This window comes from Momordica charantia (genome assembly GCF_013281855.1).
Source record: "Momordica charantia cultivar OHB3-1 chromosome 2 unlocalized genomic scaffold, Mcharantia_2.0 BLBB01000002.1, whole genome shotgun sequence".
NCBI lineage: Eukaryota > Viridiplantae > Streptophyta > Magnoliopsida > Cucurbitales > Cucurbitaceae > Momordica > Momordica charantia.
Genome location: NW_028275160.1, coordinates 17,721,217 through 17,793,305, shown reverse-complemented (window position 1 = coordinate 17,793,305; position 72,089 = coordinate 17,721,217). Strand labels below are relative to the sequence as shown.

General features: G+C 37.3%; 1 protein-coding gene, 1 non-coding gene and 1 pseudogene across 13 annotated transcripts; 1 reads left to right on the top strand and 2 right to left on the bottom strand.

Annotated features, from left to right (window-relative positions):
- Positions 1-8,443: 8,443 nt before the first annotated feature.
- LOC111025188 (pentatricopeptide repeat-containing protein At2g15820, chloroplastic) lies at positions 8,444-23,043 on the bottom strand. 12 transcript variants are annotated; one of them, XM_088120981.1, is made up of 7 exons: positions 22,410-23,043; positions 19,616-22,023; positions 11,060-11,166; positions 10,253-10,375; positions 10,026-10,138; positions 9,735-9,940; positions 8,444-9,652 (listed from the first exon to the last, which is right to left on the bottom strand). In XM_088120981.1, exons 1-2 carry the CDS (start codon positions 22,908-22,910, stop codon positions 20,167-20,169), a joined length of 2,358 nt encoding a protein of 785 aa, XP_087977107.1. In that variant the 5' UTR covers positions 22,911-23,043; the 3' UTR covers positions 8,444-9,652; positions 9,735-9,940; positions 10,026-10,138; positions 10,253-10,375; positions 11,060-11,166; positions 19,616-20,166. The 12 variants fall into 12 exon arrangements, with proteins under 12 accessions (XP_087977107.1, XP_087977103.1, XP_087977106.1 ...); XM_088120977.1 differs by having other exon boundaries at positions 10,257-10,375; XM_088120980.1 differs by having other exon boundaries at positions 10,253-10,330.
- Positions 23,044-30,755: 7,712 nt separating this feature from the next.
- LOC148212939 (pentatricopeptide repeat-containing protein At2g15820, chloroplastic-like) lies at positions 30,756-69,690 on the top strand (annotated as a pseudogene).
- Positions 53,694-53,800, bottom strand: LOC148212940 (small nucleolar RNA R71). The gene has a single exon (XR_015789509.1). It is a non-coding gene; the product is annotated as a small nucleolar RNA R71 (small nucleolar RNA).
- Positions 69,691-72,089: the final 2,399 nt, after the last annotated feature.

Here is a 72,089-nt window from a genome sequence, read left to right as displayed (position 1 = left end):
GGCTTAAAGCGTTGAATTGACTACCTAACCGTGGAATTGAAATCAAAATTACGGTGGAATCAGATTGCTTTGTAAGTTGTGAATCTCATCAACAAATTTGCCATGGAACTCACAGAAGCTGCTCTGATTGCTGAAGATATCTGGAAGGAGGCGGAAACCCTATAAGTTGAAGGGTTTAGGCACATTTCAAGGAAGGCAAATAGTGTGGCACACGGTTTGGCAAAGAAGACATGTAAGGAGAACGTTTCATCTTCTTGGGTTTTGACATGCCCCACATGGCTAGTTGATTTATTGTTTGTTGACACTTATTAATTTCTTTTGTTGTACGGCTTCAAAAAAAACTGACAACTTTAAATAAGATAATAAATCCTAATCTTTATTTATTTAAAAGAACTCCTGCTCTTAAATAGATTTTGGAAAATAATTTAAGAGTTTAACTAATAATTAAAATCCAACAATAAAAACCAAAAGGGAAAATTAAATTTCCAAATCATTAAAAAAATCTCTTCCAAAATTCGAAAACTTAATTTATCTTATTATGTTGGGGAAGGGATTCGAACTCACAACCTATTGGTTTGAGGCATATGTCAATTACCACTGAACTATGTTTGCTTTTTGGCTAGCCATAATCTATTTTACTATCTTATAATCATTTATTCTATATATATAAATGTTCTCTCCATATATATGGTTAAGTACAATTTAAAATAACTTGTAGTTTTTGTTAAACAAATTTAAATTAGTTTGTTAGGTAAATTAATTTAATCATATAATCAAATTTCATGAAGTTTAAAAATCTAGAATTAAAATCATAGGTTTTTAAATGTTAAATTATTTTATAAATAAGCTAAATATATTTTGATTAATACATTCTTGGATTTTGAGTCTCTTTTAAATGAGATTTTAATTTTTTTTCATTTATTTTAAAAAAATAATATATATTTTTCAATATTGTTTAAAAAAACACAGCTCTGATATATTTTTATTGAGTACTAAAATACAAATTCAAGTGGATAACATATATAATATTTATTATTATTTTAATTATTGAATAAATGCAGATATAAAAAAAATATTTGTTTTATAGGCGAAGCCGTAAGTCTAATAGTATCTTAAAAGAATAAAAAGTAAAAAATGAAGTCATAGTTACTTTCCATAGCATTTTTGTAAATCTTGTAGCTCAAGTTTTCATAACTCCAATTGTCTATATTCTTTTCTTCTCAAAGTTCATTTTTACATTTACCCTCTCTTTGCTACCACAGTGGAGAAATGTCCACTCTTATGAGTCTCCATCATCTTGTTAATTTGCTATCATCTTGTTCATTTACCAAAATATTCATCTGCTATATGCTCTCTATCTGTATCATTTAAATTTTATGTTAAATTTCTTTTGTCTACTAACCTTCCTCCCCTTGATTTGTTTCTTTCTTTTCATTCATCATATCAATTGTTGCTTGCTCATGTATATCGTTTAAAACCACTTCGTTCGGTCTCCCTCGCCACCAAATTAATTGCTTTTTTTTTGTTGAGAAATGTGAATTGTGTATTCACAAAAGAGGAGGAAAAAAACTATGATACAAGCACGCTCATATAAAATTGAAAAACAAAAGAAAAAACAGAGAGAGAAAAGTGTCTGTAATAGGCCTAGCAATGTTGAATACAGAGAATTTATATTTGATCTGCAAGTATCTGGTATATATATAATGATGTAAAATCATAAGAGTAATATATATATATATTTATATATATATTTAATAATAATGACAATTATAGGATTAATTTTTAACTGTAATTATTTAATATAATGATTTTAATGTCAAGGTAATTAATTAGTCAGTTACAAACTTACTAAGTTTTTTTTATTCTTAGTTTAATTTAAGGAATTTAAAAATAAATTCTTAATGATTTGTAATTTAAAAAGAAACAAAAACCATGAGCAAGGCACTCACACATAAAATAAAATAAAAAGTACAAGCCGCTTATCAGTCATATTGGATATTGGATATTGGATATTGAAGGTTTAAATTTGATTTGCTTCTCAAAAGATGTGGTATTTATAAAAATCTTGGAAGAGTTATATGTTTTATTTTAATAATAATGATAATTTATAAGAGAATTTGTAACTGTAATTATTGAATATAATTATTTTTAATGTATTAATTAGACCGCTACAAACTAACAAATAATAGGTATAAGATGATCTGCATGAAAATAATATATTTATAACTATGCGAAAATAAAAAGGGTAAATATGGTATTAAAAAAAATTTTCAAAAATCTTGCTTTTTAATATAGTATATAGATATATAGATATATAAATGGAAGCTTAGTAAATTTGGTGCAAATTTCTATTTGGGTAGAAATTTTATATGAATATGTCCTCGGTCTTCATTTCCCATTGTTGTCTCTTCTTTGTGTCTATGTAATTTACTAACTTCCCCTATAATTATTGTATCCTATGTACTAACAACAATTTTACAACTATTATTATTTTTATTATGAAAAAAGATATTTATGGTATCCATATAAATAATGTTTTTATTTGAAGTAAAAAAATAAATAACGTTTTTATTTTTAACCCAAAACATGAAAATAAAATCTTTTTATATTACATTTCACTACCAGTATTCAATCTACATAAAAGTACAAATGAAAACTAACTAATCAAATTATCCTTTGTTGGTGATATTTTTTTACAACTTTTTTTTAACAGAGTTTTTTTACAACTTTAATGGGACTCAACAAAAGATATTCTTTTTATTTTTTGTTTTTGTTCTTTTCGTTTAGTAACATTGATGAGACTTTGAACCTTGGACTAATTAATGTCATATATGAGAAAATACTTGATTCATTCTTTTCATAAATATTATGTAATAGATAAAATATTTTGAGGCGTCATAATTTAATTCAGAGCCCTAACAACAATGAAAGATATACTTCGAAGAAGAAAAAAAAATAAAAAAATTAAGAAAAAGCAAATAAATCAGAAAAGTAGTACTAATCTAAGTGACCTGCAATAATGTTAATACTTTACTTTGGTTAACAATATTTTATATTGTTAATCTTTCATTTTGATCGCTACAACCGTTCATCATGGAAACATTACTAAATTAACTACTCCTATGTTAACAGAATTTGATCATTAGAAAATAAAAATCAGTTAAGAAAATTTAAAGAAAAAAAAAAACTTCATACTTGTCTTCCAACAAATGGCGAAGGATGACATTTTCCATCAATTATGTTCTCCTTGTATATGTCTCGTTCAAAATCTCATTTAGTTAGTCTCCTTCTCCTTTTTCACTCGGTAATAGAATACAATAAACTAAATAAATTTAGAAAAACTAAATAAAAGAATAACTTGTTACTCACCATATTATTCTCTTTCGTGCAAGTACCTATGGTGGGGAATTAGCAATCCTCATTTCTCGTCCACCTTAGAGTTCCATTAGCCCAAAAATGTAAGAAAAGCGTAGCTCATCAAAAATCCGTGTCAAAAAGCGTAGCTCTCCTCGCGAATCTTGACCTACTCGAGGAGAAACGCTCTCACTCCCAGCTCAGACTGGCAGAATATCAGAACTGTATGGCTCGGTACTACAACGCCAGAGTAAAAGTCAGAACGTTCAAGCCTGGCGACCTCATCCTCAAGAAGGTAATGCAGCATGTCGGATCACTCGAACCGAACTGGGAAGGTCCATATAAAGTCCTGAAAATACTCCGACCTGGAGCGAATCAGCTGTCCGACCTCAACGGGAGACGACTCTCCCACCCATGGAACGCCGAGCATTTGCTAATTTATTATCAATGAGGCGTATGCAATCCGACATGTAAAATTTTATTCATTAATGAAAGACGATCTTCAATAAGTTGTACAAAATTTGACTTTATTCGTTAGTGTCGCCTGCTACTACCGAGCTACGCCAAATGGGGGCCAAGGAAGACTACGTGGTATGACCTATGCTAAGAAACTGAAATTTGTTAAGTTGTTTATATTTTTAGCAAAAGAAAGCAATGGTCAGCTCGTAGGAACCTGGTTACCTCATCCGTTGAACACACTGCCGAGCTGAACTATTTGGCTCGTAAGCCATTGTATAGGTAAGAAATTATCAAGACTTGAGAAACCCAGATAACGAGACCAGATTGAAATTTTAATTTTTCTCTAAGTATGGGGACCTCGGAGAAAACGACTCAAGTCTGAGCTAACTTTGTTTCCTTAAATTGAAAGTTTGATGAAGAGCCGAGGTATATATGCCTCGACTCGGTACAGTAATTTGAATCTAAAAATGATGATAAAATGAAAAGAAGCAACAGAAGGCGGAGGCTGTCTACTCCTGCGGAGGGTCGGCAGGACTGTTGGTACCTGCATCGGCGTCAACGACCGCAGCGACTTCAGTGGCCTCGGCCTCCTTACCGACGTCAGAAGGTCGGTCGGCCCAGATGGACTCGTACTCTTGCTCGACGGCGGCAACGGCCTCCTTCGGGCAAACAGCATCGAGCTTGTTGACGGCGTAGTAGAAGCCCCTGTCCGCTAGATCACGAGCCAGGCCATCGAACTCGGGGAATTCTTTGACCTTTTTCTCCAGGTAGGCCCAGCTGGCCAGATTCTACTGAGCCTCATTCCAGCCCTTCTCTGCAGTCTCAGCTCGGCCTCGGGCGTTCTTCAGGTCGGTGCGAGCTTGGGCTATCAAGGCCTTCGACCTATCGGCCTCAACCTCTTTCTCAGCTCGCGCTTGGTCAACCTCGGCTTGGAGCTCAGCGATCCTCTGCTCGTAGGAGGCGTTCGTCTCCTCCTCCTTCAGGTCCCGTCCTCCGAGCTCCAGGCTCATCACCGATGTTGAGAGGCAGGCATGGTAGTGCAGCTACAAAGGCTAGAGGTTAGGTCAAGAGGATTAAAGGAAGAGAAGAAGGGTAGGGTGGACACGAGCTTACCTCTGCAGCAAGAGCAACAGTCTTCCTTACCGCCTCCACCGGGTCCTCGGGCACCCGGACAGCTCGTTCTACTCGACGAGAGCTCGAGGACCTCACCTTCGTCGCGGCCTCATGGATGCTGAAGCGGGAGAAGGCGAGCTTAAAGGGGAGCGGGAGCTCATCGCAGTGTTGCCGACCGTGTTGGGACCCCTCCTCCGAGTCAACCATGATGGGGGGAGGTGGGGACCTGGAGTTGACCTCCTCGGAGGGGAGCGTCTCCCTCGCCCGTTTCTTCCAATGCAGAGGAGCAACCGACTCCTCGCCCTCAACCACGGTCTGCAAGGGCTGAGCTTGGAGGCCTGGAGCTTGGCAAGTTAGCCAGCCCAGGAGTCGGAACGTCGGCACTGCTCGTACGATGACGAGCTTGAGGAGGCACCGGTGGAGCAACCGAGGCCGAGGCCCGCTGCCGTTTTGTACTATTAAGTGCGAGGAATTTGGAGGCCATTCCTACAAAGAAGACGAGGTTAATTAAGAGACTGCCATCGAATGAGCTAAGATGCCGAGGAAAAGTTACCTTCATAGGCTTTCTGCTTCTGCGAGCTACGCTGACGAGGTTTGGGAAGTTTCTTGAGCTCGTCTAGTTGGTGGTGAGGACTGAGGCCGCAAGAGAAGAGGTGGGAGTTCGAGACAAGTGCTTCGCCCCACAGCGCGTGCTTCAACCTCCGACCTTGGGCTCGCCTGATGATCTCCCAAGACTTGTTGCTGATCCTCGGAACGGGGGATGGCAGGGCTGCAAAACAAGACTACGTTAAGAACGAAAGCACAGAAATTAAGACGAAAAACCCCTAGCTCGCACCTAGGACACTCACCTACTTCTCCGAACTCTACTGGGACATGGCAGGTTGGCTCACCCCCTCCGTCCCTCAAAAGCCACTCGCCAGAAACAAGGAACCAACACTCCTTCCAATTTTTGTTAGAGGAGGGGTTCCTAATCAGCTGACCTACATTCCGCCGAGCTGAGAGGTAGTACCGACCCTTTCCCTCGTTGGAGGCTTTGACGGTGTGGGTCGCTAAGAGCTTATCTATCGTGAGCCTGTCCTCATCCTCGTCCCGGAGGACCCACCACAGAACGTAGGCACCAAGCACGGTAGACCAACCGTTTGGGGAAAGCTGAGCTGGGGCGAGGTTGACTGCGATAAGGAACCTCGGTATGAAAGGGTGAAGTGGAAGCCTAGCCCCCCTACTAAACATCTGGGGGTAGAAGCTGACGAAGCCCGGAGGAGGGTCGTCAAGAGACTTTCCGACGTTGGGCACCCTAAGCTCTATGGAGTTGGGGATTGAGTAGGTTTTGCGGAGCTCGGCTAACCTACCTACCGAGCAAGTCGAGGGGGGAAGCTCAACTACTGGACCAGGGTAAGGGTTTCCCGAGGTGGAGGCTATGTTGGGTTTTGCCAAGCTATCCTCGACACGAGGGTTCCCCAAGGTAGAAGCTAATATCAGATCTCCTAAAACGTCGTCTGAACTAGATGAACTAGACGACCCAGACGACGAATCGCTAGACGAGCTACTGATTGTCAGACCTAAAGAAGGAATCTGAAGAGCTACCTAAAGGAAGAAGGAGAGAGTACCTGACTTGAACAACGGCCGAGGTACACAAAAACTTCGAAGTGAAAAGTGAAAAGTGAAAAATGAAAAACTTTCACCTTTTATAGGACAGCACGGAAGCACAAGGGTCGTCCGATCGAGGGAGAATCAATGGACAAGATTTGTCCACGCCAGGCGGTTTCCATGGCGACGTTTGAGTTCTCGAGGCGAAAACTAGGGCTGACGACCTCCGTGACGTCACACACGAACACGTGGATTCGATCCGTCTCTTGTTAGCTCGGAGTCCTTCGCCGAGCCGACCTCCGCCCCGCCGAAGTGGGGGCCAATGTTGGATACGAATCCAGGCTGGCCACGTGTCATGGTTCGAAGAGGCGAGTAGAGTCAATGCGCACACAAAATGTAAAGATTGAAAATTGAAAAGTGACTCCAGAACACTTAGGTCGGTAGACAGAGCATGAGCTAGGACACCGAGCCAACCTATAATGAAGTCCGTAACGCGGCCTCTTCCGAACCTGACAACACGCCGCGTTTTTAGGGTGTGTCAGAATTCCTGTCGGGCCCAGTTTCTATAAATAGAAACCTTAGCCTTAAATACAAGGTACGCGATCCTAGATAGACTCGACCAGTTAGCTTGGACTAGAACTGACTTGCTCGTCGAAGTGCTAACTTCGTTTTGCAGGTCTCGGGAGCGATCTGGGAGGGTGTTGGACCATCGGTCGTAGTTCACCCTGAACAGACCGATCTAAAACTTATTGAGCTCAACGATTTCAAGCTCCAACAAACTTTAACACAAAGTTGGGTGAAATTCAAAATTCCTTCTTCTTGTTCATCAAGTCTTCAGCTCTTTGGGCTGCTTCAATTCGAGCCAGATCCCAATCACTCCCCTCTTTGACGCTGACTTCCCCTTTGATGGCCTATTCGTGAAGCAGCTTATCAATGGGATTTCCTTTACAATTACCTAATTTGAAACCTCCATTTCAGGATATACGGTTTTGTTGGACTGTAGTTTGTTTAAACTCATCAATTTAAACTACATAATACTTACTAAGTTAGCATAAATTTAGATGAGAAGTTAAGCCACTTGAAAAAGAAAAAGTCTAAATTTCTACAAGTTTGAACTTTTCTCGCTTTTATTAGTGAATAATAATTAATTGTGAACAATGGTCAAATAATTCTCTCTTGTTTTTGTCAATGTCATGTAAGTTTATGATAAATAATTTTAACTTTCGTTGATGGAAGTGATATAATTGAAAAAAATGTAAAGGTGTAACTGAATTAAATTGAAATTTTTTAAACAAAAAAATTAAACTTAAAAAATACCAAATAAAATAAATAATTTATATTTTTTTAAAGTTTAAATCTTATTTTCGTCCTACCACTTTTTAAATTCTTGTCTACTTCAATCTCTATACTTAAAATGTCAATTTTGGTCTTGTAAAAAAAAGTAAAAATAAATAAATAAGTTGTTAAAGTCAACAAAGAAAAGCAAAGCAAAGACGAAGGTTCCATGGAGCAAATAGGTTGCAATCAATGAGTCAATTGTGGGAGGTAATAGTGGAGTTAATTGGAACAAATATTCAGAGACTTCAATGCTAATAATAATTACTGCTTCATTTGGAAAGTGTTGGCTGAAATATTTGTTATCTGATATATTCCTCAATATCAGAAAGACCCCTCTGCTATGATGGTGCAAATGTGGGAAATCAATCAGCCTTTGTATTTCTAACCATTGGAATTAACCTCTTGCCTTATGTGGCTATATATGCCTAATTCTCCTTTCTTCAAATCTTTCTAATACCAACATCTCCACCTCGTTCTTCGGTTCGAGAATTGATAACTAGACTTAAAGAATGTTTATTTTGGGACGGGGATATTTGCGGAAGAAAAATTACAGATTTTGTAATTAATTTTAATTGTATTTAGAATTTAAAAATGTGTAATAAATATATATTAATTATTTTTAAAAGTTGAACGGGTCCAGTAATACAGAGGAAGGACCTTAATGGTTAACCAGCCACTATAACCCTGAGTTAATTCACTTCTGTTATGTAGGAAAGGGCTCCACTTCTCAGTTTCAAATGAAAATTCCCAAATTTCCTCCATTTGCTCGTGAGTTCAGAAGGCTTGAGAATCCTGTCAATCTCTAACCAATCATCGTGTGCACATCCCTTAGAGACTACCATTAGGCGATTCCAATCAAGATCCAATACCACTGTTTCTTTCTGAACCCAATAGGTTTCCTTATTTGTCGTTCTCCTTTGAGATTCAGAGGACCTTCGAATGATGTCTGAAGGCCTAGTAGTCCCCTTCTCTTTTTTCCCTACCACCACCTCCGCATACGACCTTCCGTTGCTTGGTGTTAACTTCTGGACAAGCGCATCCTTCCCTCTAAGGAGCCCCTGATTCTGCTGAATCCCAACTTCGTTCCCAAAAGTAGGACGAGCCTTCCTTACCACCTGTGATGCTTTGACTACCGTGATTCTACGGAGAAAGATTTCAACATCTTCCAAAATACTTGCCAACCATCTCCTTTAGAACCGGCAGGGACAAAAACGCTCTTTCGACATCCTGTAGAAGGCCATACCACCCACTCCATAATCCATAAATTTCTAGTTCTAAATTTTTTAATACGGCATTGTCCCAGGTCATCACGAAGCTGGAAAAAAAAATGATGCAGTGATCGGTTGCTGGAAAACTTCACGCATGTGGTTTTCAAACCATAAGAATTGCGAAGGATGCAGAGCCAACACAGCTTTCCTATTCACGTCCTCTAACATGAACATGTCATTTTCGAGCCAAATACAGAAGAAAGAATCATCAATACGGCAACTACTTAATTCCATACTGAAAACTAGATAGAACGCAAAAAATGATAAAAAAAAAAATGGGGACACACTAGAACAAGAACTTTCACGAAAAGATAATCTGACTAGAGGAGGGGGAGAGAGGAGTAGGAGAGAGAACAGAGCATTTTTTACCAAGCTCGTGATTAGGAAAGTGGAGTTCTGCTTCCATATCATCTCCCATTTTTTAGCTTGCTCTCAAGATGGACAAAAGGACCTCTCTTTCTTCAGCGATTCCTGCTTGTAGCATTTCTTTCCTTAGTGACACAATCCTTTCTTTGTCTATAGTATCCTGATAACTATGTAGCCAAATTAGACTACCATATATATCTTTATGTAACTCGAGTCCAGTTGTAACCAAATTGTGATATATAAACTCACCTGTTTAAGATAATTATTCGAAGAATCGCCTAGTTTGCTCACGAGAGCTCTAAAGAGAGAATTGTGCAAGCTAAGACGTGGTTTGTAACCACCTAGCTGAATCATACGATTGTAAATGGTGATTGCTTCCTCTATGCATCCTTGGACGGCGCACTCAGGTAAGCAACAATCAAAATATGGAATGTAGATTCACTTGGTACAAATCCCTGATTAAAATAAAAATAGTGGCAAGTTAGCTACCTAACTCAAAGATACCAAAACACAAGGTAGTTGATTTTGATATTTAGGTACCTTCAGCATCTGGAAAGTAAATTAAAACATGACAAACATGGGACAATATCTCAAGATGCCTTTAGGAAATTTCAGCCAATGAGGTAACTGGACACATTCAATCTATCATATATCTACACAAATCAACTCATTTCAATGTTAGAAAAAGAAAAAACATAAGATAACTACAATCCAATCCACATAAGATAAAAAATTAAAAAAAAAACGATAAGGAGAAACACACTCACCCACCTCTTATTGAGTAGTGGTAACGACAAGAACATAACTCATCACTTTTCTTCAGAGCCCATGCTTAATCCATCATGCTTAAAAAGTAAAGTGATAGATATACTCATAGTGTCAGCAGCCAACTAAAACCAGCAGTTAAATAAAATATACAAATTAGCAATGAAATAATCAAGTGACAGAGAAGGTACAACCTATATGGAAATCCAATTCACACCTTTAAAAGGAAAAATGCACCTGCAATTTATCCATCTCTAAAGAAGCATCTACCTCTATTGACTGTTGTATTACAGTAGAACTTGATTCCTTATATGCTACAACTTAATTCCCTGTGTGTTTATTATTTAGCGATAATGTTTGCTTAATTGTTTTTTAGCTGTTTTGCACATTCCTTGCAAGGAATAGTGCCTTGTAATTTTATGATCATTGATGCAGTTTTCCTTAGATGTAACATGCATTAGAAATCTTTTATGTGCATGCTTAAAAGGCACCCATCAGGCTTAGCAGAAACATCAAGAAATATAGTTGAAAATTTTTTTAGTTATTGCTCTTGGTTACATTTTAAGGTATATGACAGGAAAAATGTGAATGTCATATTGAAAAACACTGCATATCCTAGCAAAGCACCAACACCAATCCAATACCAATAGTTCTCTATAAAAAATGCTACATGATTTTAGTAAAGACTCTCCTAGTGACATACTCGTATGGTTCCTAACGCTGTACAAAACCAAGAGAGTAAAAGAAACTAGTTTGACATCATTAAAAAATGCATGTCCATTCTGGATATTTAAGAGTGATAATATTACCTTGTCCCAAGAATGTCTAAGAAACTCATTAACAGATGAAGCATTTTGGGCATACATCAAAAGAGAACACCAGAAATCCCATATCCACCACCTTGGTATATGATCTTCTACAATGAGGAACATATGTGATACATGCACAATTCTTGGGTTAATTACATTGACATAATAAATACGCACTATCCACCTCTTGAAATAATATATCCTCCAAGAGCCATAACAGCCAACATAGTGAAGGATCCAAAAGGTATTGACAACGTTCATGTTAGGACCATTAATGATCCCATTAGGCAAAAGAATGCTATAGACATTTGATGCAAAAAAGAGAATAACAAGAGTTGCAGCAAGAATCCGCATGTTGAGAATCCAATAATTAGCAAGAATCTGAATATTTAATTAATTAGTGAATAACATCTATCAAACACTAAAATAAATACAATTACCAACTTTTCCACAAATAGAACTTCATAATTGAAAATTCTGCACTGACAAAAATGTTGATTTCATGTTTTGCCTCCCGTACAAGATCAAGGAAAGTAAAGAAACTTATTAAAGGACAGTGAAAGTTCTGTAATATCTTACATGAAGGTTGAGAATACATGAAATATCACATATACCTTCCATAAATAATAAATAACTGGTCAAGCTCATCATTTAAAATAATTATGGCAGTCAAAAAACAGTTGGAAACAAAATAACGTAAAAGGAAAAACACATGAAGTATCACATACTTCATAAATATATCGAGATCTTCATCAGGTTTTATCTCTACAATCTTTTGCTTTCTTGGGATTTTCATGAGCATATCTGTCATAGTTAAAATTAGTATCAATGCCATAGTGCATGATTTTCATCCCAATTCCTTGACAGTGGCTTGCAAAATCAAAAGTTTCTCTAATAGTCATTTCTACATTATGTCGGTCCTGCTGACTAACATAACCTGCTATTCTTAGTACAAAAAACTTATTGAAACTATGTCCATTATAATAATTGAAGCTACCTTCAATGTTACTTCATGCAACAGAACACACTCATTGGGAGATGAAGTACATTCAATCTCTATAGGTAGTAGTTGTGAGCTAAGCTCTCTGCTATTGTTAGTATTCACTTGTCAAATCTGATAAAAGATTATTACAAGACAGTGCAAATATCTTTTTTTTTTTTGATAAGAAACATGAGATGTAAGTATTGATCACAAAAAAGAAGACAACCTAAGGGCGAGGAGTAGAGGAAACCCCTCCCCAAAAGAGCTATTACAGAAAAGCCCTCCAATTTTGGAGTATCGAGCTTAAGGAGTAATTACAAAAGAATTTGCTGTTGCTATAGCACCACCTAGACATGGTAATCTGTACATTACTCCATAAAGAAGGGAAATCTGAGGAATTGTTCTCATTTCTTTCCCTCCATATGTTCCACAAGATTGCAGCCACCAAAAAAAACCATAAGGTTCCTCTAGCATTACTGAAGCTTCCTCTATTAAGAGCTTGCAAGAGCCATTCGTCAACCTTGCAAGGGAGGCAGTAATCAAGGTTAAACAGATTAAAAGCTTGTGTCCAGCACTTATAGGTCATGGGGTACTGGAGCAATAAGTGATCTAGAGTTTCTTCCTCACTGAGGCAGAGAGGGCAAGCTGAGAGGGAGAGCGACCAGGTTCGACATTTCTTCTGTAGGCGGTCATAAGAGTGTTTAAGCTTCTGAACCACCGACCACAGGAAAACCTTTATCTTCTTTGGGATCTTAGATTCCCAAATGATCTTAAAAAGGGGGAGTCGAAGGGTTCTACAAGGTTTGGTGATGTGAGTGAAGGTAGCCTTAGTTGAGAAAGTACCCCCTTTGTCAATCTTCCAGATGACTCCGTCTTTTGAACCCCCCAAACTTACCATGTCTAGCTTGTTTGTGAGACCCAACCAGCTTTCAAATTCTCTGTCGAAAAGCCCCCTTTGAATCCCAAGTCCCAGTCTTGATGCTCTGCATTCCAACAGCTTGCTATTGTATCATCTTTCTTCATTGAGATGATGTAGAGATTTGGAAAAGTTGCCTCTAGAGTTCTGTCCCCCACCCAGTGATCCTTCCAGAACCTGATTCTCTGCCCGTTGCGAGCTTTGAAGGTGACGAACTTCAGAAAAAGATTGATATTCCAAGCTGTCAAACCACGGCCTTCCTTTCGCGGCTCCCTTTGGTAAGGCGGTCGGTCACCCATCCGTGAGGTTGGGTGCCATATACACTATCCACAATTGTTCTCCAAAGGACTCCTTGGGTAAAGCGCCAGAGCCATTTAAGCAACAAGGCATTATTCCACTGCTTGAAAGAGCCTATGCCAAGGCCTCCGTGCGTGAGGGGAAGAGAGGTCAAATCCCAATTCACCAGGTGGCTACTTGGGTGAAACCCGCCCCCGTCCCAGGAAAAGTCTCTCACATATTTTTCCATGGTTTTGATCACAGTGGCAAGGGCTTTCAAAAGGGAAAAGTAGTAGATTGACAAGCTATTAAGCACTAATTGTGCCATAGTGAGGCGTCCACCCTTGGAGAGATTCAAATTTTTCCATTTGGACAGCTTACATCTAAACTTTTCCACCATTGGCTCCCAAACCCCAACAGAATTAGCTTTTCCCCCAAGGGGGATACCCAGATACATAAAAGGAAGCTTCTCTGTTCTACAGCCAATCAGATTTGCAGCAGTCTCAATGATGGTCTCTTCAACATTGATCCCAATTAGAGAAGTTTTGTCGAGGTTGATGGAGAGGCCTGCCCCAGTAATGAACAGGGCGATGAGCCCCCACCAATCCATAATATCTTCGACAATGTTTTAAAAGGCTAAAGGCGGCCTCGAGGCTTTTTCTCTTGAAAAGGCGAGTATGAGGCGTAAGCCTCAATTTTAATTAAAAGAATTAAACAAATCCTAAATTTGTGTGGTCAAGTATTACCAAACATAATAGTTATATAAAATTATCAAAATATCCACCTGTTACTTGTCACTCAAAAAAAATTCAAAAAAAACATCATAACATCACTACTATTATCACCAATAGAACTTACTTATTCTATAAATTGTTGTCTTCAATATTTTTAAAGTCTAGGTAGTAAAAGTAGTAATAGATTGAATTGTTACAACTCCTGCTTAGGATTCCATACAAAAAAAACCTTGATATTTTTTAAGAATTGGAAAAATTAATAGTATTCTTGTAATCATTACACGAGGCGTATACTTTAAGCCTCAATGCGTTTTCAAAGAGGCGTAAGCCTCTTCTATGTGAGGCGTAAGCCTCTTATAGTCCAAAGAAGGCATAAGACTTGAGGCTAAAAGTTAGAGCCTTGCCTCGAGGCGGACCTCAAGGCGTAAGCCTCAAAAGCCTTTTAAGACATTGATCTTCGATGTTGCCTTGGCTGAAGATTATCGTATCATCTGCGTATTGAAAGTGGGTTAAAGCTACGTTCTTTTCTCCCACCGAGAAGCCTTTAAGAATCCTTTTCTCATGGCAAAAGTGAACCAAACAGCTGAAGGCATCTCCAATAAGAGTGAAGAGAAAGGGTGAGAGGGGACAGCCTTGTCTAAGGCCTCTTTGGGCTGAAATTTTGCCTCTAGGTCTTCCATTTATAAAGACGAAGAAGTTGGTACAACCTTTGATCCACTTGCACCACCTTGTGCCGAACCCTTTCTTCTTTAAGACGGCCATTAAGAAATTCCAGTCAACCATGTCATAGGCTTTTTCATAGTCCAGCTTCAGCACAAAGCCTTGTTTCTTCTTAGCTCTCCAATCGCCTACACCTTCTGAGGCTGCCAAAATGGCATCCAAGATGTTCCTTCCCTCCACAAACGCAGCCTGAGTGTCATGGATAATAGCAGGGAGGATTTTCTAAGTCTTTCGGCAAGGACCTTGGCAATAATTTTATAGAGAGAGGTGACCAAGCTGATTGGGCGAAAGTCACTAACTTTGTTGGCAACCCTCTTCTTAGGAATTAGGCAAATGTATGTCTCATTTGTGCGACGTTTGATAATCCCATTTTGGAAAAAATCTTGGAACACTTTGATGAGGTCACATTTCAAAATGTTCCAAGATTTTTTATAAAATTCATTTGTCATACCATCCGGCCCTGGGACTTGAGGGTGCCTAAGTTCCGAATCGCTTGATGGATTTCTTCTTCGTTGAACAGAGTCTCCAAACTTTGGCTGTCTCCATGAGTTAGGGGGTTCCAGTTCATCCCCTCAAAACAGAAGCGGGGCCCAGGTTTTTCTTTGTACAGCGAGTCGAAGAAGCTAATAATTTCCTTTTCGATTTCATCTGCCGATGAGAGGGTTAATCCCTGCTTATCCTCTAGAATAGAGATAATATTTCTGCATTTTCGTTGTGAAGCCCATCAGTGAAAGAAGTTTGTATTTTCGTCTCCCTCTTTAAGCCAGTCCAGCTTACATTTTTGAGCCCATCTTCTGTGGTCTTTGAGAGTGACTTCAAGAAGAGAGGCTTTGAGGTCTAAGCGTTCAGTAAACAAAGCTGAGTTCAGGGGGCCGTTCTCTTCTTCCTTATCTAGATGGTTAATCCTAGCTTGAAGGTCGACTTTCATATGTTCTAGGGCGCCAAAAGTATCCCTATTCCAGGTTTTTAACTTGGTTTTAAGACCTCTTAGTTTCTCCATAGACGCATAGCCTGCCCAGCCCTGAGGACTCATATTCTTCCACCACTCCTCTATATAAACCTTGAAACGGGGGTGAGAAAGCCACATATTCTCAAAGCGAAAGGGGGAGGGACCCCACTTTTGAAAACCTGAACAAAGCTGTAAAGGGAAGTGATCTGAGGTAGTTCTGGTGAGCCTCTGAAGGACAACTTCTTTGAAAGCAGAAACCCAACCCTGTGTGATCATAAATCTGTCCAAACGGGAGAAGGAAGGTTGTTCTCTGTTGTCTGACCAAGTGAACCTGGCATTGTTCAAGGGAATATCCAGCAACCTTAGATCATCGATTATGGAGTTAAAAACCTTCATACTCTTTGTTACTCTGCCACCTCTGGACTTCTCGCCGGGGTTCCGGACCACATTGAAGTCCCCACCCAAGCACCAGCAATCAGAGCAGAGACCCGCCAAGTCTGCAATTTCTTGCCAAAAGAGGTCTCTTCTGAAGGGGGTAGAAGGCCCATAAATCCCCGAGATCCACCCTTTAACTATATTATTAAAGGTAAAAGCGATGGAAATGGAAAAAGATCCAAGGATAGCATCGTGTACCTCAACAGAGTCTTCCTTCCACAAAATGAGAATGCCCCCTTCCGCCCCCTCCGCTTCAAGAGTAACCCATCCTATCCGTCTGGAACTCCAAATTTCCTTAATGGTTTTCCCTGAGAGCTTAGTTTCTTGAAGGATGACTACATCAGGACTCACTTTAACGAGGGAGTCTTTAACCAAGGCTTTTTTGGAGGAAGCACCCAAACCTCTTACATTCCAGGAGACGATCTTCATGTGGTCACCTCAGTGCCCGAACCATTCAAATCTACTTCTTCATCTTCATCATCCTGCTCCTCTTCCTCTTCTGATTCATTTTCCCAAGTTTTTAGAAGACTGATGATTTCCCTCGTCTTCTTTTTTTTTTGCTGACTGTCCTTTTGTCGAAATGGCCCTTATACACATATTCCACTCCTTTAGGGCCTTCACCATCCTCTTGGAGAAAGGATGAGGGAAAGGCAGAGTATGGCGGGGTGCGGCTTTGTTGTCCTTACTCCCATTTGGGATTGAGTCTAACTCTTTATTTCCATATGGTTCTGTAAAACCGGTAATTTCCTCTAGGTTGTCTTCTCTAAAACAGAGGTGATAATCCTCTGGAAGATCCTCATCCTGCACGTTGGGAAGGGAGGCGGCCAAGGATTTACTGCTTTCGAAGCTGGAGAGGGAGAACTCTGACAACTCCTCATGGTCTTTTTCTTTCTCTTTCAGCCGTCCCTTTTCCCGTAAGGGACTGTTTTGGTTTTCTTTGGAGGTCGAGCAAACTTTCCCCTTTTCGTCAAAATTCCGTATCTGATTTGATTTGTTAAAGGACACCATCTTCTTCTCCCCTAATTTTCTTTTTTGTCCAGTCTTGTGAGTGGGTCCCATCCCTGCAGTGTTCTGGCGCACGGAGCTCGATGGTTGGCAGGCCAAATCATCAGACGGGTAATTTACCCCTTTCCAGATTTCTAGGGCTTTTTGTCTTGTCTGCCTTACGGGCAAAGGAGGGTAAAATATTTTGACCGTTGGACATAAGTTATCTGTTTCAAGCCGCCAACGATCTATCGGGCAAAGCCCTGTTCCCTCTTTCTCGTCGTAAAAGCATTTCGCACTTTCCGGTTTGAAGCCTCCATGGATTCCGACGACCTTTTCGATCAGGAGATTCTATTCTGATATGTTGACACTTGCGCCGTGAAGATCCTATCTTCGTCAATGATCTGGACCTCTGAGGGAATGAAACCGCAGTAATTTCCTTGAACATTTATTGCCACTTCTACACAATCCACCAGGCTCGAGTTTGCATCAGCGTAATCAATGAAACCCCCAAAAAAATCACCAATGGCTTTAAAGGTGGCTAAACTCCATAAGTGGAGGGGAATGTTTCGAAAGCATATCCATCCCCCATAGGACGGGACTACATTTATTCGCCCATGTTTCAACGGATCCCATCTTTCTACCTTTGCTGTGATAGGACCAAAGGTGACCCATCCCCTGTTTTGGGCCAGCAGGTTTGCTATCTCTTCGGAGGGGCACTTGAGGAGGGCTTTGTCCAATTGGAAGGAGTTGATAATGAAAGTTTCTTCTATTTGTTCTTGTATACATGCATGAATACGTCCCCAATCATCATGGAAATCACAGCGAGTGAGGATCAGGGTATCCTTCCAGTTGAAGGCCCTAACTTCTGTTCTAAGGGCTGGGCTGGGTAGTTCAACTTTGATATCGGGGGAAGAGGGTTCCTCAATCTTTTCTGGGCGTGGAATGGCGTTCTTATGTTTCACTACCTCGGCAAAAGAACGATTTGGATAGAACTTGTAGTGCGTCGTTGGATTAATCTCCATAATGTTGCTTTGTTTTCCATTGATAAAGTCGAGTAGAAGATTCTTAAAAGCCAGCCACCCTTTGTGCTCTCTGTCTGCCGGCACTACCAGGTTTCTCTTCTCTTCCCTCCTCCACTGAACACCTTGGTGATTTCCAAGAAGCTTCCCTGTTTGTTTGAGGTTTTCTGCATCCAAATGAAGCCTTCATTGCAATCTGTCTTTCGAAAGAATTTCTACGTATTTGGAGTCAGCAGGAGATCGGAGATCATGTCTATCAGCCAAACTCCCACTACTTCTTCTATAGAGAGGACGAAAAATCTGCTTTGATGCTTCTCTGTGATTCGAAGCCATCGTCCTTGTTTCTTCTTGTCGAAATCACAGGTGAAGACCTTGTTTTCAATTTTCAGCCGGGACATCTTGAGTGAACTTGCAGGGATGTAGGTCAGAGGAGTGCTGCAGGGGGCGTCGTTTGTGGGGAAGGGAAGTCATGAGGAGGGGTTGAGGGTGGCCGGAGGTGGGTTGGTGTGGGGAAGGGGAGGGGAGAGAAGGGAGGTCATGATCTATTACTCTTAATTTCCTCTCATCCAATTGTTTTAAGACAGTGCAAATATCTTTTTTGGATTTCTTGTTAGAATCGTGGAGTAAAATAAGCACACTTCTTTTTTCCTCTTTTCATTTAACTCTAGTACTTGGTTTCTTGAATCAAAAAAAAGTTTAATTTCACCTGCACCATTTTTTGCAATGTCATCTCCCCACTAGAACCATGAAAGTTAACAAAAAATTGAAAAATAAAGTAGTATGTGTGTGTAAATGCCATTAATATCCATGTTTGGTAAGTGGAAAGCAAAATTATTATGTAAATTTGCTTCCAGATATTAAAAATGGAATTGAATTATGAATATATAATTTGAACATGGATAGCTATATTTCAAAATTAAAATGTTCAATTCTAAGGTCTAGCAGTCTTTTCACAACTTACAAATGTTCAGTCTTTCTGTCTCAGTTTGTAGAGATTTTAAGGCTTAGGGAGGAAAGAAGAAAAACACAGAATAACTAGGAAAAATTCTAGTACAAGAGTCCACCAATGATAGAGAAGTTCAAGGGCAAGATCAACACTATAACTAGGAATATTTTAAAGAATAAAAGTACATAAATCAGCATTAACAATGCTAACTTTAAAGTTCAAGAGCATTAAGTTATCCTACAACAAATATCACAAAAGCAGCCTATTAGATCCTCAACCACAAGATTTCAAATTTTCAAGTATATTATTCTCTCACTCTCTGTAAAGCTGCAAAAACAAGAAATTTTAAAAAAAAAAGGCGTGCAGGGTCTAGGTTGTTAGCAGAGCATGGCCTATAGAAGTAAAGCAAAAAACATTAAGACCTTATTCACAATTTCCATTCTTTCCATTTTCAGCAACATTATAGTTCATGAGAGAGAGAAGAACTCAGAACACAACGAGGAACAAAAACAAACAAGAACAAGAAATCCAGAAGACGAACGAACAAGAACAAGAAATCCAGAACAAGAACGAGAGATCGAATATAACTTACCTTAATTAGCAGCTCCAGAGAAACCAAGAATGACCCACGCCGAAAAATCCAGAAACTGATGTTTGAGAGATTGAAACTACTCCTTAAATCGCAAGATTTTAGTCTTTAGACTGAAAACAACAAACACCAAGCTACGAAAAAGGCTCAAAGCAGCTTCTACAAGCCCTAGATTAAAAACAATATATGATCCAATGGTTGTTGCGGCAATGACTAACGAGAATCTTCACAAATTAACCTAACACCCTTAGAGTTAAAAACACTATGAAGTTACGACTTTTCCTTTTTTCATATATATAACTACGAAATAACAATTCTTAATGGCTTTCAATCCAACATATAACCTAGATTAAAATAAACAAGAATGCTACAACAATACATACGGATAGCTAATTACATATCCATTTAGGTATTTACATCTCCTGAATTAGTAAAGGAAGATCCTATGTGATTTACAAAGCCTCCCAGAACCGTTCAACATTGAAGGATTTCGTCATTCGGCAAATTAAAGAATCCAACCACTTAATGGGACTAACAAAACTAAGATTCTCGTGTCAATCAGAAACCTCCTCATCAAAATCAGATTGACTATCAAAGTTGATGCATTCAGTCTCAGTTGAAGCCCTCTCCAAGTCAACGTTGTCCGCCTGTAGACTATCTTTCGAGTCATCCAGAATGAAAGGTTCGGTTAGTTTCCAGAACCATGTGGCATTGCTTCCTAGTAAACCTATCCAATACACTCTACCCTTCCTTTTCACCTTGCAACACATGGACTTTGCTTTCAAAGATTTAACAACCTTCTCAACACCCTCATGACTTCCCTTCAGCTTTAATAAAATATCCCCCGATGATAGCCTGGAGCCACCATACATATACCAGTATGCAAGAACACGAGGTGAAAGCCACCTGTGAATTAGATTAGGGATTGCAGGATGGCCTCGTGGCCAAAACTGATCTGCATAGAAACCAAAATATGAATGAGAAATAGTGCAGAATTTATATGGTATATCTTTATCACTATCGCTCAACTTTGAAACAGGATGCAACCACTCGTGATATTGCTCATATATGTGTCTCCTCAAAAGAGAGTGAGTGCTACATTTTTGGTGGAATTCAAATTGGATTCTATAGTTCTTCCTCCCTTCATCAGATTCTATCTCCAGGCCACCTAACAGCAATCCTACTAAAACCTCCCTTTGTTCTTTACTCAACTTCAAGCTTACTGGCTTCTTGACCTCATTCCTACTCAAGCTTAGGACATATTCAAGTTTCTCCATTAATGGAGGCTCAATGTCATACTTTTTCTGACACATGAAATCATATATTTTTTCAGCCTTCAAATAATCCCCAGATAACAGATACACACTTAAAATGATGTGGCATGAACAAGCATTTACACCAATTTCACCATTTGTTTGCATCTGACTAAATATTTCTTCAGCCCCATTGAGATTACCAACTTTTACCAAAGAGTCCAAATATATGTTGTAAATAGTACGATTGGGTTTACACTGCTCGAGGCACTGGGAGAAGGTTAACTGTAACTTATCATGTAAGCCTAAATTGAAAAACATACTCATCAGATCAACATAAGCTGGCACGAGGGGTTTTAAATTACTCTTTATGAAGTCCTCCATGATGGATTCTGCAAGTTCTATCTCTTGAAATTTACATAAAATCCCAATAATTCTCTGATATGCTGTAGCACTTGCCAAGTTCAACTGCTTCATCTCCCTAAATATCTCCAAAGCTTTCATCGGGTAGCCCACCTTTGTATAGACTTCCATTTTGTAAACAAAAGCCTGAGATGGCATGCCACCATCAAAATTCTTAAGTTTAAGCCACGTTCTTTCTGCTTCCATATCATCTCCCATTTTTGAGCTTGCTCTCAAGATGGACAAAAGGACCTCTCTTTCTTCCGCGATTCCTGCTTGTAGCATTTCTTTCCTTAGTGACACAATCCTTTCTTTGTCTATAGTATCCTGATAACTATGTAGCCAAATTAGACCACCATATATATCTTTATGTAACTCGAGTCCAGTTGTTACCAAATTGTGATATATAAACTCAGCCTGTTTAAGATAATGCTTTGAAGAATCCCCTGGTTTGCTTACGAGAGCTCTAAAGAGAGAATTGTGCAAGCTAAGACGTGGTTTGTAACCACCTAGCTGAATCATACGATTGTAAATGGTGATTGCTTCCTCTATGCATCCTTGGACAGGCGCACTCAGGTAAGCAACAATCAAAATATGGAATGTAGATTCACTTGGTACAAATCCCTGATTAATTATATCATCAAATACCTCCCGACACTTTGAGAACTTTCGCTCCTTGCCCATGTAATCAGCAAGCTTAGTAGCTAGAGCATAATCAAATCGGTACCAATGTTGTTGCATCGTCCACTTGTACACCTAATTATAAAAATGAAGAAAAACAAGAAACTGAAAGAAAATTCTATCACAAACATAGATTATAAAGAATAGCAAATTAAAGAGAACTATCAAATTTTACATTTCTAGTCCAACAATCTCATTATATTCCAAATACTGTTCATGTTACATTCATGTTCAGGTCATATTATTGTATTCCAAAAAAATTTCTCTCTAGTATTATAATCTAAATAGAATGATAAAGCCCAACAATGTTGCCGCAATTGCACACTTCCAATGAAATTCCTATTATTCAATAAATCCATAATTGCATTGCAAGTAGCTATTCCTATTCTCGTACGAGTATTTCGCGGGTGTTATAGTATGACATAATAGAATCAAAAGAAAGAGAAAAAATAATCACAAACCCTAAACGCAGTCTCGTTCTCACGAATACGCAAACAATGCACGATGAGATAGGCCGCATCATCCTGCCTCATCCATTTCCGCTGAGCATTAAGCAGCCGAACTAAGGTTCCCGGCTTATGCGCTGGCAATTCCTTACAAAGCCAAGCCAATTTGGATCTTCGCCACTGCTCCGGTAACTCGTCCAGCTCTTTGACTTCAAGCGCAGGATTTCCCAAGTGTTTCAAATCTGCCGACGCAAAACTATTTTCAAAATGAAAACCGTCAGCCCCGTTACTGTATGGAGAACACGAGTGCTCCTCAGAGTCGGACGGGGAATCCCGGTCGTATAACAACTGTGCGACCAAGGAACTTGAAGCGAAGGCAGTAATTCGCGGAAGTTTCGGTCGTCGTTTTGCGGAAAATGTTTGGATAAAGAGGGTACGGACGATGTAATTGTGGCAACGAAAGTGGCGATGGTGTGAAGGGAGGGAATGAGTGAGAGAACGGAAAAGAGTGGACATGGAGACAGGAGCAGGGGAGGGCAAGGGGAGGCCGAAGAGGGAGGGGGAGTCGCGCAAGAGAGGGAGGATCGAATAGGGGATAGGGTTTGTAATCAGGGGAGCGTATCCAATATTGTGATAGCAGTTATCCCATTCCTAATTTTATTTAAGTAGGTATACCATTATCTCATTCCTAATTTTATTTATGATAAATATGCCCTTGCAACGAAAGGGCCAAAACTATGGTAAGATTTTACATTTTTTTTGTGAGACAGTTATACCCTCAAACAAAAAGTCCTACATTAGCTTCAATTTAGGTAAGCAACTTATACCTTAAAAAAAAAAGTAGAGAATAGTTTAAGGAGACCAGATATATATAATCGATATTTTAAAAAAAATTAACTTGGAGATCATTTTGATTTGATTCTTTGAAATTCTAAATTAAAAAAAAATACACAACGTGAAGATGAACTAGGAACTTAAGTTATCTGATAACGTAATTTAGTACTAAAATATTCAAAATTACTAAAAAAAAAAGTTGGTGATGTATTACTGAATAATGTATTTTGGGGTTTAAAAAATGGAGGAGATAGTAAAAATTGGTACACTGGGAGACTAAAAAGGGAGGTTTTGTAATCATATCATATCATGAAAATCGTTTCTCCTCTAGAAAATGAACAATCGTCTTTCGTTGCGGAAGACAACTTTTTATTGTTCTCATCGTCTGAAACAAATATGCTAATGTCATTGTGTAGGAAAGATTGTGCGTCTTCGTGGTCTGATATATATTCACCATTAATATATGTCTTGTTGATGGAGTTTCTGGGTATATGCGAGCTTAGATTCCTTGAATATAGTTTTTGTGGTGTGCTATATTTCGTAGAAGACAAACATTGAGCCTAAACATTAAAATTATTCTTAAATTTTATAATAAAATATTGTTTTTTTATAATTCCTAACATATTTCCTCTTTGGGGGAGGGGTTTTGTTGGAGACGTAGTTGAAATTTAAGACCTAAGGTTTAAAATGTTGTCGTTTTAATATGGTTTAGATATGTCATATTTTTTTAGAAAACCTATATGGTTTACACAACCCCAAATTTTCCTTTAAAACTATATGTTGTGTATATATCGGGTGAATCTAATTTAATGTTTTTTAGGAGTCCTACCTTGTCGTCATATTTACTTTTAGTTATTGGTGTTGTCTAGTATGATGCAATTGTTGCCGTTGTTCAATTAGTTTACCAACTATGATTATGGTTGAGGCAATAATATAAATTGTTAGGGTAATAGTACGTATATACCTGCATGAATAGAAAATTGTGTTATTTCATATAAGGATGGACAGAATAATATCTAAGGACTCTGAGATAATTGAAATTTTTTTTATTTTCTTTATCTAATAAAAGCAACTAACTTTTTCGGATAGCAATTAAAAGAAAATTCATTGTTTATTTTCAATCAAAATTAAAAGTTTCTACATCACTCTACCAATTATGACTATGGTTGAGGTGATAATATAGATTATTAAGGTAGTAGTACGTATATACCTCGTATAAATAGAAAATCACGTTGTTTTATATAAGGATCGATTGAAGAATATTCGAAAACTCTGATAAAAATAATTAGAAAAAAATATATTTATTATTGAATAGCAGAAACAACTAAATGTTAAATTATAATTAAAAGAAAAGTTAGTGATTATTGTTAAATAGAAATTAAGAATTTCGACCTAATTATTCTTCAATTACTCTACCAAATATGATTATGATTGGGGTAATAATATAAATTGTTAGGGTCATTGTACGTATATACCCGCATGAATAGAAAATGGTGTTATTTCATATAAAGATAGACAAAATAATATCTAAAGACTCTCATAATAATTGAAAAGGATTAAGAATTTCAAATAATGATTAATTTAAAATTCCATAGATGAAACACTGAGACGAATCGTATAATTAGTGAAATCACAATAAAAAGTAAAATTGGGCTAGTAGGTAGAATTAAATACCATGAATTAATTAGTTTGATTTTGAAAAAGAATTTGAATTAGTTTGATTTTTTTAAACAAAATCTCAATGAGTTAGTTTTATTTTGTAATCTATGTAGAGATTTTAGAGATTCATTTTACTTTGAAATAAAATCTCTTTGTGTTAATTGTTGTAATGTGAGCGGGGTAAATTTGAGAATTGACATATTAACTAATTTTCATGAATCAAAGGAATGTGGGTGGGGTAAAAATGTAAATTGACTATTCCCATAATTTTCTTAAATTAATGTTAGTCTGAAAAAGGGATGGGGAAAACTTAACATAAACGCAATTGAAATTCCTGAGAAGTTATACATTTGTGTATTCAGAAGATCATTTACTATTTTTTGAAACTCGATCTCTCCCTTATAAAACTTATGGTCATTTTTAATTACCGTATTCTATGTCTAAAGATTAGCGGAATCTAGTAGATAATTATGAATTTCTCCTTCGGAATATAGATTCAATATAAAAATGAATACAAAATCAACAAATTGAAAATTTTAAATATTGGAAAAGATGGAAAATATTGTAAAATGGAAAATATTGAATAAAAATCAAATCTAATATAAATTTTGTTTAATATATTATATTAAACACCTGTAATACAAATATGGAAAAGATGGCATAAAAATCAAATTTAAAATTTAAAGATCACAAATCCGATTAAATATAGATTAAATATAGAAGTAACAATGTCAGATGTGCTTGACGGTCCCTATAATACGCTCATTTGGAATCTGTAGAGTAACAAGGAATCAATTGAGATCAATACAAATAGAGTTAATAGAAAAAATTCAAATATTAGAATTAAATAGAATAGATATAATCAAAATTAAATTGTTTAATGTATAGGTAAAATAAAATATACACATATATCTTTTAGATAAAATTTAGTGCGATTACTCTAAGAGAATGTTAACCTTGATTAATCTAATCAAATTCAATTCAAATAAATAATATAAATTAAAGTATTTTAAGTTATTAATTATTTTATATTAACTTTCTAAAAATATTATTTTATACTAACTATGTTTAATTATTGAATTATTATTATATAATTTAATTTTATTCGATTTAATTTAACCTAGTTTTTTTAGATATAATTTAACCTAGTTGATTCTTATATTTTTATTTAATTTTCATTAATTAGTAAAAATTAATTTACATCAATAAAGTTTAATAAGTAAATTGATAGTAAATAGTTTTATTTGTTTTATTTAATTTAATTAATTTAAAATTGATCTATTGAATTGGTTTTATTTATTAATTTGTTTTAATTGATTGGTTTATGTCAAAATAATTTACATCAATAAAGTTTAATAAGTAAATTGATAGTAAATAGTTTGATTTGTTTTATTTAAGTTAATTAATTTAAAATTGATCTATTGAATTGGTTTTATTTATTAATTTATTTTAATTGATGGGTTTATGTCAAAATATAGTAAATGTAATATCTATATCTATATCTATACTATAGTAAAAAGGGAGGATGTAGAAAAAATATTTTTGACACTTTTGTCCCTTACTAATTTTACTAATTTACAAATTAAGTCATTAATATATTATTATAAATTTTAAATTAATCATTAATTATCAATACTAATAGCTCCCCTACAACATTAAATTAATGTTTCTTTAATTATAATTCATATTAGAATTTCAAGAGTTTTAGAATTTCAAAAAATTTTGTAACTTCTTATCCTCTACTACTATAAAAATAGACTTTCTTCCACCATATTTTTCTCAACACACTTAGAGTTTCACTACTTTATTCTTAGTTCTCTCAAATCATCTCTCAAATATTATTCAATCTTGAAAACTTCTTGAGATGTTGGTGACATATTCATCTAGAGCTGCAAGAGATTGATAGGCATCAGGTTGCAAGAGATGCATATTCATTAAGTTGCAATGGATGCACGTGTCAATATATATCTTGAATAGTTGGTTTGCGACGTCACCGTTCCACAATTTTATGAAGTTCAATAATAGTATTTGTCAAGCAATTATCAAGAGTGGGTATATTTACTCTAAAAGATTAGTGTATAGTTAGGATTCTTATTTTTTTTTGTTACTATTATTTTTTTTTGTTCTTTTATAATTATTGTATTTTTTTTATTTAGAATGTTTTCGTTTGAGCAATTTTATTTTACAAGCTCGTGTTCTTATTGTTGAAAAAAAAATTAATGTAAGTTAATACATCAAAATGTGTTAAATAATTAAATAGTAAATTAATAAATTAATTATCAACAATATCTTGTGTGAAATCTTAAAATGTGAGATACAAAATTTTTGGTCATTTCATAATAATATAATTTAAATAAATTATCATTAATAAATTTAATCACAATATTATATTAAATCAATAAATTAATTTGATCAAGTTAAAAAGTACAATAAATAACAAAATGTTAGCTCCAAAAATCGTTAGAATCTTTAATAAACAAACAAAATATTAAAAAAAAATAAAAGGCCTAATATAAGATGAAATAACATTTTAAAAATAAAAATATTAAAATACTTATTTATTTTTTAATTAGGATATTAAAAATAATGAGATGTAACCTAGAACCTAGAATTCATTAAAAAGTGGCATGAGATAATTAATTTAAGATATTTTATATATTGTCAATTTCAACATATTTTATTAATAATTTATTATTTTTATAATTTTACTAATTAAGAAAATAAATTTATCATTTGTAATATATAAGCAACTAATGAATTTTTTTATAAATTTAAAGTACATATTAATTTTATTACTATAATACAAAATAAAGTAAAAGAAAAAAAATGTATGCGTAGAACATGAAAAGTTTATTTACTCTTAATTATATAATATTTAATCTTAAAATAACAAGAATCTTAAAATCTAAAAAGAATACGATGAAATTTAATCTAAAAATACAAAGAGTCTTGAAATTTAAAAGAATTATAATATATTATATATATATAAAATTGTGGAGGTGGAAGAAACTTTTTTGGACATAATTACCCTCCCTTCCTTATTAAATACCATATGTGTGATTTATTATATATTAATATGTGTGATTTATTATATATTATGTGCTGTGATGAGATGTTTGTGGGCAAGTTTAGAAACTTTCGAGCAGCTCTTTCAACTGCCGCCTAATCTCCCAACATGCTCAAAAACCGAGAGCCGCCCAGGGACTGGACAACCGGAGGGAGCTTGCTTCTCGAAAGAAGATAGGCCGGTCAAACAAAAACAAGGCGCAACGGGCTCTCCCTCCGCTCCTAGTCACTAAGTTGTGCTATTCTGTCCTCGGGGGGACTCCACCAAGAGGTTCTTGAGTTTTTTTTTTCTTCTTTTAACCCTTGTATTCATGCTATTAAAAATAAAGAAGTTAAAAATATATTTAATTTGCTTGTCTTTTAAATTATATTTCCGTAAAAGGCATTATTTAATAGTGTTTAATTATATAGAATATTAGAAGGATAAAATCTCAACAGTTTTGCAATTTCTCCCTTACAACTATAAAATGACCCTCTTCCACTCATTTTCAACAACAATTTCATATTTGTTTCTTTCTTTCTTATTCTCCTACTTTTTTTTTATTTTTTCTCTCACTATTTCTTATTTTAAAGATTTTTTAAGTAGTGCAGCAGATAGCATTCTAATTTTTCAGAGCATATACAAAATCATCGAAAACATAATTGCTTAAATTGTGGCAAAGACAGACAAGAGAGACTACCTTCTATAATTGTAAGAGAGGTTGCGATGGAACAACTCACGTGGCTGCAAAGATGACGATCCATTCTGCAGTTGAGGGACTGTGACCAGAGGAGACACCTGCAAAGATTTCGTGGGAGCTTATGCAACTTACATTTGTGAAAATTTTGAGGAAGATGATGCAAGTTGCTAGGGCTATAAGTAACTGAGTTACTTATTTTATTTATTTTAGCACTTTAAACAAAATTTGTTTTTATTGAATTATTTTTTTAATTAAAATCATCTCACTCCCCATCTCACTAGTTCTTCTCCTATATTTAGGGGTGTTTTTATTTTTGTCCTTTTAAATATCTTCACTTAAATTTCCCTATTAATACATTGATACGAGTAGATACATAATAATCCACCCAAATAAATAATTTAACATTTATTTTTTATTCCATACACATTTAATTTTAAACTAAATAAATCTTTCTGTTTTATTTATTTAAAATATTCACTTATAAAAGGTATGATTCTTCATTTTTTCACTTTTAAAAATTAAATAAATTTTAAAATAAAAGTACAAATACACATTGAAATTAATAATCTAAATAGATTCGTAAAATTAACCATGATGTGAAAAGTTTGAATATACAATATTTAATCAATTTATTTATAAAATTTAAATTTAAAATTTAAGACTTCATCTCTGACTATTATAATGGAATTTGAAAAATTAGTGTTTTAATAGTTAAACAATATTTTAAAAAATAAGAATATTAAAATATATTAAAATTAATAATCATGTGCATTCATAAAATTTTCACTGTCAAATAAATCTTGCAACGTTATTTATTTGAAACATTGACTTTGAAATTGATGACATGATTTTTTTTTTCATTTTTTAACTTTTAATAAAATAATAAAATTTAAAATTTAATAATGAAATTTGAAAAGTTAAAGTATTTTAATAATTAAACAATATATTTAAAGAATTAAAAAATAATGCTATAATGCGTTAATAATTAAACAATATTGGTTTTTAAAATAATAAACACTAATGGCATAATTTTAAAAAATTATTATTATTTAGTTAATTGGTATAATTTAAATATTCAGGACCCATTTGATAACCATTTCATTTTTGGTTTTTGGTTTTTAATTTTTAAAAAACATGTTGTCTGATAATCAATTCAATTTTATGTTTTTTTTTTCAAAAATCATTTTGAGATTCTATGTAAATTTCAAAAGTAAATAAAAAAAAAATTCAAAACTAGGTTTTTGTCTTTCTAAATATGATTTTTTCTTCTAATACTCAACTTTTTTTTTTCTTTTTCAAATTTATCTCTAAAAATTTTATTTTTCAATCTAAACTTTTGTTATTTCTAAATTTCTTTTACACACTTTATTTTTCTCTTTCTAAAATTTTCATATTTTGAATATTTATTGTTATTTGTCTCTCTCCAAATTTTTTTGTATTTTTGTTTTTTTTAACCAGTTTCATTTCTCTCTCTAAATATTTAATATTTTTCCTAACTTTTTTCTCTCTAAAATTTCATGTTTTATAATTTTTATTTCTCTCCCTAATCTATTTTTCCTCTGAAAATTATATTTTATTTTCTCGTTCATTTTTTTTAATTTTTATTTATCTTTGTATTTATTTATTTTCACTAAAAATTATATTTTAAATCTTGTTTTTATCTCTAAAGTAATTTTTTCTCTATTTTTATATTTTTTTTTCTTTAACATATATTTTCCTCTCAACTTTAGCTATCATCCAATGTGGTATTGAAGCACAGAACACCGGATACAGATTAGAGAACAAAATAAAGTTGAGAGGAAAAGATATTTTAAAGAAAAAAGAAATATAAAGATAGAGAAAAAATTACAGTGGAAACAAATTTAGAGATAAAAACAAGATTTAAAATATAATTATTAGAGAAAATAAATAAATACAAAGATACATTAAAATTAAAAGAAAATTGAACGAGAAAATAAAATATAACTTTTAGAGGAAAAATAGATTAGGAAGAGAAATAAAAGTTATAAAAGATGAAATTTTAGAGAGAAAAAACTCAGGAAAAATTGTTGTGCTTTATCATTCTATTTGGATTATAATACTAGAGAGAAATTTTTTTGGAATACAGTAATATGACCTGAACATGAATGTAACATGAACAGTATTTGGAATATAATGAGATTGTTGGACTAGAAATGTAAAATTTGATAGTTCTCTTTAATTTGCTATTCTTTATAATCTATGTTTGTGATAGAATTTTCTTTCAGTTTCTTGTTTTTCTTCATTTTTATAATTAGGTGTACAAGTGGACGATGCAACAACATTGGTACCGATTTGATTATGCTCTAGCTACTAAGCTTGCTGATTACATGGGCAAGGAGCGAAAGTTCTCAAAGTGTCGGGAGGTATTTGATGATATAATTAATCAGGGATTTGTACCAAGTGAATCTACATTCCATATTTTGATTGTTGCTTACCTGAGTGCACCTGTCCAAGGATGCATAGAGGAAGCAATCACCATTTACAATCGTATGATTCAACTAGGTGGTTACAAACCACGTCTTAGCTTGCACAATTCTCTCTTTAGAGCTCTCGTAAGCAAACCAGGGGATTCTTCAAAGCATTATCTTAAACAGACTGAGTTTATATATCACAATTTGGTAACAACTGGACTCGAGTTACATAAAGATATATATGGTGGCCTAATTTGGCTACATAGTTATCAGGATACTAATAGACAAAGAAAAGATTGTGTCACTAAGGAAAGAAATGCTACAAGCAGGAATCGCGGAAGAAAGAGAGGTCCTTTTGTCCATCTTGAGAGCAAGCCCAAAAATGGGAGATGATATGGAAGTAGAAAGAACGTGGCTTAAACTTAAAAATTTTGATGGTGGCATGCCGTCTCAAGCTTTTGTTTACAAAATGGAAGTCTATGCAAAGGTGGGCTACCCGATGAAAGATTTGGAGATATTTGGGGAGATGAAGCCGTTGAACTTGGCAAGTGCTGCAACATATCAGAGATGAAGGGATGTCAATCCCGGAGCGGAAGCGGACCGTTGTTCGTGATATTTGAGAAACAAAATCAAAACGGTTAAGAAGAAAATACAGGGGAAAACCATACCTTTGAAGAACTTTTCTTCAACGGTTTCCACCCGAACACCACCACCGTGTCTTCCTCGCTATCCTCTTGGGTCTCGAGATCGTGTTTGTGGGAGCACCTCGTTAGGAATGAGAGGGAGTATTGAGAGAGAGAGCTCCTTGAGAGATTGGAAGTTTCCTTGTTTTCTTCTTTTTGTTCTGTATGAGTTGCAGAACCATTCTGCTTCCCATTTCACAAAGAAAAAGAAGAATGACGTGGGGTAACTCCCCACGTCATTCCAACTTCCCACTCCCCTGCAATTTTGCAGGAGAGTTTAACATTAATATTAATATATATATATAATTAATTAATCATATTCATTAATAAATATTAATTAATTATTAATCTAATTAATAATTAATTAACATATATAGTATTTCTCTCGTATAACCTATATTTTTATGTATATCTTATGCACATTATTTTTAACCTATAGTTTTAATATGAATCTTATTCATATTAATTTTATTTGAATCTCATTCAAATAATTTGTCTCATAATATATAGTTTTAATTTAGAATTAACTATATACTATATTGTATCAATATACATATAATCCCTTATTAAATTTGAACCGTTCAAATTCTTCCAAAAACTTGATCATCGTTTTACCCGTTATGAGCTAGCAAGGGGACCTAATGGACCTACAAATCAAAAGCTCCAACGATACGAGATTAATCGGTCAAACTCATTGACCGAGTTAATCAACATTCGTTAACTACGGGTCACTCCACTAAAGACCCGCAGTTGCACTCTTCTCACTGCAGAATGTTTTCATGTCCATGGATATACGACCATTAATGACGAGTCAATCCTTCACGAGTGCTCGTAACTCAAGTTGGGTCAAATTACCATTTTACCCCTGAGTTATATCTTACTCCTTAAATATCACTACCCTCTAATGAACAACCCGGTTATGGTCCGACCAATAACCGGAAGTCCCTCTCAGGCCAATGAGAGGGTGGAGCCCCTTGTTTAAGTCCCGGAGTCAGTAATTAAGAGAATACTCATCTACTCCCCTAAATTCGGGGAGAAGTGAATTCCATCTTGTGAAGTTATGTTCCCAGCTCCTCACTCGGTCTCGTCCCAAAAATGGTAGTAATATTGAGTCGGCAACTCGGGCCACTCTCACCCATACAGATCAGAGGACGAGCCCTCACAGACAGGAGTCCATAACTCACTCAGGATTGAGAATGAGTTGTCTGGTCATCCTAAGAAACAACAATCTATTAGTTAACGGTGTTACATCTAAAGATTGACTATTTCGTGGTTCGATCTTATACAAACTCATTGTATAGGATACCCCCACTCGCATGTCTCCACATGAACGACCTGGATCGAGTCGTCTGTAACCTTTACAGAGTGGGCCGTATCCATAGTATTGCCAGGATAAGGTACCCAGCCTTATCCATATACTATAGACCCTTTAGGTTATTCACGGGACATTATCCACTTGTATATCAGGGTATGTCAAATATATACCTCGTATATCAGGGGTATATCAAATATATACCTAGTACATATACTATCCCGGTTACACTAAAATAACCTCGGATGTTTAGTTTATTGGATTTTGGACAATGCAATGCTATGAATTCAACAACAAATTTATTGAATATACATTTGTTTTTAAATAAATACAAATTACGAGTTTAGGGCAACACACCCAACAAACTCCCCTTTGAACTAAACTCGAGTGGGGTGTACATTATCATAAAGCAAAGGGAAAATACAATAAACTTGGGCATACACTATACCCATTACATTTCTCCCACTTGCCCTAGACTAATCGTACAAAGCTCGTAGACCTAGACTTTCTAGATGGCCCTCAAAGACTTTAGTCGTGAGTGCTTTTGTAAAAGGATAAGCAATATTGTGCTCCGAAGGGATCTTTGTGACGATCACATCTCCTCGTTGCACTATCTTCCGTTAAGGTGGTACTTCCTTTCAATGTGTTTGCCTCTCTTGTGGCTTCGAGGTTCTTTAAAATTTGCCACAGCACCACTGTTATCACAATAAAGTGTGATGGGCAAGTTCATGTTCGGAAGGACTTCCAAATCTGTCAAGAACTTTCTAAGCCAAACCGCCTCTTTTGCTGCTTCACAAGCTGCAACATACTAAGCCTCCATGGTGGAGTCTGCGATGCATCCTTGTTTGATGCTTCGCCAAACTACCACTCTATTAAGAGTGAATACTGACCCCGACGTGGATTTCCTTGAATCCTTGTCTATTTGGAATTCAGAGTTAGTGTATCCTGTAAGGATCAAATCCTTAGCGTCATATATGAGCTTGTAGTCCCTCGTTCTCCTAAGATACTTGAGAATTCCCTTAACCTCAGTCCAATGATCATATCCTGGGTTGGATTGGTACCTACTGACCATCTCTACTGCATAGCAAATGTCAAGCCTTGTGCAAAGCATGGCGTACATCAGGCTGCCCACTGTTGAAGCATATGGTATACGTCTCATATCCTCAACTTCTTGAGTTGTCTTAGGACATTGTTCCTTAGACAGATGAATTCCATGCCTGAAGGGTAATAAATCTTTCTTGGAATTCTGCATCGAATATCTAACAAACATCTTGTCGATATAAGTTACTTGAGACAAGGCTAACGTTTCGTTCTTGCGATCCCTTAGAATTTGGATGCCAAAAACATACTGAGCTTCTCCCAAATCCTTCATTTGAAACTCAGTCGCTAGCCACTTCTTTATGTCAGTGAGGTATCCTATATCATTCCCAATGAGTAGGATATCATCCACGTACAACACTAAGAAGGTTACAGTGTTGTTGACAACCTTCTTGTATACACAAGGCTCATCAACGTTTTGGTCAAAACCATAAGATTTGATCGCAGTATCGAACCTTATGTTCCAAGATGAAGATGCTTGTTTCAGTCCATATATGGACCATTTAAGCTTGCAAACCTTTTGCTCTTGACCTTGTGCTATGAACCCTTCGGGTTGAGACATATAAATACTTTCTTCAAGATTGCCATTCAGAAAAGCAGTCTTGACGTCCATTTGCCATATCTCATTGTAACGCCCCGAGTCCCTCAGGTTAGTTAGTCTCGAATCAGGAGATTTTATTTTTATTTTTATTTTTTTAAAATTAAACTCTAATTAAATTTATATTTATCGGGCTCCGTGTGGTTGGTTTGTCTTAAGTGGGATGGATATCTTTTCTCTTGGGCTTGGTCTTGTTGGGCATTTTGGGTTGGTTTGGTTTTAAAACAAAGGAAAAGAAAGTTAATAAAAAGAAAAGAAAAGAAAACACATAGGGTTTTTTTTTCCATCTTCTCCTTCCTTCTTGCCCTAGCCGCCCACCCCCCCTTCTCTTCCTCTCTTTTATTGTTCCGACGACCTCACCCGTGAACGCCGGGTTACGGCAGCACCCCGACATTTCGATCCACAGCAGCGGCGGCCGGCGACCCATCCAGCAGCGGCGGTTCGCGAGCAATGGCAGCGTCGAACTTCAGCAGCGGCGGCCGACGACGACACCTGACGTCCCGACGATCCATAGTAGTGGCGGCGCAACCTTCTCCTCGGCGGCGTTCGAGCAGCAGCGACCGACGACCCACGGCGTTCCAGCGGCTGCAGCCGGTACAGCGGCGGACGGCGGCGTGTTGGACTGGACAGCATCAGCGACCGATCAGACGTGTTTCCCCTCCAACGACCTCGAATCTCACGGCCAGCACCCAAGCAGTAGCAGTTCGTAGCGATTTCCTCGTTTCGATACTTTTTGGCATTGACCCACAACCGTTCGAAGCCCGATTTAGGCTACCCACACCTTGGCGAGCTAGATCTAAGTTACCCACACCCCTACGAAGTCGATTTTGGTGGTAATGAGTCATTTGAACCCTTTTAGAATTGATTTCGAAGGCTGAATAGTGTACGTAACTTGCCGTATTTTTCTGTTTTAGTGTTTAGGTGTGAGATCGACGCAAAACTTAAGGGCACGGTTGTGAGTAAGTAGACAAGGGGCGTGTGCGTGCGTTAATGTGTGTTAGACAGTTTCTAATGTGCTGGTTTTGTGGCGTTTAATATTAATTTTGATACGCCATTGTGCTAGATAACTCTCGTTTGTGTTAATCTGTATACTTGGAGTAGTGTTGAATATTTGTCGGTGATAATGGTGTAATTTCTACTTTGCTAAACTGCTGGGAATTGCTGTGGGGATGTTTGTTGTCTGAATATGCATGAATTGTTCGGCGTGTTTCGTGTGTTTATCATATCTAGCAATGCTTATTGAATATTGATGTTGGATATTACGTGTTTTGGATGAACTGTGTTGGGCTCTAATTGTTTAAAATTTGTTTGGTTATGCTTTGTTGCGACAAAACTCACTGTGGAGCTGTTGTTAAGAAATGTTATATTGTGAAAGCATGATTGGTTTACATTCCATTATTAGAATGTTGTTTATGTTGTGGAAGCATGCTGAATTGTGTTTGTGAGCTGAAAGATGCATGGGTCATGGCATAAGAAAGTATATAGTAAGACTCTGGCGAGAGTTGGATTCTTGGAGAAAGTGAATGGGTGAGTGTCAGGGCCTCGGGTATAAATGGTCGGGGGCTGATACGTCACTAATTGAGTATCGAGGCCTCGGGTAAAAATGGTCGATGGTCGATGTGAGGAGTCTTTTGGAAGGAAAGCTATTGGGGACTTGGGTAAAAATGGTCAAGGGCCGATAGATGGTGAAGTCATCGGGGCCTTGGGTAAAAATGGTCGAGGGCCGATGCAGTAGTGTCGGGGCTCTGGGTAAAAATGGTCAGGGGCCGACTCTATTTGAAGAAGTTAACTGTGGAGGGCTAGGATAGCTGTGATAAGCATAGAGGTACTTGAGGTGTTAGGGAGATTCAAGGTTGGTAACTAGTTGGTTCATGGTTGTGGTTGTTGCCGAATCTTATAGAATGTGTCTATGTTTGATTGCATAATGTGATGTAGAACATGACTATGAATGTTTCATGATTTGGTTGAGCATGATGTGTGTGTGTTGTTAGTGAGGGCTACTTACGGAGTATATTTTATATACTCACCCCCCCTCTACAATTATTGTTTCAGGTGAAGGACTCGTTGGCGACCATGGTGATGAGACTATTTGTTCTTATTTGAATAATTGGGAGGTTCCCATTTGTTGTTTATTTTATTTCGGGATGGGTGTTTATTTTAGTTTCTTCAATTCATTGAGTTTTGCCTAGTTGGAATAATAAAGTTGCCTCGTGAGGTTGTCCACGGATGATGGTTATTGATATTCTATAGAATAGACTCATTGTTAAATTGATGAGAGGTGAAGCTTGATTTTATATAATTATTTCACAGGGAGTTGACATCTCGTGTTTGGGGTTAAGTTTAAACAGTTGGGTAGTTAACGTGACCTAGAAGTGTGTGGGAAGTTCTGGGGCGTTACACTCATAGTGATAATATGTGGCAATGGATAAAAGTATTCTAATGGACTTAAGCATAGCTACAGGGGAGAAGATTTCTTCATAGTCCACCCTTTCCCTTTGTGTGTAGCCTTCTACCACAAGTCTCGCCTTAAAGGTGTGTACTTTTCCTTCGGCGTCTCGTTTTCGCTTATAGATCCATTTGCATCCTATGGGTTTTACCCCATCAGGCTGATCTACAAGTTCCCAAACGAAATTGAAGTACATCGACTCCATTTCCAGGTCCATTGCTTTGACCCATTTGTCCTTGTCAGTATCTTCCATTGCCTTTTTGTAGGTCAATGGATCCTCGATGCCATCATCAGGTATGACAACTTGGGTTTCAGTTAAACCCACGTAGCGGTCAGGTTGTGACACAACCCTCCCACTACGTCGAGGCACCCTCAACACTTGAGGTGGATGTGACTGACGTGATGTATTGGCTTCATCAACAACTCTTGTTGTAATGTCAGTTTGATCAACAACTCTTGTTGACGTGTTTGTAGCCTCTTCGGAAATCTCGTTAATCACTACATTACTTCGTGGTTTATGATCTCGAACATGGTCTTCTTCCAAGAAAGTAGCATTTGTTGATACAAACACTCTGTTTTCTTGAGGATCGAAGAATAGATCACCTCTCGTCTCTTTATGGTAACCTACGAATAAGCATACTTTTGAACGAGGTTCCAGTTTCTTTGGGTTAGTCATGAGCATGTGTACCGGGCATCCCCAAATGCGGAAGTGACTTAAACTAGCTTTACGACCCTTCCATGGCTCAAAGGGTGTTTCAGAAACACTTTTTGATGAAACTACGTTCAAAATATAAACCGCAGTCTCCACTGCGTAACCCCAAAACGAGTTAGGTAACTGAGCATAGCTCATCATTGATCGAACCATGTCCAACAGGATTCTGTTTCTCCTTTCTGATACACCGTTTTGTTGAGGTGTACTAAGGGCTGAGAGTTGGGACGTGATTCCATGTTCTATCATATAGTCCTGGAATCTCAAGTCCATATACTCTCCACCTCGATCTGATCGAAGTGTTTTAATGGTTTTACCTAATTGATTTTCAACTTCAGTCTGGTACTCCCTGAACTTTTCAAGGGCTTCAGACTTATGTTGCATTAGGTATAAATAATACCTTGAATAATCATCTATAAAAGAGATGAAGTATTCATACTGTAATGCCCTGCATTACCTTTAACAGTATTTTCATGACATTATATTATTATTGTTTTTTTTAGGTAAGCTAGTCAAATCTAATTAGCTTTATGCCAATAAACTTTAATCAATCCTAGTTAATAATTGTAGGCTTCTAATACTCTATCTAATTAAGCTCAAGTTAATTTTATTTACTTATTAGAAAGAAATTTACAACAAAATTTAGTGATTCATCTTATCAATGTTTAATTAATTATGTATGTTAATCAAAAATAAATATGCATAAGAGATTAATAAGATTAGCGAGATTATAATTGTATTTAAGTAACAAAATTAACAATACTACTTCAGTAATTAAATAAATGTTGTGAAATATGGTAATTGTAATGGTAGCATTATTTGAGTATTTATAAAGTTTCATACATTTTATCCAAAGTTTTATTTTAAGGTAATTAACCAAGTAAAACCCCATATTACCTTTATTTTACTCTTTATTTTTCTACCTTAATTAAATTAACTTAATTGGGGGAATATAGAAAGTTTTACTTAACTCATAACCATGATTAGGCAATATAACCCACATTCCACCCAAGAGACACATGTAGTAATTAAGTTAGTTAGGAAGACCAAAAAACACTAACAATCCCATTAAGTAATTGGCCATGCATGAGGAGAGAGAAGAAGTTTGTTCCATCTTCCAAGATTCATGTTTGTTTCATCTTCCAAGCCATTCTCCTTAAGCTACCTATGTTTGTTTCATTCATTTTCCTCCAAGAACATTTATAAACAAATCTGAAAATTTCCTCTCAATCATCTATCCTATGTTTTAAATCACACCTTAGAGGAGTTGTGATTGCTTTTCCAAGTCCCTTCAAGGATCGTTCATTGCGGTTTTGTCTTTTCGGTAAGAACAGTTTCTTTTAGTCTAGTTTTGTAAGTAGATTTTTCCAAATAATTTTTATAGAACCTAAGCATGTTCATATCCATTTTCTTAGGTTTCCATCATTATTTAAAGCTCTCTTAGTTGCTGGAAAATTTCCTCTTTTTATTCTTTAGAGTAGAGAGGAAAACGCACCAACGGTAAGCATCTTTCTTCCTGGTGTAAATTATTTTAAAGGTTCATTATTAAGATAAAATATGTACTGTTTAGGCCTTATTTTTATTGATTTGAGATCTGAAAATCTGAATTTAAAGGTCCTAAAAATGTTCATAAAATTGCTTCATAACGGTTATTAACGATTTATGTTATTTTCATAGTTTTAGCTTGTTTTGTATCAAATTTTGGATTGTTAATTTTGAATTTTTGAGACCATGACCAGCACCTTTAAACTAACCTAAAATGTATTTGAATGTATTAAAATTGATTTTTATGATTAGTTTTAACCTACGGTTTAAAATTGTGAAAACTAGTGCTATGTGTTTTCTCTAGTTTTTTTGTAAATTTGCAAAATCAGTAAATTATTTTTATCGATATCATAGTATATAAATCAGAGGCTAATATGAAGATTTAGAATTACTTTTCACAAATTTATATATATATTTTATGATTATTATGGACTAGGTTAATTATTAAGGGATTTCTACTAGTAGAATAGTGAACATATCTAGTTATGAGAACTTATTGGAGAAAGCTTAGTTTAGGTAATTGAGTCCTAATTTTAGTTGTGTTAATTGTTATTAGGAAGCTTTAAGGAATTTCTTTTAGTTTGTGAAGTTCAGGTAAGTGGATTCTATCATAGGTTACCACCTTGTATGTTTTGTTGTATTATTGTTTGATTGTAAGTGAATTATGTTACGTGTTGTATTGTTTTGTTATTGAATTATGTTATTCATGTTGCTTAAATATATTTTGTTATTGAATGGTGATGGTGGTTAAATTTTATGTATTACGAAGCATGTTATGATTCTATGGCTTTCTCATGTCATTTTAAGTATGTTTAATAGTAAATCATGTTTAGGTAAAGCATGACATAATGTGTGATGTATTGCATTCGTAGTGAAGTTAGTAGTCTTATGTGTCATGGATTTAGGTAAGATTAATGTTATGCATGAAATACCCAAATTAAGCACTTATGTTATGCAGCTAGATGTATGATATGACATGTATGGTTTCTTCTAAAGGCTGGGCCCTAGGAAACAAATTAGTTCATGTTAATGGTATTTATGGGGGGTAATTACCCTATAAATATTACATGCGAAATTGACGGTTATGGTATGGGGTATTTATGTATAGCGTGGCGCCAAATGAAGGATTTAGATATGTAAGTTTATGCTAGCAAGCACAAGTATCTTAAGTTAAGTTGTTCATTGGTTTATATGTTAGGTTGAGGTATGCATGCATATAAGCATGATGTGTGTGTTTGAGCATGAAAGGTTCCTTATGATGGGAACTACTTACTGGGTATTTTTTTATACTCATTCCATGTTGTTTCAATTTTTTTTACAGATAGTTATATAGTTGACGAGAATAACGTCGAGGATGACCTGGGCATTGACGAGGAGGAGATATGAGACACAGTTGAATTTTATTTATATACTTTTAATTATGACTATACCACATTTTTACTTGTTTTATTTAAGGATAATAACTTTGTGATTTCCACTGCTAAAGATTTATAAGTTAAGTCTTATTAAGTTATCGTTTTCATTTTTAGATGAAAAATACAAGTTTTTATCTTATTTTATTTTAATGAAATTATGTTTTATGAGTAATTATCTCAATATTATATTATTAATGACATATAAAAATTGGGGTCATTACATATACCCTCCTCGAGCTTTAACATTCATCGGACCACAAAGGTCTGAATGTATAAGTTCTCAGGGCTCTTTGGCTTAATAACTTTTTCCAGTAAAAGGTCTTTTAGTCATCTTGCCTTCAAGACAAGACTCACATGGTGGTAAAGAATCATCTTCTAACTCATTTAGAATGTCATTCTTAACCAACCTACCAATCCTATTGAGATTAATGTGACCTAATCTTAAGTGCCAAAGATAGGTATTTTCTTTTTGAGAAACTTTTTGCCTTTTATTTTGAGTTCTAGCATTTTTAAACAACTCGGTATTTAAAACTACTTTAGTTATGGTTGGTCTTAGCACATACAAGTTGTTTTCAAGCAAAGCAGAACAAATATTAACACCATTTCTGAAAATGAACGCTTCATTCAATTGAAATGAAATGAAATACATATGTTCTAACAAACAAGAAACTGAAATTAAGTTCCTTTTAAATTTAGGAACCACGTACACATTATCTAATAATATATACATATTCTTGTTTGTAAACAACTTAAGCTTCCCTACCGCCACAGTTGAGACGACCTCTCCTGTTCCGACCTTGAGAGTCATCTTTCCGGTGTCAAGCTGCCTCCAGGAACTAATTCCCTGAAATGAAGAACAAACGTGATTAGTGGCTCATGAATCCAGTATCCAGGCAGAGTCATCGTTCTCCACTAAACATGTTTCCAAAACAAGTAAATCATGTTTACCTTTATTGGCTTTCTTCTTTTCGGCCAAGTACTTTGGGCAGTTACGGTTCCAATGCCCGTCCATATTGCAGTGGAAACACTTTCCTTTCTCTGCAACCTTGGCCTTGCCTTTCTTGGCAGCGACAGCAGTGGAGTCAGGTTTAGACTCCACTAGCAGCCTTCTTCTTAAAAGTCTTACTTCTAGAATAAGAGGGCACATACTTGGTTCCAGAGGACGAACCTCGATTGAACCTCTTTGAGGTGGTAACATTTGCCTCCCCTTATTGTCCCTTACTCTTCATAAGAGACTGGTAGGTCTGCAGCTCGTTTAAGAGCGTGGTAAGAGTGTACTCCAGCTTATTCATAACCGCATTGTTGCGGAATGGAAGGAAACTCTTCGGAAGAGATTCCAGAATGAAGCTGACCTGACTCTGCTCATCTATGACGGCCCCGTTTGACTCAGCCACGTTGAAGTGGACCATCAGGTTGAGAACGTGTTCTCGCACTAAGGAACCCTCCTTCATGCGAGAGTTGTAAATGAACTTAAGGGCTTCATGTCGAGCCTGTGAGGACGGTTGTCCAAACATGCTCTGCAGCGAGTCCATGATCTCTTTAGCGGTGACTGTGTCCTCGTGCTTCTTGGAAAGCACATCAGATATGCTCGCCAAGTTGTAGACCTTGGCCTTGTCATTGGCCTTGATCCACCTGTCATAGACGTTGCGTACCGCCACAGTGGCGTTAGGCGCAGGAGCTTGAGGACAATCCTCTTGCAAGATGAACCTAAGATCATCTATCACGAGAATAGTGTTTAGATTCGATTTCCATTGTTTGTAATTCTCGCTGTTAAGTTTTTCAGTGGCTAGGAGTGCAATAATGGAAGTAGACATGCTGAAAGTAAAAACAAACCTATATCAGTTTCATGCATTAGCCTTTAAACCCAATCAAATTTTAGCAAAAGTAATTAAGCACCCTAACAAAATTATTTTGCAACGACGCTTCAGTGATTTAGAGCAACAGCTACCGTAGGGCAGACAGGTACTCCTTCACTGAATTGAGACGTTCTCAACTAAATTTTACACTAGAATAACTCTTATTCCTATAAACTTTTGGTCAGGAAATTGCTAACTAACTTAACAACTCCCCGTAAGTGTGACCCATCATTTTCAGACCTCAGAGATCCGCCCCAATAATCCCGCCATAGGGAAGGAAAATATTGGAGCAAAACCTAAGAGACCCTAATCCATTTCTGGAGTTTGCCTTGGTTTTGATTCCATACAATGAACCCTCTGTAGGGATGGTCGCTCCAAGACGACACGCAGGTCATGTATGAAACCTCACGGTACAACCAATGGCGGAGACCGCAGGATGTGTTGTCACACGTCCTTCTCCCACTTACTATGAATACTATCTCCATTCACCTCGATATTGAATCATGCAAACACCTTCTGTAGGGAGGTCGCGCCCAGGGCGACACGAGGCGGAGCATAGAACTCACAGTGTGAATATAAAGGAGAACGTGATAGAGAGAGAAAAGTATGTTATATATACTTTGTATATCAAATATATACACTGTATATTGCATATTCTCTTTAGCTCCCACTTAGTATTCTAAGACTAGTGTATATTACTTAGATAAATCCCGGCTAAGTGAAATTAACTAAGTGATTTTTTAGTCGGTCCAATATAACTATTATATTGGTAGTTGTACAATAATGTTTTAGTTTATTAAACACTTTAATAAACCAATGACATTATTGCATGTATATAAAATATTGACTAATTCAACCCCCAGGTCGGTTCCCAGGTAGAGGTGTTCCCTATCGGTCAGCTTAAATACCTTAACCTAGACAGAATTTTCCTTAGACAGGGTTCCCTTATAGCCAATATTTTATATTTAGTCTTTTATCATTTCATTTTAAACCTAGTTAAAATAAAATAAAAGACTACCCCCTAATCATATTAGAAGATATAACCTAAGGTCTAATTAATTTTAAACCCCTTCAAAATTAATTAACTTAGACCCTATGTTTGCATGCAATTCTTTATTATAGATTTTAATTTATTTCTACCACATTTTATAACTCTTATAAAATTTAAGAAATTAAAACTATAATCATGCATTGTAAGCATACATTAAATAACAATTATATTAACCAAAGTAATGTCATGCTCAATGCAACTTTATTTTCATCTAATTAATACAACACTTATATTAACTATGAAAATAAAACATGCATTCATACATTATAACATTTATAACTATATGATGCATGACCATACATACATACTATATATCAAAACATACATATTATGCATGTAACCTATGGTGGGATTTTATAACTATATGGCATACAATATACAATATGCTTTTAATTAAAATATACATTCATAATGTATAAGATATTTAAATAGCAAAGTTGGAACGGTTTTTGGCACCCTAAGAAAGCAAAATAATACAAAAATAAGAAAACGACTGCAACCACCCTTGAACTGCGAACCGGAGCCACAAAAACGCACCAAAAAACACCAGGGACAGCGCCTCGGCGCCTAAGGACAGCGCCACGGCACTGCTGCAGCAAAATGCCTCAACAGCAGCGCCGTGGGGCCCAGACATGGCGCCATGGCGCTGTACAGCGCTGCGGCGCTACAGTGCAGCGCCGTGGCGTTGTGTGTTGTCCCTACAGCGCCATGGCGCTGTTGCATAACGCCACGACCCTGTCTGCGCAGTCTACTTCGTCTTCTTCGCTGTTTTATGCAACTTTTTGTCCAATCCGACGCCACGAACGACTTTCGAGCGACCTGGACTTACAGAATCAATACAGATACAATATGCCAAAAACACCGGGCCTTTACATGATCAAATCAAGAAGAAAAACGCTATCTAAATGCCAAAAACCAGAAATTTTCCAACCCGCAAACCCATATTTCGAAAATATGAAAACACCCACCAAAAACACCGATTTTGATCCCAAAAAATCAGAATAACAACCTGGCTCTGATATTAATTGAAGGGATGTCAATCCCGGAGCGGAAGCGGACCGTTGTTCGTGATATTTGGGAAACAAAATCAAAACGGTTAAGAAGAAAATACAGGGGAAAACCATACATTTGAAGAACTTTTCTTCAATGGTTTCCACCCGAACACCACCACCGTGTCTTCCTCGCTATCCTCTTGGGTCTCGAGACCGTGCTTGTGGGAGCACCGCGTTTGGAATGAGAGGGAGTATTGGAGAGAGAGCTCCTTCGAGAGATTGGAAGGTTTTTTTTCTTCTTTTTGTTCTATATGAGTTGCAGAACCATTCTGCTTCCCATTTCACAAAGAAAAAGAAGAATGACGTGGGGAGCATACCAACTTCCCAGTCCCTGCAATTTTGTAGGGGAGTTTAACATTAATATTAATATAAATATAAATATTAATAATATATAATTAATATATATATATATATAAGATATTTATAATATATATATATAATAATTAATATATATATAATTAATAAATTAATCATATTAATTAATTATTAATCTAATTAATAATTAATTAACACACACACATATATATATCAAATAATTAACACTTAATTATTTATCACATAAATAGAATCATATTCTATAGTATTTCTCTCGTATAACCTATAGTTTTAATGTCCATCTTATGCACATTATTTTTAACCTATAGTTTTAATATGAATCTTATTCATATTAATTTTATTTGAATTTCATTCAAATAATTTATCTCATAATATATAGTTTTAATTTAGAATTAACTATATATTATAATGTATCAATATACATATAATCCCTTATTAAATTTGAACAGTTCAAATTCTTCCAAAAACTTGATCTTCGTTTTACCCGTTATGAGCTAGCAAGGGGACCTAATGGACCTACAGATCAGAAGCTCCAACGATACGAGATTAATCGGTCAAACTCATTAACCGAGTTAATCAACATTCGTTAACTACGGGTAACTCCACTAAAGACCCGCAGTTGCACTCTTCTCACTGCAGAATGTTTTTCGTGTCCTGGATATACGACCATTAATGACGAGTCAATCCTTCACGAGTGCTCGTACCTCAAGTTGGGTCAAATTACCGTTTTACCCCTGAGTTACATCTTACTCCTTAAATACCACTGCTCCTCTAATGAACAACCCGATTATGGTCCGACCAATAACCGGAAGTCCCTCTCAAGCCAATGAGAGGGTGGGGCCCCTTGTTCAAGTCCCGGAGTCAGTAATTAAGAGAACACTCATCTACTCCCCTAAAGTCGGGGAGGAGTGAATTCTATCTTGTGAAGTTATGTTCCAAGCTCCCCACTCGACCTCGTCCCCAAAATGGTAGAAATATTGAGTCGGCAACTCGGGCCACTCTCACCCATACAGATCAAAGGACGAGCCCTCACAGGCAGGAGTCCATAACTCACTCAGGATTGAGAATGAGTTGCCTGGTCATCTTAAGAAACAGCAATCTATTAGTTAACAGTGTTACATCTAAAGATTGGTTATTTCGTGGTCCGATCTTATAAAAACTCATTGTATAGGATACCCCCATTCGCATATCTCCACACGAACGACCTGGATCGAGTCGTCTGTAACCTTTACAGAGTGAGTCGTATCCATAGTGTTGCCAGGATAAGGTACCCAGCTTTATCCATATACTATAGACCCGTTAGGTTATTCACGGGACATTATCCACTTGTATATCAGGGTATATCAAATATATACCTCGTATATCAGGGGTATATCAAATATATACCTAGTACATATACTGTCCCGGTTACACTAAAATAACCTCAGATGTTTAGTTTATTGGATTTTGGACAATGCAATGCTATGAATTCAACAACAAATTTATTGAATAAAACTTTATTGAATATACATTTGTTTTTTCATAAATACAAACTACGAGTTTAGGGCAACACACCCAACAAGAGAATTATTGGAATTTTATGTAAATTTCAATAGATAGAACTTGCATAATCCATCATGGAGGACTTCATAAAGAGTAATTTAAAACCTCTCGTGCTAGCTTATGTTGATTTGATGAGTATGTTTTTCAATTTAGGCTTACATGATAAGTTACAGTTAACCTTCTCCCAGTGCCTCGAGCAGTGTAAACCCAATCGTACTATTTACAACATATATTTGGACTCTTTGATACTATTTACAGCAGTGTAAACCCAACTGAGCAATGCCTCGGCTAGACGTGGTTTCTCTAGCCCTAATTCGAGTGGAGTCGGTCAGTTCCACTCCAAATCTGATTCCACTTTTTAGTCCAGCCGTGTTATCTGTCAAATTTGCCAACGTTTTGGCCATAACGCGTTGGATTAATATCATCGCATGAATCAAGAATTTCGTGGCCGTCATTCTCCGGCGCATTTGACTGCTCTTGCGGCTTCATTTACTGCCAAGCCTCCGACTAATTCAGTGACTTCTCCTTCTGATTCACAAGTCTGGTTGTCTAACTCTGGGTGTAATGGTCACCTCACTTCTGAGTTAGCCAATCTTACTGTATCCACGGAGTATAATGGAGAAGCACAGGTCGCAGTTGGTAACAGCCAGCCATTACCTATCAGTCACTCAGGTTGTGCTACTCTTTCTACTGGTTGTTCTTCTTTTCTTCTTTCAAATCTTCTTCGTGTCCCTCATATTTCAGCCAATTTGCTTTCGGTGCATCAATTTTGTGTTGATAATAACTTTATCTTCATTTTTTATGCAAATTCCTTCACTATTCAGGACAAAACATCAGGCCGAACACTCTTCCATGGACCTAGTGTCAATGGCCTTTATCCATTGACATCTCTGCCGCCTGCTCTGTCCTGTTCTTCTAATAAGTCATCCTTTGCTACTTTGTCTTATTTTTCCTTTGTATGGCATGACCGTTTAGGTCACCCCAATTCTGCTGTATTGAATTCTGTTCTCAAATTGTTGTATATTAGTCCTACTGCCGTTAATTCATCTCTGTGTACGCATTGCCTTAATGGAAAAATGCATAAACTTCCTTGTACCCTGTCGCGTACATCTACTTGTTTTTCCCTTGAAATTGTTCATAGTTATGTTTGGGGGCCTTCTCCTGAGGTTTCTATCAATGCTTATCGATACTATGTCTCTTTTATTGATGACTTGTCTCGGTATACCTGGATTTTCCCTCTTGCTCAAAAATCGGATGTTTCCTCTGTGATTAAGCGCTTTAAACCTTTTGTCGAAAATCTGTTATCATCCAAACTCAAGATTTTTCGAAGTGATGGAGGTGGAGAGTATGTTAATCATGATCTTTCGTACCTTTTTTGATTCTTATGGTGTGTTTCATCAATGTTCTTGTCCTTATACTCCTGAACAAAATGGTGTTGCCGAACGCAAACACCATCATATTGTTGAAATTGCGCTTTCGTTGCTATCCAAATCCTCTGTTCCTTTAAGGTTTTGGTTTTATGCCTTTGCTTGTGCTGTTTTTCTTATAAATCGCTTACCATCTACTTCACTTGGTAATCGATCTCCTTATGAAGTCCTTTTTTCTACATATCCTAATTACAATCATTTACGAGTGTTTGGTTGTGCTTGTTATCCCCTTCTTCGTCCTTATGCTACAAATAAACTTCAACCTCGAACAAAACAGTGCGTGTTTCTTGGTTATCCTCTTGGATATAAAGGTTATCTATACCTTGATCCCGTCTCTGAGCGCATTTATATTTCTTGCCATGTTGTCTTTGATGAACATGTGTTTCCTTTTGCTTCTGCCTCTCCCTCCACTTCTCCTTCTCATTCTCCATCTCCGTCTTCTTGTGATTTTGCTTTACCCATTATACTTCAATCTACTTCCCGTTTGAGTAGTGCACTGGTTTGTGATTCTATGGCTGGCTTTTCTAATATGGCTGCTCCTAATGAATCTGTGGTTGTGAGTCCTGATTCTACTTTGGCTGTAGATAATATCACATCTGCTCCTAATTTGGTCATAGCCAATTCCAGAACTGAGCATACTTTGATGCCTCCTACCACTGATTTGGTTGTTTCTCCTACTAATGATAATAGTATTGTGGCTCCTACTGTTGTTGGCCCTCTTGTTGGTTTTGTTTTGCCTTCTACTACCAACACTTACCCGATGCAGACTCGTTTAAAATCAGGGATCAGTAAGAAAAAGGTGTTTCTTGCTTAAGATGTGTCTTCTGATACTACCTTGGAGCCTACATCTTTTACTCAAGCTTCTAAGTTGCATGAGTGGAAATGTGCTATGTCTGAGGAGTTCACTGTTCTTTCTGATCAGAATACATGGACTTTGGTTCCTTTACCTCCTCATAAAAATGCTATTGGGTGTAAGTAGGTGTATCGAATCAAGCGTAATCCGGATGGTACTGTGGCTCGTTATAAGGCCCGCCTTGTCGCCAAAGGTTTTCATCAAGAGGAGGGTATTGACTACTATGAGACCTTTAGTCCGGTGGTTGAGAAGCCCACTATTCGTATCGTCTTTTTGTTGGCTACCCAATTTAATTGGCTCTCCGATAACTCGATGTGAAAAATGCCTTTTTACATGGTGCACTTGAGGAGGAAGTTTACATACAACAACCTCAAGGTTTTGTGAACTCTCAGTTTCCTTTGCATGTCTGTAAGTTGAATAAGTCCCTTTATGGGCTTAAACAAGCCCCCGGGCTTGGTTTGATTGCTTCACAACGCAGTTGCTCTCCTTTGGTTTCACTGCCTCTTTGTCTGATCTGTAACTGTTTGTGAGGAATGTTTCTGGCTCTCTTACATACCTTTTGCTCTATGTTGATGACATTATGCGCACTAGGAATGATTCTTCTTATATTGATACATTGGTTCATCAGCTTAAGGATTCCTTTGATATGTCTGACTTAGGGTGTCTCACCTATTTTCTTGGGTTAGAAGTGCAGCGCAAGTCCTCTGGTAATTTTGTTACGCATACAATGTATACCAAAGACCTTCTTACTCGTTTTGGTATGGCTGAAGCCACGACTTGCAATACTCCTTCCTCCACAGAGCCTTTACATGTCGATTCTTCTTCTTGCAGCCCTGCTGATGCCACTGCTTATCGGAGTATGGTTGGTGCTTTGCATTACTTAACCTTTACTTGCCTGGATATCTCTTTTGTTGTTAGTCGGGTTTCTCAGTATATGTATTCCCCTACTATTGTTCAACTTACTGCTGTTAAGCAAATATTGCGATATCTTCGGGGTACGTTGTCATTGGGTTTACATTTTCATGCTGGTTCTCTGCTTCTTTCTGCTTTTTCAGACTCCGGTTGGGCTGGTAGTCCTATTGATCGACGTTTTACCACTGGTTTCGTTCTATTTTTGGGTCCCAATCCTGTGTCTTGGGTTGCCAAGAAACAAACTACTGTCTCTTGGAGTTCCACGAAGGCTGAGTATCGTGCTTTGGCGGCTACAACGGTTGAGTTATTGTGGGTTTCTCAACTGTTGAACGAGTTGTTTGTTTCTGTCAATACGCCTACACTGTATTGTGATAATCAGTTCGCCTTACCGCTCGCTCGTAATCCAGTGTTTCATGGGCGCACAAAGCATATTGAGGTTGATTTACACTTTGTTCGTGAGCGTGTAGCTTCCAAGTCTCTTTTTCTGCAGTTTCTGTCAACTGACAAGCAGCCGACTGATTTATTCACGAAGCCGTTAACTGCTGATTGGCTGTATTTTCTGAGGCACAAACTCATGCCTTTGGCATTTGTTTGAGGGGGAATATTGGATATGTAGATACTGTATAGCCTTTTTCTGTATTTTAATAGTTAATTCCTGCTTAGTATGCTGAGATGGATATTTTGGCTTTTGTATAAATACACTCCCATTATTCTCAATAAGATTTGAGGTGTTTAATTTAGTTGAGATTGCAAATTGTCAATCTCAATAGGGCTGAAGAAATATTTAGTCAGATGCAAATAAATGGTGAATTGGTGTAAATGCTTGTTCATGCCACATCATTTTAAGTGGGTATCTGTTATCTGGGGATTATTTGAAGGCTGAAAAAATATATAATTTCATGTGTCAGAAAAAGTATGACATTGAGCCTCCATTAATGGAGAAACTTGAATATGTCCTAAGCTTGAGTAGGAATAAGGCCAAGAAGCCAGTAAGCTTGAAGTTGAGTAAAGAACAAAGGGAGGTTCTAGTAGGATTGCTGTTAGGTGACCTGGAGATAGAATCTGATGAAGGGAGGAAGAACCAATTTGAATTCCACAAAAAAATGTAGCACTCACTCTCTTTTAAGGAGACACATATATGAGCAATATCACGAGTGGTTGCATCCTGTTTCAAAGTTGAGCGATAGTGATAAAGATATACCATATAAATTCTGCACTATTTCTCATTCATATTTTGGTTTCTATGCAGATCAGTTTTGGCCACGAGGCCATCCTGCAATCCCTAATCTAATTCACAGGTGGCTTTCACCTCGTGTCTTGCATACTAGTATATGTATGGTGGCTCCAGGCTATCATCGGGGGATATTTTATTAAAGCTGAATGGAAGTCATGAGGGTGTTGAGAAGATTGTTAAATCTTTGAAAGTAAAGTCCATGTGTTGCAAGGTGAAAAGGAAAGGTTTTAGATGCTGTTTTTACAATGTTTCAGCTTTGTTTCAGATTTTTCTCGATCGTTTGAGTTCCAATTCATGCAAAATTCATATATTATGGTTTGTGGTTGGCTTATATTGTATTTATGACATTTTAGGACCATTTGGGAGTGCAAATTAATCAAAAGAAGCAAAAAGACGGAAAAACCATCATGGGAGGCGCCAGGCGCCTGGGAAGCCTGCAGAAAAACTGTTTTTCTTCCAACTTTGCCCTTAATGAAACGCGTCTTCCAATGCGTTTTGGTGGTTCCAACCGATGCATACGTGTAGAAGAAGTGTTCCACTATCAGTTTGAGCACGATTTGGTCAGTCAAAAGAGTTGGAAATGGGTGATTCACCATCGTTTTAGGACCTACCTAACCAATTCTGCACAGCTATAAATTCCAGCAACTTCTCCACCAAATTCATCAAGCCTTGCTTCCTTCTCTTGATCATTTTTAGTGTTTCTTTGTTGCTTTCTAAGTACTTTTGAGTTGCTTTCATTAGTTGCTTTTGGTTTTTAAATCCCGAGTACTTTACATTCTTTTATTGAGCTTTGTTTTGTTTCCATTTGTACTTAGTTATCTTCTACTTATTCAAATATATAAAAATCTAGCACTTTGCTTATTCTCTCTTTGCCTTTACTTTATTTTTAGTTAAGAGAGTTGTGTTTTTGGAGGAAAGGGCACGTGACACTCCCCCTTGCTTGAAAGAGAAGGGCGAAGCTCTCAATCCCGATAAAAACTCTCCGTTAGTTAACTTTTGTTTTTCACACATGCATTCCACATTCAACCATTTTACTTGCTGTATTTTCTTCAATATGTCTTTCTAAATTCCCGTCTCTAGCCTGGTTATGGATAGTTAGCCTTTTATGTCTAAAAAGGGTTGCTAAGACGTAGTGTTTTTTGCTTTCCATTCATTGCTCAACATGTTTTCCCAAAAAGTTAGGATTTAGAGAAGGCCACTGTAAGTCTTAACAAGTCAATACTGAAAAGGTTGCTTATTTGCATTGTTGAGTGGTTAAACCGAGGAGAGGAGCGCCTTAGACATAAGGGTTCCGCTTAAGTAGCCTAGACATAGGACCTTAACCCGAGGTTGCGACTATTTCCATCCTAAAACTAAGATATCTCTCATAATAGACATATTAGGGAATGTCTTAGGACTTTGAACTTGCTTAGACATAAGTCAAGTGAGAAGCGTAGTCGTTGGTTTCTAAAGTAAAATGCATATTGTCCTTAGCATGTCCTTGATTCTTTGATGGCTAACTTGAAGTAATTCGGGCTAGGTTTTATCATTCTAAGTCCAAATCCCAAATCCAAACCATTATTTGTGACCACTTCCCATTTTACAAGAATCACTCATTCCAACATTCACTATTCTTTAAAACTTTAGAGTTTGGAAATTGTTTAGAAGTCCTTGAGGATCGATACTTGGATACTCCGTCCATTTTATATTACTCTGACAGGTGTGCGCTTGCATCTATATAATTGTTACCACGCTTAGCGCGTGCGTTCAGCATAAACACCCAGTCAAGTTTTTGGCGCCGTTGCCGGGGACTTTAGTTTTAAAATTATTTTCAAATTCTTTTAGTTTTTATTTTTGTGAATTGTTGTTGGGTGTAATCTCCATCCACCGTTTTTGTTCTATATTTTTGGTCGTTTATCTCACAAGGGTAAGTTAAAGTGCATGAGCACAAGATCTTTTCTTCTACCCCTTGACCCTGAGATTGAGCGGACCCTTCGAAAAACTCGAAAGGAGCAAAGACTTCGAAAACAACTAGAAAAGCAAAAAGAGAGAGAAGGTGAAATCAGTCCTGAAAGTGAGGTAGAGAGTACGAGCACATCAATGGCAGATATTCCACCTCGTGATCCGGTTGATCCACCTGCTGTTAACGGTAATATGAGGGATCATGCGAGAAATGATGAATTCAACCATATCCAGATGGCGGACAACAGAGACGTGGCAATGCGAGAATATGCCGCCACGGCTTTTCTGAACTTTGATTTAGGGATAGTCAACCCTATTCCAGCCCACGCAAACTTTGAGCTTAAACCAATGATGTTCCAAATGTTGCAGACAATTGGACATTTTGGAGGGCAGGAACATGAGGATCCACATGATCATCTGAAATCATTCATTCAAATTGCAAATGCATTTCGATTACCTGGTATAACAGACGATGCTCTGAGACTAACACTTTTTCCATTTTCTTTGAAGGACCAAGCTAGAGCATGGCTCAATGCATTTCCACCGGGATCCATCACCACATGGGGGTCGTTAGTGGAGAAGTTCTTAACAAAATTCTTTCCACCTACTCGCCACGCTGATATCAGAGAGGAGATCATCTCCTTTAGACAGTATGATCGTGAACCTGTTCACGAGGCGTGGGAGAGATTTAAAGAACTAATCAGGAAATGTCTGAACCATGGCTTGCCGGCATGCATCCAGATAAAACATTTCTTTAGAGGCTTAGATCATCCTACTAAGATGATGCTAAACAATGCTGCCAACGGAGCCTTTACAAAGAAGACATTCAACGAGATAGTTGACATCCTAAATGACTTAGCTTCACATAACGAACTATGGTGTTCGCAAAGATCTAGGGCAGCACCAAAGAAGCAAGATCCAGCTGGAGTTTTGGCTCTGGACATTGCGACCTCGATGCAAAAAGAGATGGTTACAATGAACCAGAGGCTGAAAGAGATGGCATTGGGAATAAAAAATCCATTAGCCACGCCGATACAACCTGTGCAGTCGGATTATTGCACTCCTGCCCCTGTCTGCCAAGTCAACGATCTCATTTGTTCATTTTGCAGTGAAAACCATATCTATGATAATTGTCCACATAACCCTGCTTCCGTTTTTTATGTAGGACATGGGAACAATAGGAACTTTAACCCATATTCGAACACCTACAACCCAGGTTGGAGGCACCACCCTAATTTCTCATGGGGAGGTCAAGGAGGTTCGAGCGGTTTTAATCAAGGGCAGAGCCAGCAGAACAAGCAGCCCTATGTTCCACCTACACAACAATACATCCCACCACCGCAACAGCAGTACAATCAGAGAACACAGACTCCACCAGTTCACAATAACAACTCAAATCTTGAGAATATGATGAAGGAGTACATGGCCCGAACCGACGCAGTGATACAATCCCAAGCGGCATCAATGAGGAATTTTGAGACCCAATTGGGACAACTTGCCAATGAATTGAAGAATAGACCACAAGGTTCTTTTCCAGGCCATACTGAATTACCAAAACGAGAAGGGAAAGAACAGTGCAAAGCTGTCACCCTCAGGAGTGGACTGGCATATGATGGACCAACAATGCCAACAACAGATGTACAGATTCCGTCCACTGAACCAATTGTAAAGATACCAGAAAATCCAACAACACCAGAAAAAGAAAATATTAGAAAAGGTAATGAGGACACCCCGAGTGTTCCTCCACAGGTACAGCCTTCTTTTACCCCTACTCCCCCGTTTCCACAAAGATTAGTTAAGAAAAATAATGATTCCCAGTTTAGAAAATTTTTAGATATTTTAAAACAACTGCATATAAATATACCATTAGTAGATGCTCTAGAACAGATGCCAAATTATGCTAAGTTTTTGAAAGATATAGTTTCTAGGAAGAAAAAAATAGGAGAGCATGAACTGGTAGCCATGACAAAATGTAGTAGTGAAGCTGTAGGCAGCCCGCTACCCATGAAATGTAATGATCCTGGCAGTTTTACCATTCCATGTTCCATAGAAGGAAAAAACTTAGGTAGGGCATTATGTGATCTAGGCGCTAGCATTAATCTTATGCCATTATCAGTTTTCAAATCTTTAGGCATAGGAGAAGCTAGACCTATTACGGTTACCCTCCAACTAGCAGATAGATCTATTATAAGACCTGAGGGAAAGATAGAAGATGTTTTAGTCCAGGTGGACAAATTCATTTTCCCTATGGACTTTATCATTCTAGATTGCGAGGCAGACTTAGACGTTCCCATTATTTTGGGAAGCCATTTCTAGCCACTGGGGATACAGTTTTTAATGTGAGGAAGGGAGAAATTACAATGAGGGTAAATAATGAAGAAGTTAAATTTAACGTTCTAGATGCCATGAAATTACCAGGAGACTTTGAAGAGTGCTCTGCTATAAATAGCTTGAATCCTATTATGTTTGATGAGTTTTATGACTTATTAGTTACAGAGATTGAAGAAGAGCTTGATAAGATAGCAGAAGGACCAGAAGATGTGGCCAATCCTGTTGAAAAAATACAAAAAGAAGAATGCAAGTCGTTACTTCCGTCCATAGTGGAACCACCCACGTTGGAGCAGAATCCATTGCCGTCGCATTTGAAATATGCGTATCTAGGGGATAACGACACTTTACCAGTTATTATAGCTTCCAATTTATCACCTACTAATGAATATTCTTTATTGCAGATTTTGGAGAAGCACAAAAAGGCCATTGGATGGACGATAGCAGATATCCGAGGGATAAGCCCGACCTTTTGCATGCACAAAATTCTATTGGAAGAAGATGCTAAGAACTCTATTGAGAGTCAAAGGCGGTTGAACCCGAAGATGAAAGAGGTTGTAAGGAAAGAAATTCTTAAATGGCTTGACGCCGGTGTTATATACCCAATATCCGACAGCAGCTGGGTAAGCCCAGTACAGTGTGTACCAAAGAAAGGGGGTATAACCGTGGTGGCCAACGAGGAGAATGAGCTCATCTCAACCCGAACTGTGAGCGGGTGGAGAGTTTGCATTGATTATCGCAAACTCAACAAGGTAACAAAGAAAGACCATTTTCCTCTCCGTTTATTGACCAGATGCTCGACCGTCTGGCAGGTAAGGATTTCTATTGTTTTTTAGATGGATATTCGGGTTATAATCAAATTACTATTGCTCCAGAAGACCAGGAGAAGACAACATTTACGTGTCCGTATGGTACGTTCGCTTTTAGGCGAATGCCCTTTGGACTATGCAATGCACCCGCGACTTTTCAGAGGTGTATGATGGCCATCTTCTCTGACATGGTAGAAAATATTCTAGAAGTTTTTATGGATGACTTTTCTGTTTTTGGAAATTCTTTCGACGCATGTTTAGTTAATTTGGAGAGAGTATTGGAGAGATGTGAACAAACAAACCTAGTCCTAAATTGGGAGAAGTGTCATTTCATGGTACAAGAGGGTATTGTTTTGGGTCACAAAATTTCCAAGCAAGGAATAGAGGTAGACCACGCTAAGATAGACATCATTTCAAAGCTACCTCCTCCTACAAATGTCAAAGGGATTAGAAGTTTTTTAGGGCATGGGGGATTTTACCGCCGCTTTATAAAAGACTTTGCTAAAATTTCTAAACCCTTGTGTCAATTGTTAGAACATGATAGACCATTTGTTTTTTATGATGACTGTTTAAAATCATTTGAAATGTTGAAAGTTGCTCTAAGTTCAGCTCCTATAATTATCGAACCTAATTGGGATTTACCTTTTGAGCTCATGTGTGATGCTAGTGATTATGCAATAGGAGCTATGTTAGGACAACGTAAAAACAAGATCTTGCATCCTGTGTATTATGCTAGTAAGACTCTGACCGGTGCACAACTCAATTACACTACTACTGAAAAGGAACTGTTAGCAGTTGTGTTCGCCTTTGATAAGTTTAGGTCTTACTTGATAGGCACAAAAGTCATTGTTTTTACTGACCATTCTGCTTTAAAATATTTATTTGCTAAAAAAGATGCTAAACCACGTTTGATACGGTGGATTTTGTTACTTCAAGAGTTTGATATTGAAGTTAGGGACAGGAAGGGTACTGAAAACCAAGTTGCTGATCACCTGTCTAGATTGGAATCCCCGCTCTGTGATGATGGAACTGTTATACATGAACAGTTTATTGACGAGCAACTCTTGCGAGTTGATTCAGTTCCGTGGTATGCCGATATAGCAAATTATTTGGTAAGTCGAATAGTTCCTTATGAGTTCAACAAGCAACAGGTAAAGAAATTTCTAAATGAAGTTCGATGTTATCGTTGGGATGAGCCTTTTTTATATAAGCTAGGACCTGACAATATCTTACGCAGGTGTGTCACAGAAGAAGAGCACGAGGCGATATTAGACGCTTGTCATATGTCTCCATATGGAGGACATTTTGCAGGACACAAAACCGCAGCCAAAGTTTTGCAAAGTGGGTTCTTTTGGCCCACTCTGTTCAAAGATGCACATAAGTTTGCCCAGGTTTGTGACAAATGCCAACGGACAGGTAATATATCTAAACGCCACGAAATGCCTCAAACCCCGATCCTGGAGATTGAAATATTTGATGTGTGGGGTATAGATTTTATGGGTCCATTTCCATCTTCTAATGGTAAGCTTTATATATTGTTAGCAGTAGATTATGTTTCGAAATGGATAGAAGTCATTGCAACTGCTACCAATGATTCCAAAGTTGTCATTCGTTTTCTGCAAAAGCACATTTTTACGCGTTATGGAACCCCGCGTTGTCTGATAAGCGATGGGGGGGCTCATTTTGTGAATAGGTCTATGCAAAAGTTGCTGACTAAATACAATGTGCGTCATAGGGTTGCAACAGCATATCATCCTCAGTCGAATGGGTTAGCCGAAATATCTAATAGGGAGATAAAAAACATTTTAGAAAAAACTGTAAATCTTAACCGTAGGGATTGGTCTTTTAAGCTTGATGATTCACTTTGGGCATATAGGACAGCATTTAAGACTCCCCTCGGCATGTCCCCCTATAGGCTAGTTTTTGGAAAAGCATGTCATTTGCCTCTTGAGCTAGAATATAAAGCATTTTGGGCTACTAAGAAATTAAATTTTGATTTGTTGGCTACAGGTGAAGCGAGGAAGTTACAATTGTTGGAATTAGAAGAACACAGGCACTTTTCTTATGAGAATGCTAAGTTGTTTAAGGAAAAAACTAAACAGTGGCATGATAGGCGTCTTCGGCCGAACAATCTTCAAGAAGGTGATCTGGTTCTGTTATTCAACTCTAGGTTGAAACTTTTCCCTGGAAAACTTAAGTCTAGATGGTCTGGTCCCTTTCAAATTTTTAAAGTCTACCCATATGGGGCAGTGGATCTAGTTGACTCTAAAGGAAATGTTTTTAAAGTAAATGGGCAGAGACTTAAGCCGTATTTTGGAGAACCAGTGGATAGAGGAAAAACCTCTATTCAACTTTCAGGTCAATAAATTTTTGCGAAAAATGTTTTTTCCTTCTTATCCGTTTTTGAAAGAACAAAAGTAAAGGAAGGAAGTCTTTGTATCTTGTATTTTCTTTTTGTTTAATTATAAAGTTTTTCTTATTAAGAGAATGTTTGTGAAAACATTGAAAAAAAAGAAAAAAAGAAAACGTTGAAAAAAAAAAAAGAATTATGCAGGCGCCTGGCGCCTGCCCTGTTTTTCCAGCATTTCGAAAACTCTCAGGTTCGAGAAGTCGTGCAACATATCTACAACTTAAGGGCTTCATTGGATTTTGCGGTTTTACCTTCATGGCCTCCAGCGCTAGCTGCTATCCTTGGTCATCCATCTCCCAGCACTGACACTGATCCTAGTCCACAACCTCCGACTTCATGAAGGGGAGGTTCCTTCTTTGCTATTTTTTGTGTTTTCTTCTTTTGGTTAATGACGTAGTTGCATATTCTAGCATTACTACGCATGTTTTTTTTGTATTGATTATGTTTCGAGCTCAGTTGAAGCATGAATAAATTAGTATCGTTTATCTTCTGATCACTTAAAGTATGCCTTCACTTAACCTTAGTTTAGCTTTTCACATGCCTATTTTGAAGCATCTGTGCTGTGCATGTGATTTCATGTCGATGATGATTATAAGAGATTGTTGAGTTTTCTGTTCTATGCCTGACTAAGCTTTGAGCTATTTCCTTTGTTTATGTGATAAACTCATTTTCTTTTATGTCTTTTTGATCTTTACAGACTTTAAGCTTTTTCTTTGCCCCTATATAGGAAGTCCTTGTCCTTTTTACTGTTAAGCCTTTTTCATCTGATGCAAAAGTCTTTTCCCAGTGAGGACACTGTCTCTCTTAAGTTTGGGGGGGACAGTCGTTGTGTCAGTCGTTGTTTCAGAAAGATAAGGTGTTATTTATATTTAAAAAATCATGCTATTTTCTTTTGAAAAAGAGTCAGTTGGAAAGAAAGAAAATGTTGAAAAAGCACTTAGCTAAAAAAAATAAAAACGAAAGAAAGAAAGAAAAAAGTTGCAAAAGAGTAAAAAGAGTCTTGTTGAGAGAAAATAAGAGTGGGGAAAAGACTTGTGTTAGAAAGAAAAGAGTGGTAAAAACATTGAGAGTTAAAGAAAATGTATTTATGATTCCCGAGTCCTACTGTAGACACCCATTTAGTTTTAGGTTGGGTGTTGACTTTGAAAATAGCAGTAAAGATGGTGATAAGTGACTTCGTGTTTCTCATTGTCGTCGTTTTATGACCTAGCTGTTAGTTCAAAGTCTTTCTACGAGTAGCTGTGGTTGAAACCGATGTTAGTGTGTGGAAACCTCAGGGGCTAGTAGCCGGTCTTTCAGATGTAAAAGTCTTAGTATAAGGAGGGAGTGTGCAGATTCTTTAGGGGTATTTGAAAACGTTTTCTGTTTTTGAAAGAGAAAAAAGATTTTGAAAGAAAAAGTTTTTATCATTTCAAACTTGGTTTATAGTGACTAAGTTTACAAAGGCAATAGAATGGTAGGCTTTGACATCTTTTCCTTGAGACAATTTATGATTGAACATCTCGGTTGCTTTTGCTTTTCCTTGTCCATGTGTTAGAAAGCTGATTAAAGTTGTTAAGTTTTGCTTGAGGACAAGCAAAAAGTTAAGTTTGGGGGTGTGATTACGCTTGTTTACATGCGTAAAAAGAAGGTTTTAGATGCTGTTTTTACAATGTTTCAGCTTTGTTTCGGATTTTTCTCGATCGTTTGAGTTCCAATTCATGCAAAATTCATATATTATGGTTTGTGGTTGGCTTATATTGTATTTATGACATTTTAGGACCATTTGGGAGTGCAAATTAATCAAAAGAAGCAAAAAGACGGAAAAACCATCATGGGAGGCGCCAGGCGCCTGGGAAGCCTGCAGAAAAACTGTTTTTCTTCCAACTTTGCCCTTAATGAAACGCGTCTTCCAATGCGTTTTGGTGGTTCCAACCGATGCATACGTGTAGAAGAAGTGTTCCACTATCAGTTTGAGCACGATTTGATCAGTCAAAAGAGTTGGAAATGGGTGATTCACCATCGTTTTAGGACCTACCTAACCAATTCTGCACAGCTATAAATTCCAGCAACTTCTCCACCAAATTCATCAAGCCTTGCTTCCTTCTCTTGATCATTTTTAGTGTTTCTTTGTTGCTTTCTAAGTACTTTTGAGTTGCTTTCATTAGTTGCTTTTGGTTTTTAAATCCCGAGTACTTTACATTCTTTTATTGAGCTTTGTTTTGTTTCCATTTGTACTTAGTTATCTTCTACTTATTCAAATATATAAAAATCTAGCACTTTGCTTATTCTCTCTTTGCCTTTACTTTATTTTTAGTTAAGAGAGTTGTGTTTTTGGAGGAAAGGGCACGTGACACTCCCCCTTGCTTGAAAGAGAAGGGCGAAGCTCTCAATCCCGATAAAAACTCTCCGTTAGTTAACTTTTGTTTTTCACACATGCATTCCACATTCAACCATTTTACTTGCTGTATTTTCTTCAATATGTCTTTCTAAATTCCCGTCTCTAGCCTGGTTATGGATAGTTAGCCTTTTATGTCTAAAAAGGGTTGCTAAGACGTAGTGTTTTTTGCTTTCCATTCATTGCTCAACATGTTTTCCCGAAAAGTTAGGATTTAGAGAAGGCCACTGTAAGTCTTAACAAGTCAATACTGAAAAGGTTGCTTATTTGCATTGTTGAGTGGTTAAACCGAGGAGAGGAGCGCCTTAGACATAAGGGTTCCGCTTAAGTAGCCTAGACATAGGACCTTAACCCGAGGTTGCGACTATTTCCATCCTAAAACTAAGATATCTCTCATAATAGACATATTAGGGAATGTCTTAGGACTTTGAACTTGCTTAGACATAAGTCAAGTGAGAAGCGTAGTCGTTGGTTTCTAAAGTAAAATGCATATTGTCCTTAGCATGTCCTTGATTCTTTGATGGCTAACTTGAAGTAATTCGGGCTAGGTTTTATCATTCTAAGTCCAAATCCCAAATCCAAACCATTATTTGTGACCACTTCCCATTTTACAAGAATCACTCATTCCAACATTCACTATTCTTTAAAACTTTAGAGTTTGGAAATTGTTTAGAAGTCCTTGAGGATCGATACTTGGATACTCCGTCCATTTTATATTACTCTGACAGGTGTGCGCTTGCATCTATATAATTGTTACCACGCTTAGCGCGTGCGTTCAGCATAAACACCCAGTCAGTAAATACCTAAATGGATATGTAATGAGCTATCTGTATGTATTGTTGTAGCATTCTTGTTTACTTTAATATAGGTTATATGTTGGATTGAAAGCCATTAAGAATTGTTATTTTGTAGTTATATATATGAAAAATGGAAAAGTCGTTACTTCATAGTGTTTTTAACTCTAAGGGTGTTAGGTAAATATCATTTAGAACACTATTCAGTTTTTTTTTTTAACAACTATTTTGTAACTTCAGCTACTCCAAAATTAAAGCTCATCTTCGTGAACCTTGTATGAAAAGCAAAGTATCAAAGAAGGTTTAAATTTTCCTTTAGTCCCTTGCCCACAGGGCAGACTTCAAAAGAGACACCCCAATGGGGCTCTCTCTCCCTCGAGTTGCTGTCTTTTTTCTCATGATGGAGAAACTCAAAATCATCTTTTCCTCAACCATCCCTTTATGGCCAGAGGGTGGCTCTTCTTTATGATTGAAATTTTTGGTATATCTCTTTCCTTCTCAAAGACTAAAAGTATTGAATATTAGTCTGCTGATGCTTGAAAGACAAAGGTAAAATTTTAGCTTTGCTGTAAGAGGTTTTCTACAACTTGTCTCGTTAGAGAGAAACCAAAAGATTTATTTATTTATTTTTTGTGATGGAAAGTCTTCGATAAATATTTTTTTGTAATGATGTACAGTTTGCCTCTTGTTGGAGTATTCTTACCCAAAACTCTTCTTTCATGACCGTAGTGTATTTTTAATTAATGAAGGGTTTCTTCTAATAACGTTTTTTAGTGGGATTTCCTCTATCGAGCCCTAGGTTTTTGCCTTTTTTGTTTGTTGGTTATCATATTATCTCTGATTTTTTAAAAAACTATTTTGTAATTTTACGGGAGAAGCTATTTATGTATATGTTTGTCATTATCTTTTTCAGGGTGCGAACTTTTCTTTATTGAAGATTTGTTATATCGAGGTTTGAAACATCAGCAAGCTCAAAAGATTTCGTTTCTTCCTTGCTACATCACAAGGCTGAAGTTTTAAGCTCAAACGACAGTTGCACAAAGGCTGAAGCACTTTGTTATGGCAGACTCTTGGTAACTGAAGTTAATATTTTATAATTGCCTCCAATCCTGCAGGCTGTTAAGGTATCTACAACAGGTTTTTGTTTATTCTTTGGTGTGGTAATCTTTTTACATGGGGCTGAAACAAAGAATGGATTATTAGCAGATCAAACATCCGTTGAGTTGATCTGGTTGCATTCTCTACTTACTGAATTGATGGGACTTTTCATTCTCTACTTACTAAATTATTAGCAGATCAAACATCTTTTGAGGAAGGGGATGAAGCGATTAACTAGGGGGATTTTTGGGAAGATGGCATATGGTTCAAAGTAGCGAAGATGAGTGACAATTTTATCCCTAGAGGATGCTTCTTGAATTGTGAGGAGTTGGAGTATCCAATCCATTTCTTCCTAGTGAGTTACTTCAGCGCTGATAGACGAAAAGAGGTAGGGATACAACAAAGTAGTCTTTTAGGGCTCGTACCATGAGGTGCGAAGACGTTGTGGCCGTCTGTACGCTTGTCGTTTCCATTGCTGGTTTAGGTACCCTAGTTTAGACCTGCTTGAATTCTGATGGGTCAACCTGATCTTTGAAGCTTGTCACCTGCTTTGGGTAACAAATTCGTCAATTGCGAGCCCATCAGAGGACAACTCTTTCTTTTCATCTCCTATGTTGAGAAATCCATGCTATTGCAATATTGATGTTATGTTTAGAGAGGAGGAGGGTGGCGAGGAAAGGAATTAGTAAGAATATGAGAAGATGGCGGAGGAGGAAGGGCCGAAGAGAGAGGAGGAAGATCCAAAGAGCAAGGCTGCGAAGCTCACGCCCCTGTTTCCTAGTACGATCGAAGACTCATGCGCTCCATGGTGCATCGTCCCAAGTAAGTAGGCTTAGGTATGTTCTTCTTCTTTGGTTTCTTGTCCTTCAAGACTGAGGCTAATGGAGGGGTAGTTGGGGGACTTTCTTCGTCTGATTTAGTCACTTTCAGTGTCGTGGGAAGTTGTCCCTAAGTTGTCCTTACGTGTCTACTGCCTCTGGTTGGGGGATTAGAACTCCTTGCTATTTCTTCTTAAATATTCAGTAGCTTTTCTAGGAGTTCGGTGCTGTGTTTCTTTAGCTGAAGCTCAGGTTAATTGTTCGGGGGAGGCTCTGTCTGTTCTGGTGCCATTGGCTCTTGGTGCTAGTTGTTTGAGGGAGAGCCATAATTGTTTAGTTAGTAGTATTTTTAAACCTCAAGGGAAGGGTTGTAATTCAGCAGATCCAAGTTTTTTGGATCAAATTCTTAAAGAATGATTTGGTTGATGTTCCCTTCTTTGTAGTATTAGCCTTATTGTCCCTATAGGGGATACTATAGTCCTATCCCTAGCTGCCCCCTTAAAAGGAGGGAAGTCTAATGCAGAAATTTTCATTGATTAGTGAAAAGGAATAGAAAATGTTCAAAGATACAAACTCCCAAGGGAGTGAAAGAGAGATACAAGACAAAAATAAAAGATAAGGCAAGAAAATTAAGGGGAGTTATAAATGTCTCCTAGTTCGTACAAATCAAACAAGGAGTATAATTAGAGAATAAATCTGAGAGGGAACACCAATGAGATGTTTTGAACTTTAAATTGAAGCAATCCAAAGGGGACTTGCTTTTGTCTTAAAAAATCATTTGATTCCTTTTGAATCATAATTATGAAAGAATAGCTTTGATGCCATTGACCCATTAATAGCTAAACTAACTTTAGGGCTTAGCCGCTGCCCGCAGAGAAGCTGAAGGACATTTCTTGGAACATTAGCGTCAAAAAGCCCAAGAAATGGAAAAATAGAGCTATATGACTTGTTCCAATTGATCTTCAAGCTAGATAACCACTCAAATGTCATGATAGACTCGAATAAATTTCTTAACATAGAGTCATCATCTTTACAAAATAACAGCGTATCGTTAGTGAATTGAAGGTTTGAAATATGGACTGGATTAACTCCCACCTTAAAGCCTTCTAAGAAACCATGAGTGAGATTTCTCCAAAAGGCTGTTGAAAACGTCACTCACTATAATTAAAAGAAAAGGTGATAAGGAATCTCCTTGCCTTAGCCCTCTTGAAGCTGTAATTATTCCTTTGGGCCTTTCCATTAACGAAAGTGGAGTATTTGGTGCCTCTTACATAAATGCTATCCATTTGATCCACCTTCTTTTGGAACCTTTCTGAATTAACACCTCTCGAAGAAAATTCCTTTATCGAAGGCTTTTTTGATATCTAACTTGAGGAGCCAACATTTCTTGTTACGATCCTTATAGTTTTCTATTGCTTCATTTGCAATCAAAATTGGGTCCAGGATTTGCCTACCTTCAACGAAAGCACTTTGAGTCTCAAAAATAGTGGAGGGTAAAACCTTTTTGAGACCGTCCGCAAGGACTTTTGCCAAGACCTTGTATATAGAATGGTGAGACTTATGGGCAAGTCCTTGACTTTTGCAACTATCTCTTTCTTAGGAATGAGGCAAATGAAGTTTTCTTGGAGACAAGAATTGATGTGGCCATTTTTGAAAAGCTCTTCAAACAATTTCAAAAAGTCCCATTTCAGGTGTTGCCAAAATTTCAGGAGGAATTCAGAGGTGAACCGATTAGGGCTCGGTGCTTTGTTCTTTCCCAAGAAATTTCAAAGGTTTCTAAATTTTTGCTTCCTCAAATTTTCTTTCTAGCCACAAGTTGTATCGACTTGAAATAGGGCGCCAATCAATCCCTATTCGAGAAAACTTCTAGCCTAAATCCGATTGACCTAAGCCTCAATTTTATTTATCAAACAAGTCAAGGGAGATTAGAGAGCTCCCTTCCTCTCCTAAGTTTTCAACGGAGAATACAAAATCACAATGAAGCCAAAATATGCCTCACACTAGCCACCCCCAAGACATATATCTCTATGGCCCACACATAGCTAACAAATATTCCCTAAGGGCCCACCTACTAGTGCAAAATGCTCCCTCTCAAAGAGACTCCTTCTTCCTCACATGCTTGCATTGATATACTTTAGTAATCTGGGGCCTATCACTACCAGCCCCCTAATGAGCCACCTTGTCCTCAAGGTGGAAATAAGGAAATTGTAAATCAATTTGGGAAGCCCGTTCCATCCTCGGTAGAGGCATGCTCCCAATGGATCAGCACTTCCATCTCGTCAGGCTCAAGTGGGCACCGTCGCAAACCAAGTAATTTAATCGGTTGTAACTGAAGCTGTAGATCCAGAGTCATGGCCTTAGGGATCAGAAAATGGGCAAGTTATGACCAACCACCTTGCGCAATAATGACACATGGAATACATGGTGTATTCCGGAGTTCTCGGGTAAGGCCGAACGATAGGCGACCTTTCCAACTTTGGCCAACACTTGGAATGGGCCAATGAAGCGGGGCACCAATTTAGGATGAGTCTGGAAAAATAAGGACAACTGCCTATAAGGTCGTAACTTCACATAAACCTAGTCATCAACCTCAAAGGAGATATCACTTTGGTTTGCATTCGCGGCCTCGATCATTTTCTGTTGTGCTCGATGCAAATAATCCTTCAAAATCTCCAACATAACATCCTGATTACGGAGGTGGCGATCAACCTTGCTTACTGCCGACGAGTCAATGGTGTACCTCAAAAGCGGTGGTGGGGCACGTCCACAATTGCAGATGTGGTAGGAGAAGGAGACTTGGTGGAGGTGTCGATAGAAGCTTTGTGAAAGGGCATAAATCGTTAAATGGGTCGGGTCATAGGTCGGGTCACGAAAAAGAGAAGATAGAAAGAGCCCTAATTACGTGGATGGTAAAATTTGAGAGGATTCTAGAAGAAAGTTGGATCAATAGTTTGAAAATGATGGAGTATTTAATTCCAGCACTTCCTTTTCGTTTTAAAAAAACCTAGATTTACAAAAGAATTTAAATACGAAGTTTAAACATTTTTTATGAATAAAAATCAAGATTTTAAAAGTAAAAGATGATGAAAATAGAGGGGTTAAAAGTGTAAAGACTAAAAGCAAAATTATAAAAATTTAGAGACTGATGTAAAAAAATATTTAAAAGTTTGAAGACCAAAATTATATTTAATCGAGTTACTGATGGTCCTATTACCTGCTAAATCCTAATAGCACACTAGATTGTACTGATGGATAACTTGCAAGGTGGATTAGTATAAGAAGGTTTGGTGGTCGAACTGATCTTAGTCTGGATTAGGAGTTCAGACATGTTGGAGGTACTGCCGTTGAAAATATGTGCAGCCGGAAAAAAGATGCTGGTGGAGAATAAGGGGTTGAGGTACCCTTATAGATTTGAACTCTATAGATGTCCTGTCCTGTCAAAACACTTACCATCACGATTAAAGCAATTAAGACAACACAAATAATTCAACATTTTGCGTATTAGAATTCACTTTCAAAGTTGTCCTAGTAGGATGATAGGTTTGCAATTATAATAGGTCAGGGATATTGTTAGGGTATTAAGGGTATATTGGTAATTGGGTTTGGGAGCTTTAGTTATAAATAGAGGAAGAGGAAAATGGTGAAGGTATCAAATTAGTGAGTATGATTTTGACTTGAGTGATATCTCGAGAGGGGAGGGTCCAAGTGCCTCGAATTACTTGGTAGTTATTGTAGTTCGTTTATCTTTTATCTTTCAATATATTTCGGGTTCTATCAATGGTATCAGAGCAGTTCTTTCTGGCCATGGGGGTTGATGATGCTTTACTTGAAGAGTTGTGACCCAATTTTTAGGCACATTGACAAAAGATTAGAATCCATGATGAATATAATGGACAAGGGGTCCAAAGCCATACATGAAGCGTTTGAATCGCCGTTGAAAAACAGAGAGGAGGATGCTCGAGTGGGAACAAAAGTACTACAACGAGAGAGTATCAAGAAATCGAAGGCACGAAGATGTATGTATCACCATAACCGTCGCATGTCGACCAAAAGCAAAAAGAAAATAGAGTCTATCAAGGGAAAGCAGAAAAGCACCATCCCAGAACAAAGGCACGGGTTGAGGAAGAAACAATTCATGGAGAAGCAACCGAAGGCGAACAAAAAGAGTGAAGAAGAAATCAAAAGTTGGGGCAGTCACGGGAAAACACTATTGAAGAAGGTACGGTTGCGATTGAAGGGAGATGTAATTCGCTGGAATTCAAAGGCCTTACAAGAGCGGACATAAAAGTGGGAGGTGAAAACTCGAAGAAGGCAAAGGAGGAAACAAAGAAGCTGGAGGAGCTGTAGTTTTAGTGGGTGCCTTATTCGTTGGAAGACAGACAATCATAAAGACTATAGAAGAAAAGCGAGACAAATGACTGACGAATGTCCCTACCGACGACAAACGCAGATGTGGTCGGAGAAGGAGACTTGGTGGAGGTGTCGATGGAAGCTTCGTGAGGGGGCGAAAATCGTTCAAGTGATCGGGTCATGGGTCGGATTGCAAAAGATAGAAGGCAAAAGGAATCCTAATACCCACGTGAATGTTACTGAAGAAGATTCTGGAAAAAGAGCAAGTGGACTGAGATTGAGTGGGCTGAAATTTAATTGTGTTACAACCCATTCTCTTGCTGGAGCATACTTTGAAATTATGGGATTGGGTGGGTTTTGGGCCGGGCTATCTTCTAGGCCTAACCCGAAGATGACCGAGTGGGCATCTTCTTACCCACGGGCAGAACGTAGCCCTAGCCACCGCTGCCCTCAACCTCTCTTTCTTCGGCTGTGCACGTCACCGCTAGCCCTCATTTGTCGCACACCGATACAATTGTGTGGCTGTCGTTCGACCACCATTCGCCATCGGTTGCTCCGATGGACATCCACACCACCTACACTACCTCGATCTGCCGTTGCCAACAGCAAACCCCACCCACCGCTCACGTCTTTACCGTCATCAATCACACACCATCTGCCACCGACCTCCCACGGATGTTCCACCATAGCAGTCGATCCGACTGGGGTTTCTCTTCTTGTTGTTGAAGGCTAGGTTTTAATTTCTTTTGGTTATGTCTTGAATAAAAGAAGAAAAAACAATTAGTTTAACCACACCTTGAGGACAATGTGTGTTTTGAGGGCGGGGTAATGATAAGTTTGCTATTACGATAGGTTAGGGATATTGTTAGGGTATTAAGGGTATATTGGTAATTGAGTTTGGAAGCTTTAGTTATAAATAGAGGGAGAGGGAAATGGTGAAGGTATCCAATTATTGAGTATGGTTTTGGCTTGAGTGATATCTCAAGAGGGGAGAATCCAAGTACCTCGAATTCATTGGTAGTTATTGTAGTTCATTTATCTTTTATCTTTCAATATACTTCGGGTTCTATCATAGGATAATTGAAATGAGATGTTGAGATGCAAATGAAAATGTCAAACTTTTGCTCATTATACTAAGGCACCTGATATTGGGAAAGAGAATCTTCTGAACTAAAATTATTTTCTATTGTTTATTCTCTACATTTCTGTTTATAGTAAAATAATTGGTTAAACGTCCTAGATTGAGTTCAGTTAAAGGTTACTTATGTGCACTTAATTTTCATGCTTCCATTTTGCAGGGTTATCTTGATCCAGAGTACTTCTTGACTCATAAATTGACAGATAAGAGTGATGTTTATAGTTTTGGTGTTGTGTTAATGGAGCTTTTGACTGGGAGGCACCTAATCTTACATGGCAAGAACATCGTCAGAGAGGTATCAGAATGGCATTCGTTATGGACTGGAAACCTAAACCTTTGAGACAAATTTATCTCCAAGTGCATAATCATGAATGCAATATCGTAGTTGTTCGGGGATAAAATATCTAATGGCCACGTGGAGGACAGAGATTGGCAGTTAGAGGAGATTGTTCTCAAGAGTCGTTTTGTAAAGCTCCTCCTCGGGAACTTCTGAGGAGGGAAGCTCATTACTCTTAATCGTATTACCTCTAAAATATCTGAGCTCGACCCACTAGAACCTGACATATCCAACCTCAAAATCGACCAAGGTAACTGCTTGTCGTGACCCCTGTCGGGACCTAAACCTATAAATAGAGAACCTCATTTCACCATCAGGTATCAATTTTGTCCTTGAACTTAATAGTGAGTCCAAGCTACTTACTGACTTGAGCGTCAGAGATTTTGCCCTATTGTGCAGGTCTCCCCAGTCTTGAGCTAGGACCGGGTTCGAGGCAAAGAACCATTGTGCAAATACTTGCACAAACATTTGGCGCCGTCTGTGGGAAAGACATTTAAAGCCATCCCAATAACAAAAAAAAAGTGGTCCAAGAATGGTGCAGCCAGCGAACTCTGCTAATACGACAGAACGGAGAGAGGTGAACGCTGACAGTGGCACTCAGCGTGACCTCGACGCCAGAATAGTCGAGGATCAAGTCTGAGCAGGACAAGAGGAAGATCTGCCGCGGAGATCTGCTCGCCATGCGAATCAGGAACGACCTCCCGTTCACCCTAAACCTTCAAAGGCCAACCGAGGTCGAGGTGGGACCTCAAAAAAGACCTCCCGAAAGGCTACCCCAACCACAGACCCTGAAGTCCTGGCTACCCTCCAACGGGAGTTAGATGACATGCGTAATCGAGTGCGCACTATGGAGGAGATGTATACCGAGATGACACGGGCTAAACATTTACGACATGCATGAGGATGGGGAGGATCAAGATCCACTCCTCCACCCTGACGATCGTGAGCCCATCCCCATTATGAGGGGATCGACTACAGCTTGAGAGAGCATGATCTCAGGAAACATCTCGTTGACAAAAAGAGGAAGGCCTCACGAGGTCTAGGGGTCTCTCCGTCCTGCTCTCGGAAGTACTCCAACTCCGACTCAAGGCTCAATCGAAGTACAAGCCTTTAACATCGGAGGCCGTGATTACCACGGAAGAGTTAGACCTGATGAAGCACAAGTTCGACGAACAGGTCGAAGCACTTAAGGCTAAGTGCGAAAGAAAGGAAAACTCGTTCGATGATGGCGAGATAGGCGAATCGCCATTCACTTCGGACGTCTTGGAGGTCCCTATTCCTCCAAAATTTAAAACGCTCGCCATGAAGCCTTATGACGGGTCTAAAGACCCGAAGGACTATGTTGAGGTCTTCGAAGGCCTCATGGACTTCCAAGCAGCATCAGACGCCATTTAGTGTCGAGCTTTCCAGATTGCTCTTACAGGGAGCGTCCGACTTTGGTACAAAAGACTGCCGGCAAGGTCGATATCGACCTATAGTCAGTTGAGGAAAGAGTTCATTAGCCAATTCTTTCTCGGCACTATGACAGGAAAACAGCCACTCATCTAGCCACCATCCGACAGAAGGAGGCATGAAACCATGCATACTCTATTCTAACAATTCAACCTAATGTTTAAACACTCACTACATATTTTTCAACTTAAAAGAAAAATGAATGACTAAATATATATGTGCATGAGTGCTAATATTGTTTTTCTTTTTCTTTTTTTTTTCTGTTTTTGCTTAAAATTTTTTCAATTAAGTCAATAATATTGATTAATTTATTTTAATGATGTGTTTTAGACAATTAGAAAATGATCTCAATAGAGTTTGACCTGATGTAATAAATTTAAGAAATATGAACTTTTGGCGTGGAGGGCGGAATAGACATGGGATTTGTTCGGTGGGTAAGTTCAATGAAAACACCTACTTTCAAATATCCATTAATATGATTAATGGTCTCGACCTTCTTGCTACCCTCACACTTGCTAGGCTAGGGTCAAATCATAACACGAAGATAGTAGCATGAATTTGGATGGAAGATTCAGCATAAAATAGCGCTAGTGAAAATATAGTCGAGGAAAAATGAATATTTTTGTTGTGAAATTGAGGAGCAAAAAGGAGCAAGGGAAGAAATTGTGAAGAATTCCACTTGAATTTTATTTTTTTTCTTCTTGAATTTCTTCACAACTTTTATTTTTTGACGTCTTATTCAACAAAGGGCTTCACCCTTTTATAGCCTTGTTCGGGCTTGGGTCTGGATAATTTAGACTTGGATGATTTACACTTATCCTTTGTTCAAAACAACATTATCCTTGTTCTATCTTTAAACTTCACCTAAAGGAGGTTGGAGTTTACTTTGGGATTTACTAGATTTCAAAACAAACTTATCTATCTCCTATTTAAATGGTAAGTTTGTTTTTTTTAGATTCCATTTTAAATGGAATTGTTTAATTGATTCTAGTAATAAATTAAACTTGAATTCCTTTTCAAAAGAATTTGATTTTACTCTTAAATTAATTTTGAAACATAATTCAATGTTAAATTAATTTTGGATTATTGTTGAACGATGTTAT

Bases quoted from the DNA above. Each gene is read 5' to 3' on its own strand.
- LOC111025188 (XM_088120970.1), bottom strand. From the start codon at position 22,910: ATGTCCACTCTTTTCCGTTCTCTCACTCATTCCCTCCCTTCACACCAT. The intron at 22,024-22,409 runs GTTTGTGATTAT...TTTTATAATTAG, and splicing joins AGAACGAGACTGCGTTTAGG to GTGTACAAGTGGACGATGCA.